This window comes from Pinus tabuliformis, chromosome X (genome assembly GCF_031772625.1).
Source record: "Pinus tabuliformis cultivar Carrire ecotype Pingquan chromosome X, CPIR1, whole genome shotgun sequence".
Classification (NCBI taxonomy): domain Eukaryota; kingdom Viridiplantae; phylum Streptophyta; class Pinopsida; order Pinales; family Pinaceae; genus Pinus; species Pinus tabuliformis.
In genome coordinates, this window is record NC_142308.1 from 489590063 (window position 1) to 489662151 (window position 72089).

At 36.7% G+C, this 72089-nt stretch overlaps 1 protein-coding gene across 1 annotated transcript; it reads left to right on the top strand.

Moving 5' to 3' along the window:
- The first annotated feature begins 3275 nt into the window (after positions 1–3275).
- Positions 3276–52686, top strand: LOC149140801 (protein REDUCED CHLOROPLAST COVERAGE 2-like). The gene is made up of 23 exons (XM_089449941.1): positions 3276–4285; positions 5453–5514; positions 5705–5797; positions 6068–6140; positions 6425–6928; positions 7270–7334; positions 7455–7586; positions 28042–28083; positions 28202–28735; positions 28887–29044; positions 29200–29740; positions 30200–30262; positions 30384–30485; positions 30701–31018; positions 31136–31228; positions 31352–31453; positions 31557–31661; positions 46583–46716; positions 47894–48077; positions 48418–48549; positions 48686–48798; positions 48903–48975; positions 49138–52686. The coding sequence occupies exons 1-23, from the start codon at positions 4216–4218 to the stop codon at positions 52045–52047; spliced, it is 6603 nt and encodes a 2200-aa protein (XP_089306067.1). The 5' UTR covers positions 3276–4215; the 3' UTR covers positions 52048–52686.
- The last annotated feature ends 19403 nt before the right edge of the window (positions 52687–72089 follow it).

Consider the following 72089-nt stretch of genomic DNA (forward strand, 5'->3'; position numbering starts at 1 on the left):
TAATTATTCTCTTGCAGGATTGCGCAATGGAGGCAGGCAAAGCAGTGGAGGAGATTTGAACCTGTGATTGATTCAGATCTGAGCTAGTTTTGTGTGTAACAGGTGGAGATAGTACTAAGTACTTGTGAGGAGTATTGTACTATGTATTGTTACATGTTCTCAATCAATATAATATACAGATAGTTGGGGGTTTTCAGCTGTATGCTTTCCCCATGATATACTGCGTTGATATGTGTGATTGATGCTTCAATGTGCGCATGTGATTGTTTCTGAATTCTACTGAATTGATGATCAACGTAGAGGAGGTTATGTATTATGCATGCATTCCGCAATAGTGTATAATCAGTATAATCTCTGTGAATAAGTATTATATTATTCAAAATTTCTACATTTTCAACTTATCTCATTATATCTTTACCCAAATTTCAAGTGTAGGCATTTTTTACATGCATATCTTTACCCGAATTTCAAGTGTAGGCATTTTTCAGATGCATAATTAAATTTTACGTCCAACGAGTATCTGCTCTACATACTTCTTATATAACAATAGTGAAATAAATTGGAAGAAGAAAAGAAAAGAAAAGAAAAACGTCTTTTCTTATGTTTCCAATTTATTTCACTATTGTTATATCAGAAGTATGTAGAGTCAATAGTTTTTAGACGTAAAATTTAACCATACATCCAACCTACACTTGAAATTTAGATAAAAATATAATAAGATAATTTGAAAATTTGAAAACTTATAATTTGTTGAATTGAGGCTTCTGTGATCCATATCAAGTTTATGAACAATTTTTCGGCGTAAATCACATGATAGAACATTTGTCGACGCGTTTCGAACCAACGAGTGTGGTTCATCGTCAGGACAAGTTGAAGAACCAGATCATGGCTGCATATTTAAATAGGGAGAGCAGATCGTCCAACGGCTATGCTTGACTAAAAAACGGCTATATTAAGTCAGACCAAGAACGGCTAGATTTGACTATTCAATTTTAATTATATAATATTATTAAAATATTATTTTAATACTTATCATATGTTATTTAAGTGAAAAGTTAACCAAGTTTGAGTTAATATTTATATTCAAATTTCTAGAAATAATAATTAATATTATATTATTATTATAATAATGTTATAGTATAATTTTAATATTAATGATTTGTGTAACCAATCAAAATAAATTTAAAAGATCTATGGATATTATCAAAGGTAAGGATTAAAATAATCTTAGTTGCATATTAGATCCCTTTAGATTAGTCATGAAAAGGGGGAATATCTATATTAATATTAAAATATATTAAATTTATATAAATTTAATAGATCTTTGGATATTATTAAATGTAAGGATTAAAATAATCTTAATTATCATTATATTATGTATACAGGATCCCATCAGATTAGTTATGAAAAGGGAAAGTCAATACTAATATTTAACCTATATTACAAGTAGTATTCGAAATGATAAAGGTGTTATTCTTACCATCAATTGTTAAGGCATCAATATCTAGTAATCTAATGGGAGCCAGAATTACTAATTCAAGGGAAATTAGTATTTGTTAGCCGTTGGACGATCTGCTCTCCCTATTTAAATATTAGTATTTGTTAGCCGTTGGACGATCTGCTCTCCCTATTTAAATATGCAGCCATGATCTGGTTCTTCAACTTGCCCTGAGGATGAACCACACTCGTTGGTTCAAAATGCATCGACAAATGTTCTATCATGTGATTTATTATTTTTAAAAACTCATTTTAAACCTTCAAAAAATTTCACTAAAATTACTTTACGACACAATAGATATATTTAAAAAAAAAAAACTATATTCACTACGACACAACAGATATATTTTAACTATTAACTTACTATTATATTATTATTTTTAAAAACTTATTTTAAACCTTCAAAAAAATTTCACCAAAATTACTCTTAACCAATTAAAACCCTACGTAGAGATATTTTAAAAAAACTAGTACACATACCTGCCCTTATCATATCATTTTATTTTTATGTTAATAATGCAATTATTTAAAAAAAAAAATATTAATTTATCGTATAAAATATATCCCATCATCAAACCAAACATATAATCAGCCTTACAAGTACCTATCAAACAAATCTTCACATAAAACAATTCTCCTCCTGCTCAAAGCATGAGTCTAGTCAGTAACAATTCTTTTTAATATTCAATTACCTTCTTTCAACTACCATCTTTGGGTTAAACTCATTCTCAGTCCGTAACAATTCTCCTCCTGCTCAAAGCATGAGTCTAGTCAGTAACATTTCTTTTTAATATTCAATTACCTTCTTTCAACTACCATCTTTGGGTTAAACTCATTCTCAGTCCGTAACAGATTTATGGAAGAATTACCAATTGATGAACTGTATATTTGAAGTAGTTGCATCAATGAGATTAGACTTAAAAAGGGCATCTATAGAGATTTTGTCCGATCCCTGCTACAAAACAAAATAATTTGAAATGCCATATCCTCCGAAATCAGAGGTGGGTACGAGAGTTATGACTTAGTTGGTAGTTAATGCCACATGATAATATATATGAATGGTACATCTCAGGGAATCTTTCTGAACATATTCATATTCATTCTCCTAATTAACGATTGACAATTTATTACTTGGAGACGTACAGTCATCATACCTCGAGCAAACAGAGAAATACCTCAAAAAGAACGTTGAGCAATATAGTTTAGCAACCAACCGTGACTTGCTGGACTGAATGCAGTCATGGGATGAAATAGTCAAAACATTTTAAGGGTGCTGGTATTTTTTATAATTCCATATGATCAAGGGCAACAAGAACAAAGACTACACGTGAAAAACAACAATATCCTGATCTGCCACTTGGCAAGAAATGGGCGATGGAAATGCGGGCAATGTTTGATTCATGGATGTATGTGTGCATGGAATGATGGCGTAGGGCTGCCCCTGATTGCGAAACACCGAGCGTGTGGCCTTAGTTTGGCCACCTCCATCTCGTTGTACAGACTGATGGGGAGAAGCCCATTAACCAAATTAGTCAGAAAATTATTGTAATCGCTATGACTGGAGTGAAAATAACATAAATGAAGACACTCGCATAAAGAAATGTCATAGGAGTGTAGCAGGAAATATAAGATTTGGTGAAAATTAGGAGGTGGACAACGATGCCTCCTATTTGACCTTAAACAGCAGAGCAAATATGATATTATGCCTTTTTTTTGCTCTATTTATTTGTTGATAATTTGGGAGTGAAATGAGAGGCTTGTGATAAAGCGCTAAGATCTGCTACATCACCACCCTCACAGCCCTCCTGTAAGAAGGCACCTTATCCATGCCACCTCATCCATTTTTGCGCCTCTCGTTTCCTCGTTATCTTTTATCTTAAACTCTCCATCACAGCATTGAAACAGACCTTCGCCCCGTCTCGTCCTTCCATCAGATTGAATCCCTCCATGAGTTTCTTTTCTAGATTTCCGCAGTTCTGGTTGTCTAGTTTACTCTTTTGGGTTTCTTGATTATGTGCAGAGCTCTGGAAGAGAAATTGTTTGCTTGCATTTTATTTTAAGTTTCTTCTTCTTCTAAACAAAAACTTGGAGCTTAAGCCTTTGGGTGTTGAGGTTAGGTCTTGGGTTTGATTCTGCAAGTTTTCAAAGAAGTTTTAATTTGTCTACACTACTCTTAAATTCTGCCATTTTTCCTGAGTTTTTGAAGAAGCGGTGAATAAGACTATTGTTTATTTATACTGCGTTGGGTTAATAGTAATACTCCCCTGCCCCTTTGAGTGGACTTGGTCGTACCGCTTACCCTTCTTGTTGCTTAGCATTTGTTGATGGTCGCTTTAACTTTTCGTCATAGAGGTAAATAGGAATTAATAGGTGCCTGGGCATACACAGCGCTAAATTTTTTTTATAGCTTCCCTCTCCAACAATATTGATTCATTTCATGTAGCAGAGATGATGGTGCTCTAGTAATAGTGGGATTGTGTTTTTTTTTCTTTTATGAATTCCTTGCATGCAAGGTTTTTGAATAATCCAAATTCTTTTTAAATTCCTTGCATTCAACGAGGGATTTGTGGAAGGAAGGTGTATTGAGCTAGCCTTCATCAGAGAGCGAGGCAGTCTAAGTTAAACTATCCACGAGCACTTCACATGCAGGGCAGTGGAATTTTGGATTGCTGCCTCTAAAATTTGCATCTCTGGGTGAGATTTGGTTTGGAATGCAGAATGGCTCCCCGGACTGGCCGTACTAAACAACATAAATCCAAAGGAGATAAGAAGAAGAAGGAAGAAAAAAGTAAGTTATAGGAGCATTATAATATCGGAGTTCTTTTCTTTTTTACACTTGAACATCACTTCTCAGTACTCAGAAAGAGTGCTGAAGTATATATCATAGATATAAATGTCATACAGCAATAACTGATAACTTGCAACAATAACTGATAAGTTGCTTTTGTGGAAACTAATACATTCAATTTATTTTTCTTTTTAAACAATCAGTACAACTTAACATTTCTTTCAAGGACAATATTTTCTTTTTTGTTTGTTTGTTTTAATATTGATATTGCGGATTGGATATTATAAGAAGCATGAATAGCTTTCCCTGCTGAATGATTCTTAAGCTTAATTAATATATATTCCATTTGATGATATCAATCATGGAAAAATTTAGATGCATTGATTCTAGACTGATACTATGGCATGGGACCTTTTTCTCAACTTTACAATATTGGAAAAAAGTGTGCTCCAAATATAGTAATATAAATTTAGTTTCAACTGATGCAGTGCAGGTATTTGGGCCCCTTTTGGTGCATATAGAGTCTTCTTTAACACCTTTTCTTTCGACATTGCTCTACACGAACTCTTTTCATTGTGTACAAAGGGATATGTCAATACTTTCCAATGAACCAAAAGGTTGAACGATAGAGAATATTTATGAAATATCCTTGTAACAATATTGCGTTCATTTAAGTATCTCTCTAGTTCACTGTATTGGTGTATAATGGAATTGAATTGCTTCTAAATGAGAAATGGAGGTATATCCCCTATAAAGCAAGGTACATTTAGTTCAATCCTGATTTTAAAATAGCGACTTACTAACCATCTCAGCAACCCCGAAGTTGAGAATAATACATAAAACAATTGTTTGTAAATGTAAATGAGTGATAACGTATAATTGGCTGCAAGGGCAAAGACCCGCTGTGGGAAGCTTCTTGGCTAATCTAAGCAAACTCAAAGTTGAGAATAAAACATAAAACAATTGGTTGTAAATGTACGTGAGTGATAATTTATAATTGGTTGAAAGGGCAAAGACCAGCTGTGGGCAGCTTCTTGGCTATTCACAAGTTCATCTGATCTTAGTACTTCTATATCAATACAAATATGAGGTCTCCGTTTGCTTTTAAAAATAAGAAATTGTTATGGTAGCAACCAATGACTATATGGTATTGTTTGTTGCTTGCAGTCCTGCCTACTGTTCTAGACGTCACAGTGAACACTCCAGATGATTCTCAAGTTATTTTAAAGGTACGCTATCTCATAAAAAATATTATCCAGTGCTTATGACAGTAGGTGGTAACATAAGTCTTGTCATAGATGTTGGATCCAGCTTTAAGAATTATGATGAATATAATCCAATCTTGCAGCATCCAGACCTATGGATAGTTATGTTTGGTTCAACAGTAGATTTTAATATATGTTTGTTTTATGGAAACAGGGAATTTCCACAGACCGTATTCTTGATTTACGCCGATTATTAGCTGTGAATGTGGAGACATGCCATCTGACCAACTATTCTTTATCCCATGAGGTAAGAAAATCAGTAGTTCAGAAGCTCATTAAATAATGGGATTGTTTGACAGGCTGGTGGATTGCAATTGACTGGTTCTGTTCAAGATATCATGTGGTATGACCTTACTTGCATGAACAACATAGGTGTTCGTGTCAAGATAGAAATAGCCATGTACAGTGAAACTCGTTCTATTATTAGTTTGTAAAGCTTAAGTGTGACCATGGCAACATTGGTCATCTTAGTTTTCTTGAAGTATCCATGACTTTGTAAAAACTTGAATTATACCAGGTTCGTGGCAACAGGTTGAGGGATTCATCAGATGTTGCAACCTTGAAGCCCTGTGCCCTTACTATTGTAGAAGGTAACCAATAACTCTGCTCCCTCATCTGAACAAGTCAGGGGAGATAGCTAGAAATTTTGTCTTGCCTTTCTTTAAAATATAAATGTTTTTATCTTGAAAAGGGGTCAGAAATAATGTTAAATCATAATATTAGAAAATTGTTCTCTTATTTCTTGAAGTGATCTAAACTGAATTTCTACTTGCATACGTGCTTCAAATATATATGCAAAGAAGAATATGCATTGTTTATACTCAAAGTTTGCATAATACTCCATATATGATTTTCATTTATTTTTCCTTTGCAGAGGACTACACTGAAGAGCATGCAGTTGCACACGTTAGAAGATTACTGGACATTGTTGCCTGTACAACATGCTTTGGTTCTTCAGGAAAGCAAGGGGAACCTCGGTCTGGGCAGGGAGGTGGAAAAGAATCAGCTCACTCAATGACAGAGAATGTGGCTGAACAAAACAACGATGTTGCTCTAAAGAAATCTTCTAGCAATAAAGAAAGAAAAGAAGCAAACAAAGATGGAAAAGACAATAAGCCAGAGACCTTTCAAAAAGTTGAAGGTAAGGTTGAGGCTAGTGAAAAAGAAAATGATGGAGAGGAGAACTCAAACCAACATTCTTCTAAGGGTGAAGGAAGAAAGAAATCCTCGAAAGAGGGGAAATCTGAGGCCATTGCAGCTATGGCTGCTGCCAAAGAGGCCACAGATAAAGGGGATATGACAGGAATGTGCCCTCCCTCTAAACTTGGCCAGTTCTATGAATTCTTCTCGTTCTCACATCTCTTGCCTCCTATCCAATGTTAGTATACCGTTCCCTGCAATTTTTTATAATTTGAAGGTAGTAGTTTTCAATCTTGTGTATAATAGAAATATTACGAGAATGCATATTTCCCATACAAATATGGATATGATGTTAGAAAGATTTTCCATGTACTCTTCGAGCCATCAAACCATGGTTCTTTATTTGATTGTAATGCAAAGATTCCAGAAAATTTTGAACTGTGAAGCATGGCAAACAATGTGCACATTGCCAAATTTAATTTGTTGATTTTCTATGGAGCTTATGAGTTAGAACTTTGAAGGGAAAAAAACGTGAATTATGAATAGTATTTTAGTGACTAATGACATTGGGATGTACAGTCATAAGGAAGTCCACAAGGCAATCTGTTGAAGACAAACGTCCTGGAGATTTTTTTTCTATAGACGTGAGCACTTCTTATCCAATCCTGCACTAATTTTGAGCTTCACCTCCATAATGGCTAGGAACTGAATTGTTTCTTCTGTAGATTTCTTATATTTCTCATGCCATTTCCCCTGATATACAGGTGAAGCTTTGCAATGGAAAGTTGGTGACTGTAACAGCATGCACCAAAGGTTTTTATAGTGTTGGAAAGCAGCTTGTTCAAAGTCATGCACTTGTCAACTTGCTACAGCAGATGAGCAGGGCTTTTGCAAATGTGAGTATCTTTAAGGTCCAAACTATACTTCTATTGCACCTTATATTATTTAATCGCTTACAAGATGCCTTCTCTCGTGTATAAGAAATTGACATCAGTGTTTAATGTTTGTGGTTCATCTTTCAGTTCTTATAAAGAACAACACAACTTGCATGCAAATTATGTATCGTCTCTTATAAGATGGATAACTTCTTTTGTTGAAAGTTATTCAATGTAAAACACAGTGATAATCCAGGTACTGTCTTTGCAAATATTGAAATGTGACTGAGCCACAATATCACTACAATTTGTTTCTACATTTAATTCATGGAGGCTCTCAAAATTACATGTTACTTCTTTTTTTGTGTCTGCACTTCAAGGTTTTATTAATTAAGACTAAAGTTCTCTCTCTCTTTCTCTACACTTAGTGAATGCTATGGGATGCATTTATTTTGAATATTTAATAGGACAGAGTTCCTTCTTCAGTTTTCTGTGGGCCTTAGTTATGACAGCAATTGAAAGAGAATTTTCAATAATGGTTCAACCTTGAGTACTATAACATGCTCTGGCAATGAATGTTGATTTTGTAGCTTCGGAGGGTCTTCTGCATAGGCTTGGTGTCTTGACATGCAGAAGAGAAGTCCTCTTTAGTTGTTTGAAAGAAGCAACTAATATGGTCTCCTTCCGAAGTTTTTAACTTAGGAAAAAGTACATTGATTAATTATTTAATTAATGTTGACTTTGGACTAATGTTTATCTAAGGATAAATATTAATTTTTAAATTAGTTAAGTGACTTAGATCTAATCTCCATTGTTGATCTAAGAAGGCTGGGATTTAATCTTAGCTGTCTATCATTTTCGAGATTAGGGATTTGGCCCATGGAGAAATCATATAGAGAACCTATGGGAGATGATGAGGACACATTACATTGCTATTGTTGAGAGAGAAATAAATCCAGATTGGATCATTATATTGTTTTTCATTCATTTTGATGCTTATAGATTGGAAAAATTGGAGAAACCAGCGCTCAGAACCATTTTTACTGGTGGGACCTAGTTTGGCAAATTGGGGTCTAACACCTTCCAGGAGCATTTTGAGGCATCAAATGACGTTTTTTGGGGGGTAAAATTTTGCCACTTTAGCACAACGCTTTTTTTTTTTCATATTCTACACATAGATACATTTTTAATGGCGCAAGAATTGCCTCAATCGGAGTTCGTATGCAAAAGTTATGCTACTGGAAAGTCGACCTTCTTGTTTTGGCCACCATAATTCAAGAGGATGCCACGTCAGCCCTATAATTCATGGAAAAAGAGCTAGCCACGTGATTATGATGAAGAAGACTCTAGAAGAGTCAATATTGTAACTCTACTTAAGAGATAAAGGAGTCAAACCTAACCACTAGTAGGCTATTGGGTTGTGTTATAACTAGGCCACTAGGAGGAAAAGGGGTTTCATTCTTTTTGAGTGTATCTTGTTCCATAAATGAGCAGAGTAGCCGAAAGGGATAGGGAGAGAGAACATAGAGAGGATTTGTGCACTGTAGTAGCCCACAAGCCATAGGCCATACTTCTTTGTATTCACAACCATTTTCTGTTTAGAGAAAGAGAGTAGAGCGACCTCACTTTTTAGCTGGGTTTTCTCCTCAAAGGGTTTCCCAAAATATATCTTGTGTCAAATGTGGTTCGTGAGTCTTTATTTTGTTTTATCTTTTTTTTGCATAAATTTTAATTTGCATGCATACACAATAAACACTAATCTAAAGATATAGAAATCTAAAGATAAATAAACCCTAATAGTATAGATTTCAGATTTTTAAGTATAAATTTCAAATTAATTTTGATGAACTATCTAGTGGAATATCCACAACAATTTATGGATCATATTGGTATGAGAGTAGGTTTCTTTGGGTATATTGTGGAGATTTGTAGGGGATCTAGATTGGTGAAGCCAAAAGTCATAAAACCCTAGTCATGATCGACAAATCTATGAATAATTGTCTTGATCTTGCAGAAGAGAGGTTTTCGCGATTGGAAGCACAACTTGCAGATATAAGTCGTAATGTAAATCTCCTCATGTTAGCCCTGAGCAATAAGCTTGGGCTATTTGGAAAAGATGAGTGTTCTAATGCAAAGGACTGATCAAAGGCGAGATTGGGAAGAAACAGAGAACGAGCTGAAAAAGGGACTCGAAAGAGATCAACCCAAGTTCAAGTGTTGTGAACCATTCACAGTCCCTGTTCAAAATGAAAGCAAAGGTCCATATCAAGCCGTACCAATGTGATATTGACACTCTGAAGCTAAATCACTAGTTGCAGCAATAGGAAGTTTATTTCAATGTTCATCATGTAGAGGAAGAAAAAAAGATTTCATTTGTGCGGTTGAAATTTAAGGGCTATGCCCTGACCTGGTGAGAAAGCCACACAAAGACCTTGAGGTTGGAGGGAGATCCTCCAGTGACTAAGTGGTAGGACTTCAAAACCCTCATAAAGCTGCAATTTTACCCTATTAGGTATGTAGAGGACGAATGGATCCGGTGGCACTGCTTCAGGCAAAAGCAGAGGCAGAGTGTACAAGGGTACACCACAGATTTCAGAAAGATGGCCATAATGCTGGGTATCTCCCCAAAGAACCCATATGTACTCCTCAAGTATCTGGGGGGTCTACATAGCCATCTGCTAAAGCAAGTGTTGTTGAAGCCCATATTGGTGGATGAGGCTTGCGTACACACAAAATACCTAGAGAACATAGGCCCAAAGAAAGGGCAATCAAGTGGATTGAAGCAGAAGGAGCAACAAAATGCCTCTAAGGAGGGAAAAAAGAAGTAGAAAGGGGGGAAGGATAAAAAGACAACAACCACAACACACTAGTGCAAGGATCCTAGCAACCACTATAACATTGACGATCATACAAAGGAGAAGTGTTGGAAGTTGCATCCAGAGCTTAACTCAAAGAAAAAAAAAAGATAATAAGAAGAAGAATCTCATGGCTATTGATTCGAGCAACCAGATTGAAAGTAGCTCAGACATAAATGAGAGGATCACCTATATGTCAGTGCAGAAGGAGGTGAATCTAAGTAGCCTTCAGCAACAGGAAGAGAAAGAAATGACTAAACTCTTCCACATAAAGATATAGGTTAAGAAGACAAAGATTAATGCTTTGTTTGACTCAGGATCGCAAGCGAATCTCATTGCAACAAAGTTGGTCAACAAATTGGGATTGGAAGTTCATGATCATCCAAGCCCATATCCATAGGGATGGGTAAATAAGGCTATAGAGTTAAAGGTAACAAAACACTGTAAAATTAGATTTGTTATCAATGCTAATTTTATTGATGAAGTAAAACTAGATATAGTTTCCCTTGACCTATGTGGAGTGGTGTTTGGAAGTCCCCACATGTATATGCGAGATGCAATATTCATGCGGAGAGCCAACCAGTACCAACTCGCCAAGGATGGAAAATCGTTCACCATCAACGCGCAAAAAGGGATGTCGAAATTTTCGCTGGTAAGGGCCAACCAAGCCAGAAATTGATCAGTTCCAACAAGAAGTATGTTTTACTATTTTTAAGAGAAAATCAGTTTGTAGAAGAGTTGGTAAGAGGTAAGGCATCCCTAGAGGGGTGTACTAAGAAACAAAAACAACAACTCAAAGAGTTGCTACAGGCATACATGGATGTGTTCTTGGGAGCCTAAAGGGTTACCACTTAAGAGGGAAGTAGAGCACGAGATCTAACTATTTCCAGACTCCCCAGTGCCAAACATTGTGTTATACATGTAGTCTATTATAGAAGCAAGTGAAGTGAAAAAACAATTGCTGCAACTACTAGAACATGGTGTCATTCGACTGAGTACATCATCAGGTGGGTCACCCATCATCATTGTGCCAAAGAAGGATGGGACTTGGTGGATGTGTATTGATCATAGGATGTTGAACAAAATCACTCTCAAGAATAAGTACCCCCTGCCCAGAATAGATGATATATTGGATCAATTGCAACAAGAGAAATACTTCATCAAGTTAGACTTAAAGTCTGAATATCACTAGGCTCGAGTTAGAGAAGAAGGGAAGATCGCTTTCAAAACTAGGCAAGGTTTCTACGTTTATGAGGTTAATGAATGATATATTGTGCCCTTATATAGATTCATTTATTATTGTCTATTTGGTTGATATACTAGTATAAGTGCTACTTGGGAGGAGCACATATCACATTTGACGCAGGTGTTGGAGACATTAAAGAAGCACCAATTGCTAGCAAATCTCTCAAGAAGTGTGAGTTTGCATAACATTCATTGGTGTATTTGGGGTATGTGGTAGGTGGAAGAGAGTTGAAGATAGATCTTGCAAAGATGGAGGCCATCATGAAATGGCCAGTGCCTACTAATATTTCTGAGGTTAGGAATTTTGTTGGGGTGGCACAACACCTGAGGAAATGCATAGCCTTATTTTCAGTGGTAGCAACACCACTCCATGCCATAAAAACAAGTGGTAAGAGTTTCCAGTGGGGAAAGGGTCGACAACGGGCCTTTGAGGAGTTAAAGAAGAAGATCAATCAAGCACCAATTCTAGCATTACCAAACTTGCAACAACCCTTCAAAGCGGAGACAGATGCAAGTGGGTATGCTAAGGGAGTGGTCTTGATGTAGAGAGGAAGGCTTGTATGCTACCATTCTGAAGTATTTCACTGGTCAGTTCTTAACTACCCTACCTACGACAAGGAGCTCTATGCCCTGGGGCAAGATGTGAGGAAATGGAAGCACTATCTGATGGGAAAGGAGACAGTAATCCACATAGATCACCAACCACTACAATACTTGCAGGAACAGAGTAAACTACAATAGACCAGGCATTACAAGTGGACGGGGTTTCTAGTATCTACAATAGTTTCATTTTGTGATCAAGTATAAGAAGGACAACACAAACAAGTTAGCCGACATGCTTTCAAGGCAATCCAAATCAAGGATCACAACTTTGGGAACTTTGATGCATATGGGGTCATTCACCCATGATGCATACAAAGAGGCATATTCAAAGGATGAGGACTTCAAGGAGGTGTTTTAGCAGTTACAGAGTAAGAGTCATGTGTATGATGGCGACAACACCGTTGACTACCATCTCTAGGACAGATTACTCTATAGGCTAGATAAGCTATGTGTTCCTAAAGGTGAGTGATTGCAGCTAATTAGGGAGGCCCACACCTCCAAGGTTGAAAGGAACTTTGGAATAGGGAAGACAGTGACCAATTTGCAGAGGTATGTGTATTGGTCCAAGATGGAAGAACATGTAGCTAGGTTTATAAGAGGATGCATGCTTTGTTGTACTGGCAAGCCTAGGAACGGGAAACAAGGTTTATATCATCATCCCTTACCTATACCCACTCGTCCCTGGGAAAGCGTTTCCATGGACTTTGTAGGAGTTTTGCCAACAACTAGGAAGTGACATGACTACCTGTTTTTGGTAGTTGACAGGTTCAACAAGATGTGTGTTCTAATTCCCTATAAAAAGATCATCAACGTCAAGAAGCAATAAACTTGTTTTTTGAACATGTTTAGGTGCGATTTGGGATTCCAAGGAGCATCATTTCAGTCAAAGACATGAGATTTCTTAGTGCATTCTAGACTACATTGTGGGAGAAGATGGGCACAAAATTGAAGAGGTCTACAACATTCCATCCACAAACAAATGGGCAAGCAAAAGTATTCAACGAGACTTTTGGTGCAACTTTTGAGGGGTTACAATCAAAAGCATTCAAAGACCTTAGATGAAAATTTGGTATATATACAACACTCTTATAACAAAGTAGTCCACACTTCTACTGGTAAGTCACCATTTGAAACTTGTTTTGCATATTTTCCACTTTCACCTTTGGAAATTGCATATGGGCGGCAAGGAGAAGGGAGGATCTTACAAGGGATGCCTTAAGGGTTGAAAAAAGTGTTGAGAAGATCAGGCAAATCCATATACAAGTATTGGATACATTGCAGAAGTCGCAGGAAAAATACAAGGACTGGCATGATCAACATGGAACAAAGAAGTCATTCAAAGTGGGAGATAGAGTATGGTTACAGTTGAACAAGCAGAGGCTACAAGGTCTTGGTAAGAAATCAAGGCTCTACAGTATGGTCCCTTGGAGATACTCGAAAAGGTGGGAGATAATGCCTATAGAATCAATCTACCCCCATACATGCACATTTACTCCATTGTGAATGTGGAGAATATGAAGCTCTATGAGCCTTCCATGCTACATCAAGAAGAGGAGCAAGTCCTACTTTCTATAGAGGATTTGGCACCAGATGCTCAGACAGAGTTGATAGAAGATACCATTTTGCATAAGAGGTTTAGAACTATGAGACAGGGGCAGCATGACCCTTGGCAGATTGGGTTGAAATGACAACTTTCAAGCAAAGCTAAATGGTACACCCAAGAGAAGGTGGAGGAAAATTTTCCTCGCTTCATTCAATAGAAGCTTTTGGGAATGAAAACACTCTCAAAATGGGGAGGTGTGATCTGTTGAGAAATCTAGGGCATTAGGATTAGGAGATTTCTCTTGTAATGATAACTGCTTGTGAGTGGTTTTTACTTCTTTAGATTAGGATCTTCTCTTTGCTTAGATTACTCTAGTGTTCTGCTTCATCAAACAATTACCAAAGCATAAACAATATAGAGACAAGAGACACAAAATATAGGCGATCAGCCAAGGCCAAAACCTCTCCAACTTGAGAGGAAAACCCAAAACAAATTTCTCTTCTTATAGAGACTTCAATTGACGAATACCAAGACCAAGATCCTTGACACAACAACCTCTCCAAGACCAAGTCACAAGATCCTTCTTCACTACTTCTACTTGCCCAAGTCAACACAAGTCAACCTGCCTTACAACAAATCTCAACTTCTCTGAAGTTTCGGCCTTCCTCCACAGATCAACAATTCTCGGCTACCTGAAATCTCTGCAAAATCACACGTGTGGGATGAATTATGGACTTTCGTGATGTGCTACTCCTTCGCTTGGCTTGAGGGCTTCTTCTTGATATTTTGACTAGCAAAAATGATGATGTGAAGATCCTTTACTTGACTTTTGCAAGGACTGTTGTAACCCTACTGCAAAAACCCTAGTTTTTGCCACATGTGTGAAGAATTGACCCAAAGACAGTCCCAAATTCCTTCGCTCTCCTTCTCTTTCTTTTCATTGGTTAAGAGGCTATTCTTCTTGTGATTTTCGCACTTCCTTTCTTGTCTTGGATGCTTGACCGAATGCTCTTCAAGGTGAGGCCAAGCTGCCCTATATATAGTGGTCTATCCATCAAAATAAGCCGACTTTACCTTGTGCCTAAGCCGACATACCCTTCTGGAATCATCTTATTCTCTTTTTATAGGCCGACTTCAAGGAGGGCTTGTGACATGATCTTGGAGGGTTAATGATTCAAACAATTTTTCTTTTTACAATGTACAATATGCCCAAATGGGTCTTCAATCTTTTACATTGACCCATTAGACTTGATGACATGATGACCAAACCTAAAGGCTCACAATGGGAGCCTTGCCTTAACTATAAAATAAAATTCCTTGATCATGAAACCCATGATTCAAGCATTACAAAAATAATTTTATTTTCTTCTTTACATCAATTTCATAAAATCACAATTACACATCATTATGAAGGCGGAACCTAGTTACATTTTTTAACACTCCCTCTTAACTAGGGAGGTATTCATAATCCATACAAGGTACTTGGGCATCCTCAATTTGAAGAATTCTCATAAGAAGAGTCGGATTGGTAACCCATCTGTATAACATCATATCATCTAGCATTGTCATATAGCAAGGCCTTGACTAACAACTATATCTCTCCACAAGATTGGAGCACAATGATGGCAAGACCAATGATTTATAGACACCTCCATCGTTGTCTCTCTCGGAACATACCCCACCTGGGTTCTATCAGAGTATGTTCCCTCAGGACTATTCTTATCTTGGATTCCCAATCCTCAAAGAATATCAGTCCTCTACGACTACTCTTATCTTGGATGCCCTAACGCATCCTCAAAAAGTATTGGATCCCAGGTGCTTACCCAATCCTCCATTCTATCTTCCCAAGTGAAGACAAGAATGATGTGGCTATCTCTCCCTTTTAATTAGGGAGGATATACCTATGCCAATGAAGGAATGTAAGCATTCCTACGGAAGGAATGTACCTAAGCTCCCTCTTGGCTTAGGAATTTGCTTCCAAGTTTCTACCAAGTTATAAACTTGTTTCCAGACTCCCTCTTAATTAGGGATCTACAATAGCTCTTTAGGTGGAGATCATGGGACAACCAGCTACTTGAAGAACTCCTCCTTACGATGTCATGAACTTCTTTTCTTTATTCAAGAGTCTTCATGTTTTTGGGACTTCTTCATAGGGCATCGACCATCCATCACTTTCATCCATGAGTCATGTTATGTCATCATTCCTTTCATTGGAAAGTGATCCATTAGTCCATATCTGGTCTTCCTTCATGCCATGCTGCCTTCTTCATGCCATGTTTCCTTAAGGATCTTTCATCCTGCTACATGGGCATCAGTTGTGGAAGACATCCACAACTCTTCCCTTGGCAGCCCTACATAAGCCCATCCAAATATTATTCAAAAATAAGAAATGAACATTAAATCAAAATTACCTTTGTGATGGTCTTTCATCATGACATCTTCTTGTGAGCATCAACATCTTGCATACACATTGACACATCTCCAAAAGATATACACTGTCAAGTGTCTCTTTCTTTTTCAGACTTCATCATAGTCTCCATATCTTTCATGGAGATTTCATAGTCAAATCTTTCAGTCCTTGGGTGTTGATCGCTTCTTCCATAGTTTCATATTTCATGATCTCTTACTTTCTTTCTTCACACATTTCTTTTCCACGAACTTCCAATCAGAGTTCCTCCAATTTTTTTGTCAACCATCTCATATTTTATTTGAGGACATATTATGTTGATTTCATCTAGTTGATGTGTGACCCATGCCTTCCTGCATCCTTTCAAAGGAAGAGATCCTTCCTTTGATCATGCTCTCGAGGTAGAGCATTCATTCATGTTACTTGCAACCATATGACATGACACTATTTTATCAAATACAAGCATACATACCTCATTTTCCTTTAGGTCATTTTAGATTTCATTCAGCAGCTTCCTTGATTGAAAGATCTTCAATTCCTTGATCTGCTTCACTTCTTTTGACATCATACCATCCTTCCATGAATTCCTACAATTTGGAATTCTTGATGACACACTTGCTTCCTTCTTATTGGTGAACTTTTCGATGAAGATTCCAACAGAGGATCTTGAGTATCCTGATCCAACAAATGTTTCCTTTTAACTAATGTATGATGAGCTTCGTACTAGATCACTTTTTCTTTTTCCATAAGTATCACTTATGCTTCTAATGAGGTTACCAAGAGTTGTATCCTTCCAAAGGTCACTGCCATAGACTTCTACTTCAGCTATCTATCATGCTTTCCTATGATGATGGTGTTGAAGAATCTAGGGCAAGTAACATTAATGTGATTCTTCTTAACTTGATAACTATTTGTGAGGCATTTTAATTTTCTTATTAACACAATCTTCTCTTTGACATTATTAGAGTGTGTGTTTCTTATTTCATCAAATAGCTACCAAAAACAAAGAGACAAGAACACAAGATGTTTGGCTTTCTACCAGGGCCAAAACCTCTCCTTCTTGGAGAGGAAAACCCGCACACAATTCTTCTTATAAAGATTCCATTTGACGAATACCAAGACCTTAACCCTTGACCTACTAGGCCACTCCAAGACCAAGACACCAATCCTCTTCTTTGACACTGCTGAGATCATCATCATTGTTGCACCATTGAGGCCATCACTATTGCATCATCGAAATCTTCATTACTGCTGCAACATTATTGTTGCACCCTCACCAAGGTCTTCTTCATAACAACTAGATCATCGTTGCTGCTTCAATGAGATCATTGTTGCTCCTTCATTCAGATAACACGGAGATATTTATGCTAAGATATATATATCGAGATCTTCATCATGCTTGTGACTGTGTCTTTAGGATTACTTCTATGATCAAGATATAATTGCATCTTAAGTGTATGCCGAGACTGAGGGTGATCCTCTTCTTCACAAAAATGCCGAGACAGTATGCTTGAGACAGAGGTATGCCGAGAGTGTATTTCACCACACATATGCTATGACTGGGACAATGTTTCAGCATGCCTGGACAATGCTTTATTGAGACTGTAAGGAGGCTGAGGCATCACCGAAAACCACAGAGATCCTTCCATCCGAAAACCTGAACTTCTGCACTTATCCAAAATTCTTGAGCTACTGTACTTCCTGTAACTTATCCGAAATTATCAGAGATATCCGAAGTTGCAGAGGCTTATGCGAAGTTATGTGTTTCCTGTGGTGACCCCAGCGGGGTATTTATAGTTGTCACGTCTCCATAAATGAGCCGACATACAGTGTGAAACATTGTGTCTATTTATTGAACCGACATGATAGTTATATATATATTTTTGAGGCCGACATGACTGTACTCCTTATCGTTTTGCTTGCTGTCTTCTTCATGAGGATTGTGTTGGTCTTGGAGGGTTAATCTAGTCACTAGGTAGACTTGTATACATTACATATATGCTCAAGAAGAGCTCTTTGACTCTTTGACTTTCCTAGACCTATGAAATGAGCAAGAAACTCATTCTTATAATTTACAAAAACAATATTTCTTTTTCTTGACAAGTACAAAGATCAAAATTACATTTGTAAATACCGAACCTAGTTACACTTTCTTCAACAAATGGCACGAGCTCTTGCTTTTAATGCTTCTATGATGCCATCTCTTAACATGATGCATTTATCATGCTTTCTTAGTGACTCGTGATAGCCATATCTTACAACGGAAAAACTTGAAACAAAAACTTGAAAAGGACTAGGTGAGGAAGACTATCTTAGTCATAGTAGAGATCTTTTACTTCCTCTTTCTTGGATTTCTTCCTTTCAGCTTCCTCCACTTCTTCAGTGATATGGGCTTCTTCTCTACCTCTTTTGTTATTGTCCTTCTTGAGCTTAGGACAATCTCTCTTGTAATGCCCATATTCTTGACATCCATAGCATTGAATCTTAGCCATGTTCTTCTTCTTTTTTTGAGGACCAAATTTCCCAAACTTTCCTTTTCTCTTTGCCATAACAGCATATGCTTGATTTTGCTCATTTGATCCTACATCAGTTTTTGCCTTCAACCTGGTTTCTTCAATCTTGCATAGTGACCATAGATCCTGGAATGGAGTAGCTTCTTTCTTCCCATAAATACTTGAAGTAAAGTTACCCCACTCCTCTGGTAGTGCATTTAGTACTACAATGGTCATCTCCTTGTCAGACATTATTTCTCCCAGATCTTGAAGTTGATCCCTTATTTTAGATATCCTCATAAAGTATGAGGTTATTCCTTCTTCTTTTGATATCCTTAGCTTGTAGAGTTCTTGTCTTAATGAGATAACTTCTCTTGTAGTGCTTATGGAAAACAACTCTACTAGTTTGTCATATATTTCTTTTGAAGTTTCAAGTTTAGATACATATGGAATGAGGGGATCCTTGATGGATTCTATGAGAATCCTTTAAGCCCTTACTTCCCCTTTCATAAACTTTGCAAGTGTTTGAGCATCTTCTTTCGGTGGTTTGGTGATTGAGCCTTTGACATGTTCCATGACCTCATTTTCAATGAGATTCAGATTTGTCCTCTTCTTCCATGCAAGAAATTTTGAAGCCTCTGCCAATTTGTTGCTTTCCTTGCAAAAAGGCATTTTGACAGATTCATATGTAGACATAAATATATACGTACTTGTGAAGATGCTTCTTCCACTTGCTGCCTCCTTGAATTTGATGATGATATAGATAATGGAGAACTTATTCTTGATGAAGATAGTTCTCTTCAAGAGTGATCCTTGACTCCTCAAAGAGGTAGATCACTTTAGATCCTTTGATGGTGATGTCCTTGTTGATGATGATCAATGATAACTTCTTGATGATGTCTTGATGCTTCTCAAATGATCTTCTTCAATGCTAAGGACCTTGATTCAACGAAAAAGGGAGATTGCCTTAGAACTTTTTGAAGATGATGACAACGTCCTTGATCTTTCTTCTCTTGGATGAATAGTCTTCAAGATAACTTTATTTTGTTGAAGTTTCTAAGTTTACTTAGTTAGAAACCCTTCATGCACTTTATCTGATTTATTGTTATTTTTCCTTAACAAACTATTTACAATGTAAATACTTAAAATAAACCCAGTGCATGCTCAACATATTACATATCAGCAACTAAAAGAAACAAGAACAAACACACCATATGACACCATTATTTTTGGACTAATGTCCCTGGAAAAACCCAATTGTGGGAAAACCGATGCAACAATCTGAGGGTTTTCTTATTAAGCAATATCATAGTACAATCTAGGTGCCGAAACTGGCCTACCTAACAGAGAATTTCCTTGGCAGTAATACCTCTCAGTTTCTGACAAATCTACTAGTTAAAACCCCAGATAATCCTTTCGGCAACTACTTAGCACCAATTTGCCCCAGAAACCCCAGCGTCTACCCAATCTGGATTGCGTCTACCTCTCCTAGCCCAGCGCTAGCCCTACGTTAGCCTATCTTGGCCTACGTCAACCCCAGGAGGCCCTGCGTCGGCTCTCTGAGCCTCTGCATCAGCGATGCTGGCCTCTGTAGTGCTGTGCGCAGCACTTAGCTGCCTCTGCGTGGCCCTGCGTGAGCACTGGCTACTCCTGCATCTCTCTCTCTGGCTGCTTTGCTGCTCTCCCAGCACTATCTCTGCCTCTCTATCTCTCTGTACTCAATGCCCCTCAGCTGCTCTCCCGATCACTGATTCTATCTCTCTTAGCAAACCTCGCTCTAGAGAATAGAATGATTGATCACTCTGGTGTATTCTCCAAGTGACCCTCAAGCCTCCTCTTATACTTTTCCTGTTGACATCTCAACGACCAATATTAAGTCCCTAATCAACGGTTAAGATTAGATCTGGCTTGATCCATGTCTTTTGGACCATTCTAACATAGATTCATATTAATACACATTAATATTTTATTTTCCCTAAGTTTAGACTTAGGAACTCCATTAAAATATTAATTATTTTAATATCTTCTGATCTGTTTAGAATCTGCCCAAACCCTTTCTGGGTATTGGAGATTCCATGTGCCCCAACCTCTCCACCAAATATCGTGGCTAGAGCACATACGATGCTACCCCAAACCAACACTCCCTCTTAGCGAGGATTTTGCTCTAGCAATACGGCTCACTGAATATTACTCTGATCATCTAGCATCAGTACATGTGCTGATGCTAGGCCTTCCTGCCCAACATCCTCTGCACTGTTGTATCCTGTACTGCTGCCCATGGTTCTACCACTGCCACTGCTGCATCCGTACGACAGCTCCCTCTACATCCGTGTTGCTGCTGGTCCTTTCTCCCAGCACTGCATCCGCACTGCACCTACTCTCATCATGCTGCATCGTGTTGCCCATTGCTGCACTGCAACTCAGTTATTGAGAAGTAAGTAACTGACCTCCCTGTTGAGCTAGAAACACCCACTGATGTTGAATCTCCCTTTGTCGCTAACAAGTGCTCCCTCTCTGACCTCTACGCTGCTGCAACAACTCCCTGCATCTCGCACTGTTGCACACCTCTCTATGCCGTCCTGCACTAGTGCAACACTCTTGTGCCTCTCGCACTGCTGTAGCCTGCTAGCCTCGCGCTGTCTCGGGACTCTTGCACTGTAGCTCCCTCTATTGCTCCATCCGCATCTGTCTCTACCCACTCAGCCAGTCTTGCTACTCCTCGTCGGGGCTCCCGTAGCAAGGTCTAATCCAAGAGGCTGGGTACCTCAAGGATCCTGCCCCTCATCGCTTGTAGCCCACCTGACTACAGCGCGATGTCTCCCCACTTCCGCTCAAGTGGCGTGTGTGCACTCATGGCACAGTCATCGTCTATCAAAACTTTCTTCTCTGCCCGTGCTAGCGTTGCCTTAGTCTCGAAAGACTCTCCCTTACTCTTCTTCCTTGGACACTGGGTCGCATAATGACCCAACTCCCCACAGTGGAAGCACTTGATCTTGGAGAGATCCTTTTTCTTCCGCTTTTCCTGATTTCCCTCAGATGCTAGGGCCACATCTTCCTCCTCCTGCTTGACTTTGATCCCCTTGTTTTTGCTACCCGTCTTTGACTGCCATCTGATCTCTTCCTGGCGAAGAGCTGCCCACATCTCGTCCCATGGTGGAAGTGTCCCTCTGCCCAATATACTCTTGACAAATACTTCCCAGTCTTCTGAGACAACATTCAAAGCTGTCCTCACCATTAGCTCCTGCTCCAGTGTCGCTCCTATAGCAAAAGTCAACTAGTCTCGGATCTCATTCAGTCCTCCGAGGAAGGTGTCAATCGATTGCCCCTTCTTCATCTGATACGACCTCATTTGATTCTCAAACAGCATTCTTCTCTGCACATAAGTATGTTGGTACAGCTTCTTGAGAGCCTCCCACATCTCAAATGTCGTTTTCTTTACGGCTATATGTGGTACCACATGATCCTTGACCCTGTCAAGGATAATGCACTTGGCCCTCGCCATCACCTCCTCGTACTTGTTATTATCACTGGGGTCGACTGGGACAGCTATTACCTTCAAGGCGAAGTTCTTGACACGATTCCTGTCAAGCACGGATAAGATTCTGGCCTTCCAGACTGCGAAGTTCAATGCTCTGTCCAGTCTATCCTAGTCACTTACCTTGTGTAGTGCCATGATGCTCCTCTACTTCCCTCTTGGAAGTTCTTTGTTTGACTCCTCTGAGTCTCTACTTCCCGTCTAGAAGTTCTCTTCTAGACTCCCTCTGAGTCCTGATTTCCCTCCTGGAAATCCTTCTGCCGCTTGTCGAGATGCCCCCTACTTTGATCGTCTTGTGCAACTGCACTATTGATCCGGGTTCCTCGGCTAGAAACCCTCGGTAACAACTCCTCTGGCCCTGCTTTGTCAGGTACTATTCTGACTACAGTACCTCACCAACTCCACTCTGCAATATTCCTGCAGCCTTCTTGACCCCAGCAACTACCTATCTATGAACTGCGTCAGCCTCTTTCTGCTTCACGCTGGCTCTGCGTCACCCCAGATTGGTCTGCGTCAGCCCTGGGATGCCCTACGTCAGCCCTCTAGCCCTTTGCGTTAGCAATGCTGGCCTCTTTGGGGCTCTGCGCAGCTCCCGGCTTCCTTTGCGTGGCCCTGGCTAGCTCTGCGTGACACTCCTTGGCTTTTGCGTTGCTAGAAACAACTTCTGTCACCTCGGGACAACTGTTTTCTATTGCTATTGCTCTGCTCAGCTGATGTCTTTTAGTCCTCCTATGATCTGCAATCACACTCTAATACCATGTTGAAGTTTCTAAGTTTACTTAGTTAGAAACCCTTCATGCACTTTATCTAATTTATTCCTACCTACTTGTTATTTTTCCTTAACAAGTTATTTACAATGTAAATACTGAAAATAAACACCAGTGCATGCTCAACATATTACAAATTAGCAACTAAAAGAAACAAGAACAAACACACCATATGACACCATTATTTTTGGACTAATGTCCCCAAAAAAACCCAATGTGGGAAAATCGATGCAACTATCTGAGGGTTTTCTTATTAAGCAATATCAGAGTACAATCTAGGTGTCGAAATTGGCCTACCCAATAGAGAATTTCCTTGGCAGTAATACCTCTCAGTTTCTGACAAATCTACTGGCTGAAACCCCGAATAATTCTTTCGGTAGCTACTCAGCACCAATATGCCCCAAAAACCCCAGCGTCTGCCCAATCTGGACTGCGTCAGCCTCTCCTAACCCAGCGCTAGCCCTGCGTTAGCCTATCTTGGCTTGCGTCAGCCCCAAGAGGCTCTACGTCAGCTCTCTAAGCCTCTCTGTCAGCGACGCTAGCCTCTCTGGTGCTCTGCGCAGCACTTAGCTGCCTCTGCATGGCCCTATGTGAGCACTGGTTGCTCCTGCGTCTCTCTCTCTGGCTGCTCTGCTGCTCTCCTGGCACTATCTCTGCCTCTCTGTCTCTCTGTACTCAATGCCCCTCTGCTGCTCTCCTGGCACTATCTCTGCCTCTCTGTCTCTCTGTACTCAATGCCCCTCTGCTACTCTCCCAATCACTGATTCTATCTCTCTTAGCAAACCCTGCTCTAGAGAATAGAATGATTGATCACTCTGGTGTATTCTCCAAGTGACCCGCAAGCCTCCTCTTATACTTTTCCTATTGACATCTCAATGACTGAGATTAAGTCCCTAATCAACGACTAAGATTAGATCTGGTTTGATCCATGTCTTTTGGATCATTCTAACACAGATTCATATTAATACACATTAATATTTTATTTTCCCTACGTTTAGACTTAGGGACTCCATTAAAATATTAATTATTTTAATATCTCCTGATCTGTTTAGAATCTGCCCAAACCCTTTCTAGGTATTGGAGATCTCATGTGCCCCAACCTCTACCAAATTTCGTGGCTAGAGCACATCCAATGCTACCCCAAATCAACATATTTGTAGGTCTTCAACTTGAGTAGGGTCTTTGTGGTCTTTTGAGGATCCCAAGACTTCTTCTGGTGTAGACTTCTTTGATCTAGGGTTTTGACACTTCTTAGTAGATCTTGACTTTGCTTTGATGTCTTTTGATATTTGATCCTTGAGTGCTTGTGTGTCTCTTGATGAGATGCTCTTTCCTTGATTTGTCACCTTAGCTCTGATACCATGTTGAGAAATCTAGGGCATTAGGATTACGAGATTTCTCTTGTAATGATAACTGCTTGTGAGTGCTTTTTACTTCTTTAGATTAGGATCTTCTCTTTGCTTAGATTATTATAGTTTTCTTCTTCATGAAACAGATACCAAAGCATAAACACTATGTTACCGGATCCGTCAGCCATGGGGGATGGATTCGCGGATCCCCGGATCTGATCCGGATCCGGATCCGGATTCGCTTGGATCCGCCTAGGGACCCATATGAAAATGTTTGCTTCACGATAATGTGCACCCCGAAATTCAAACTGCGTTCCTGCAATTTGGGATTTTTACAACACAAAAATACCTATATTCAGTGAATTAATTTTCTGTTAATATTCGTTGAATTAATTCCTAACTTTGGGTCCCTTTGGTCACGGGAGAAGTTCATATACGCTGAATTAATTCTCTATTAATATCTGTTGAATTAATACTCTGTTAACGGGAGAAGTTCATATTCGCTGAATTAATACTCTATTAATATTTGTTGAATTAACACACTATTAATATTCGCTGAATAAATACCTAGCTTCGGTCTATTTGCTCACGGAAGAGGTTATTTCCCAAATAATACTTAGCTTAATACCTGGCTAGTAAAATGCATTCGTGGGTTGTTGTAGCCACCATGGCGGGCACCCTCTCTGGGTCATCCCGTCACCAATGGAACATATCAGTAATGTTAGAAATACTATGGTATCGGAAACCAAGGGCTAACCATTCGTTGGAACATGCGGACATTTGGAGACACGGAAAATTTATTAATGTTCTAGAGATTATTTACGTTCAGATGTCGGGAGCTCAACTCGTAACTTATTAAGATTAATAACTATATAATTTATAACTTATAATAATAATAATAATAATACAGATAATACTATAAAAATTTAAATTTATAATATCGTAAGCTCATATATTAATGAACTCAGCATATAACTTATTAATATTAACAACTATGTAATTTATAACATATAATAATAATAATACAGATATATTATACAAATTAAAATTTATAATATTGTAAGCTCATATATATTAATTAAATTTTAAAATTTGGTATTTTAAAGTTAAGTTTTATATTTATATTTTAATTTCTAAATTAAAATTATATATATATAAGATTCAAACTTAGATTTTAAAAAAATTATAATTTAGAATTAAGTTCTATATTTATATTATAATTTATATATTGCACTATAAATAGAAATATTAAAATTTATATATATCTATTAAATCAAATATATTAGTTTATTATATCATATATTGAAAATATATATTTATTATTAAATATCGCATGAAATATAATTATATATTTAAAATTTTGTATTTTTGCAAATTATAATTGCTAATGTTTATCTTCTTTGAAAGTAAGGAGACATATTAATGGCTCAAGGCCTAAAAGTATGTTGTGAGGGTGGAAGTCGCCCCTATTACATACCACATACAAGCTATTTTTAGATGGCCAATTTTGTCTACACATAATGATGTAGCTGCATGCTGAGATATTCAGATTGTATCAACAGACGTTAGACCAGTAACCATGAATATTGTAGCCTTTTCCATATTATATAATATACATGTCGTTTCCCCGCCGTATCCGGATCCTGGCTTTTAAAAAATTTAAAAATCTGACGGATCCGGATCCGTATCCGCATCCGGATCCGGATCCGGATCCGAATCCTGGTAACTTAGCATAAACAATATAGAGACAAGAGACACAGAATATAAGTGATCAACTAGGGCCAAAACCTCTCCAACTTGAGAGGAAAACCCAAAACAAATTCTTCTTCTTATAGAGACCAATTGACGAATACCAAGACCAAGACCCTTGACACAACAACCTCTCCAAGACCAAGTCACAAGATCCTTCTTCATTGCTTCTACTACCCCAAGTCAATACAAGTCAACCTGCCTTATACAGTGAATCTTGGCTTCTCTAAAGTTTCGGCCTTCCTCCACAGATCAGCATTTATCAGCTACCTGAAATCTCTTCAAAATCACACGTGTGGGCTGAATTATGGACTTTTGTGATGTGCTACTCCTTCGCTTGGCTTGAGGGCTTCTTCTTGATATTTTGGCTAGCAAAAATGATGATGTGAAGATCCTTTACTTGAATTTTGCAAGGGTTGTTGTAACCCTACTGCAGAAACCCTAGTTTCCGCCATACGTGTGAAGAATTGACCCAAAGACGGTCTAAAATTCCTTCGTTCTCCTTCTCTTTCTTTTCGCTGGTTAAGAGGCTATTCTTTTTGTGATTTTTGCACTTCCTTTCTTGTCTTGAATGCTTGATAGAATGCACTTCAAGGTGTGGTTGAGCTTCCCTATATATGGTGGTTTGTCCATCAAAATAAGCTGACTTTACCTTGTGCCTTGGCCAACATGCCCTTCTGGAATCATCTTATTCTCTTTTTGTAGGCCGACTTCAAGGAGGGCTTGTGACATGGTCTTGGAGGATTAATGATTCAAATAATTTCTCTTTTTACAATGTACAATATGCCCAAATGGGTCTTCAATCTTTGACATTGACTCATTAGACTTTATGACATGATGACCAAACCTAAAGGCTCACAATGGGAGCCTTAACTATAAAATAAAATTCCCTGATCATGAAACCCATGATTCAAGCAATACAAAAATAAATTTATTTTCTTCTTTACATCAATTACATAAAATCACAATTACACGTCATTATGAAAACAAAACCTAGTTACATTTTTCAACATGATCGAGATTGGATTATTATATTGTTTGTCATCCATTTTGATGCTTTTAGAGTGGAAAAAGTGGAGGAATCAACTCACAGGACTATTTTTACCGGTGGAACCCATTTTGGCAAATTAGGGTCTGAAACCTTTTGGGAGCATTTTGAGGCATCAAACGATGTTTTTTGGGGGTAAAGTTTTGCCGCTTTAGTGCAACACCTTTTTTTCCTATTCTACACAGAGACCTTTCCAACAGGGCAAGAATCACTTCAATCGAAGTCTGTATGCAAAAGTTATTCCACTCGGAAATTGACCTTCTTGTTTTGGCCACCATAATTCAAGAGGATGCCACGTCATCCCATAACTCATGGAAAAGGGGCTAGCCAAGTGAATTTATTTTCTAACAGTTTTCATATTTTATTGAGTTAAATAATTTCTGGGTACAAAATAATCGTTGAAGACATAAATATATCAGATCTGGTATTGGATATTTAACAATGAAAAGCTGCTAGAAGTAGACAATGAGCAGTTGACATGATTTCAATAATACACTGACCTCACGTTCTAGTTTGGTCCTGCAATATCTCTGGAAACTGGTCCTTGACATAGCAGTAATTGCTCGTTTGTGTACTGTTATGTTATTTTTAATTCCTACATGTTTTATGTCTCGATAAATTTTTCTCTCTCAAAAAGTCCTACATATTTCTTTTGGTCTGTAGGTTTTTCTCTCTTTTCACTTTAGTTTGCTTTATTTTATTTTGTTGTATGAATTAGTATACATTCAACTCTAGCATTAAGGATGCTCTAATCACTGAGATGCTGATTTTCAGTAGGCTGTTTAACTGCATTGGTCATCCATGGACATTAACATAAATTCTGTCTTCTTTCTCTCTTTGTCTACTATAAATTAGAGAACTGATATAGTATGTTGCTCTCCAGGCCTATGATTGTCTCATGAAAGCCTTTTCAGAGCGTAATAAGGTATGTGTATTGTTTTCATTTTATTGTATAGTAACTGCAGAAGCATTGTTATTCCTTTTGATAAGCAGATTCTGGAATAATCAATTCATGACAACCAAGGCTTCTACGTTTTTTGCAGTTTGGAAACCTTCCATATGGTTTTCGTGCAAATACATGGGTTGTCCCACCAGTAGCTGCTGATTCACCATCTGTCTTCCCACCTCTACCAGTAGAGGATGAAACCTGGGATGGCAATGGTGGGGGTCAAGGAAGAGACGGCAAAAGTGATCTGAGACCCTGGGCGAGAGAATTTTCCATTCTAGCTGCTATGCCTTGCAAAACTGTAGAGGAGAGACAAATAAGGGATAGGAAAGCATTCCTACTTCATAGTTTATTTGTTGATGTTGCTGTCTTTAAAGCTGTATCTGCCGTTCAACACGTTATAGACGGAAAGAGAAGTTCAGATGAAACAAAATCTCATGATCCCAATATAATATTGCATGAAGAGACTATCGGGGACTTAAAGATATCAGTCAGAAGAGATGTTCCAGATGCAAGCCAAAAACTAGATAGAAAGATTGATGGCAGCCAAGCCCCAGGAGTGTCATCTAGGGAACTTGCAGAGAGAAATCTGCTGAAAGGAATAACTGCAGATGAGAGCACAACTGTACATGTAAGTATATCTTTAAGTTTTTATCTCCTGTTCCAGTTTAAATGTGGACCTCTTTGGGATCAGGTATTGCTTGGATTATTTATACATATATCTTTCAAGATCAATACTGTAAACTAAAATTTGAAGGATGGAGCTGAGTTTCCATTTGCAGGATACTGCCACATTAGGAGTTGTTATTCTTAAACATTGTGGCTACACAGCAGTGGTGAAAGTTTCTGGTCATACAAAAACTGAACTGGAATCTTCACCCCTGGACATTGACATTGAGGATCAGCCTGAAGGTGGTGCCAATGCTCTGAATGTCAATAGGTATTGTCCAAACCAATATAGAACCCTTCATTTACATTTGATACACCTTTATTTACATTTTCTCACCTCAGATGATGCCCTTAGGCAGTGTAGTTCTATTTGCTACCATTGCATATGATGCCTATGCTGACAAGGGTTTCCGCATATTTTTGCAGTTTAAGAACCCTGTTACACAAGGGATCCCATATACAATCAAATTCAGGAATTCACCACTCCCGTGTTACTGAGTCTGAAGACTTGCAATCAGCAAGGACATTAGTTCAGAAAGTGCTAGAAGATAGCTTGCTCAAACTGCAAGAAGAACAAACTGGTCAGAGAACATTAATAAGATGGGAACTTGGAGCATGCTGGGTACAGAATTTACAAAACCAATCAACTGCTGAAAATGTTGAGACAAAGCCTAGTGAAGAAAGTAAGAATGAACCCACCATAAAAGGACTTGGGAAACAGTTTGGGTTGCTAAAAGAGATTAAAAAGAAAACAGATGACAAAAACAAAAAAGTTGACCCAACCAAAACAAATTGTCCGGATGCTTCAGCTGGTAGTGAAATTGAAAGTAACAAGGAGGGGTCAGAGGAAGTTGTTCAACATGAAGTTGAGAAAGAAGAATTTGAAAGTGAACTAGCATTGAGGAAACTCCTTCCAGAAGCTGCATTTATCTGGTTAAAAGAATCAGAAACTGGCCTTCACCGCAAGGTTTGTACAACAATTCCACTAAAAAAAATTCAGGGACTCAATTTGTATTTAGTTTTTGATGACTGATCTTTTATATCCTTTGTGGATTCCACTTCCATATTTCTTAGCATCATTGAGATCCCCTTTTTAGCATTTCGTATTCATTTACATCTTATATTCATGGTAGCTTGAGTAGAGTAATGGACCTTCATAATTTTAAATATTTCAGAATCCCTCCCATTGTATTCTCATGGAGAGTTAATAGCATGCAATTAGTGTTTCCTTATGTCTTTTTCAATTTTCTCCATTCCTCTGGGGATCATGGAGTTGAAAATGTTCCAAAATAGACTACAAACACCATTTTTTTGGAGCAGTCAGAGGGAATGGACTGAGTAATTATAGTTTGCCATCTTCATGCAAGTTTCCTATAATTATTAACAGCATCTATAAATTTTAAACCTTTATTTGTTTTGTGAACAGTCTATGAATGAGCTGATTGAGATGGCTCAGAAATACTATGATGATGTAGCACTGCCAAAACTGGTGAGCCGGATACACTTGTTGATTTCATTTTCAAATAAAAAATGGTTCTGGAGTCTGGACAGATCTTTTATGTAAAATTTAAAAAATTGGAGCATAATTTGATATTTCTTCATTTCCTCAGGTATCAGACTTTGGTTCATTAGAATTATCACCTGTGGATGGGAGAACACTGACTGACTTTATGCATACACGAGGCTTACAAATGTGTTCCTTAGGTCGTGTGGTGAGCAATAAGCATATATCGAATGTGATCATTACAACAGATACATATTTGAGATTCCAGTTATATCGTTTTGCAAGAATCATGTGCTTATTGTATCTTTACTTTTTCTGACATTTGGGGTAGCTCTCTGGATTGAGTTCCTCTTGATCCAGGTATTTGAAAATCTTCAGACTTTCTGTGAATTTAAATTGTGTCTGTTTGTGACATTTGAATAGGTTGAACTTGCAAACAAACTTCCTCATGTGCAATCACTTTGCATTCATGAAATGGTGGTCCGGGCCTTCAAGCACATATTACAAGCAGTTATTGCTTCTGTTAAAAGAACATCAGACTTGGCTTCATCAATTGCTGCAGCTTTGAATATTATGCTTGGAACACCATCAAACAAAAATGGTGACCAGAATTGCATCTCAGATTCCCTTAAATGGAAATGGGTAGAGGTGTTTCTGTCAAAAAGATTTGGATGGAAAATCAATAATTTCAATCGCCAAGATTTGAGAAAGTTTGCAATTTTACGGGGGCTTTGCCATAAGGTTGCTAAAATGTTTGCTAGAATCTTATTAGCAAATTCAGTGATTAAGGGCTCCTTTATCATAACATGGATTATGGTCTTCCAATAGATTAAGCATATCTAATCTTTCTTTATTTAGGTGGGACTTGAGTTGGCTCCTAGAGATTATGACATGGACATCGCAAACCCATTCAAGAAAGTAGACATTATCAGCATGGTTCCAGTGTATAAGGTAAGGGAAGATATTTACTATTTGATTTTTAGCTGTCTACAGTCATGTCCAGCATATAATGTGTATTATTAATTTATTTCTTGCACACGCTAGCAATCTGACTCTCCTTCATTTCTTTTACAGCAAGTTGCATGCTCATCTGCAGATGGCCGAACCTTGTTAGAATCATCAAAAACTGCTCTGGACAAGGGGAAACTTGATGATGCTGTTAACTATGGGACCAAGGTACTAAATTCAGCTCAGAAACTACTACTTAATGGTTCATCAAAATCATTTTGACAACCATATGGCCTTGGAGTTAAGTCAGTCTCTTGTATTTGTTTCATAGGCTCTAGCAAAGCTGGTGGCAGTGTGTGGTCCTTACCATCGAATGACAGCTGGAGCATATAGCTTGTTAGCTGTTGTATTGTATCATACAGGAGATTTCAATCAGGTATTCACATCATAAGGCCAGTGTACTCTTCCTGTTTGAGTAAATTCTATAACAGTACCATGAAGTTTGAACATGCATGTGGTCTTTGCTGGTTATGAAAATTCCTTTACTTCCCAAGCCATTGTGCCCCCAATCCCAAGTATTATAGAAACTATTCGTCAAACCATGAAAGGCAGTGTATTATAGATTTTCATGTCTTTGTGAAGGAGGGAGTAGGACATCAAATTTTAACCTGTTACCATATTGTATAATGCTAGGATCCATTTGTAGGGAACCATGTGAGGAGTGAATTGAAACAATCTCCAAGCAATAATTAGGGAGGGAACAATTTGAGTAAATTCTATAACAGTACCATGAAGTTTGAACATGCATGTGGTCTTTGCTGGTTATGAAAATTCCTTTACTTCCCAAGCCATTGTGCCCCCAATCCCAAGTATTATAGAAAGTATTTGTCAAACCATGAAAGGCAGTGTATTATAGATTTTCATGTCTTTGTGAAGGGGGGAGTAGGAAGTCAAATTTTAACCTGTTACCATATTGTATAATGCTAGGATCCATTTGTAGGGAACCATGTGAGGAGTGAATTGAAACCAAACGCGTATGGCTAGAAGTTTATGCAACTAATTATGCACATAAAGTAGTGGTGTTTCCTAATGCCTATGAGGAAGCTAATCAAATAGTACCATGAGTCAATATATAAAGACAACAAGATCTGAACCCTTAAGTCCTACATGATGTTCTTCACCATAGAATTTGATATTTTTATGTTCTTTAGCACAGACTAATTCAAAAGAAAAACAAAATAAATATAGGAAGTTATTTAAAAGGATCTTATGATTAGGGAATAAGTTTGAAGCATTTTACTCCATCACTAACCCTAATTGTGGTGCATTCATATACAAAAATCTTAGGTCCTTTAAGATATTTCAATCATATAGATTTCTATTGTTAAATTTTATTGTCACATTACATAAGACAACTATCAACCTATCACTACATTTGAAATGTGAAGGTTGGTTAGTGCATTAGGAGAATTTTGAGATAAAAAATGGGTCTCAAAACAAAAAATGTACTAACAAAAACAACTTTAAAAGAACCAATATAATTCAAAAAGATGATGTCATCCCCAAAGGTAAATATTTTTGGAGGGAAAAAAAGGAAACTATTTTTTTAATTGTATTGTTGGCCTATATCCTTATAGGTTTACTCAAATGTCAAATGTGAGCACCTGTTGGATGCGGAATTAAATTATGCATCCAATGAGTACTCACTATGCATACTTTTGAATAGACCACAATGAAATTTTTCAAAATACATGAAAAAACAAGAAAATATGCAGAGTGGGTACTCGAATGCAGAATTTAATTCCACATCCAATTGGTGCCTACACTTGACATTTGAGTAAATCAATAAGGAGATAAGCCGAAAATACAATTTAAAAAAGTAGCTTTATTTATTTTCTTTTAAAAATTCATAACTTTTATTTTTATTATTTTAACTATTATTTTTTTTTTTTTTTTAGGAGGCCCATTTTAGACCTCAAAATTCCCCTAATGACTACACACAAGATTGTCTCTAGTTGAATTCACATAAAAGTGATTCAAAACAATGGTTTGGTGGTGTGTAGCATGGAACAATGTGGTAATTACTACTCTCCACAAGGTAGTTCCAAATCACAAAGAAACAAAAATCATTAGGATAACTCTCTTTAGTATCAAGAACTATGATCTTATGCTTTCAACTTTTTTAACTAGGTAAGAAATAACATTCATTGTTTCTTCCTCATCCAAATTTCATTTCTCTACTTTGACCATACAATGGAAAGCCAATTTATTTTTGGGTATAGAGTTAGATGCCACCCATGGATAATACTAAAAATGACACAAACCATATGGGAAGGCAATGGGAAGAGATGTTGAGAAATCTAGGGGCAACTAGATTAGGTGATTTATCTTTGATAACTGCTTGTGATGTTCTTTTACTTAACTTGATGTACTTGTTATTAGCTTCTTTTTTCATTTGATTATTATTATGTTCTTATCATCACACAACTACCAAACTATGAAGATCAAATAGACAAGAGGACACAAAATGTAGGGTACTAGCCAGGGCCAAAACTTCTCCTCTTGAGAGGAAAACCCACAAGAATTCTTCTCTTCTTATAGAATGTTCAAATGGCGAATTCCAAGACCTATGACACTTGAAAAAGACCGCTCCAAGACCAAGTCAACCTCTTCTTTGATGAGCTTCTCTTCCACAAAGTCAATGCCAGTCAAACTTGCTCCAATATCTTAGATTTCGACCCTTATTCAAATTTTTGGCTTGCTGCTTCAGGACTGCAATTTCGGCTTCTATTGCAAAAACCTTAGTTTGGTACGTGTGAGAAAATAATGGTGAATTAGGTCTTCTTTCTCCTTCGCTCTATGCACTTCTTCCTCATAATTTTGGCTTGCAAATTTTATCTCCTTTAACCCAAAACTCAACTTCTATAGGTGATTGTAATTTGGTTCTTCCTGCAATAGAAATCAGCTCCAATTCCTTCACATGTGTGGGATATTGCAGCCCTAAAAACAAACTTTTAAAATTTGATCTCTCTTCTACTTGGTCACTTTCTTTTTCACTGGTTATTCCTTACTTTTCTTGAACTTGATGATCGAACTTGATTACTCTCCAAATGAGGATGATGGATCCTTATCCTTGGAGGTCGAGTAGTTGTTCATGAGGCCGACTTCCCTCCTTGCAGGCTGACTTCCCTCCTTGCAGGCTGACTTGATCTTGGAGGGGGTCTTTTGACTCTTTTGACACTTAAATAAATTCTTCTTACATAGTACAACATGCCCAATAGGGTCTTCACATATGATAGTGACTTCTTTGACTCAATGAAAAAACCTAGAAGCACTCAATGGGTGCTTGACCTACAAATAAAATGACCTTGAGCATAAAACCCATGCTACAAAATAATAATAAAAAAAAAAATTTTCTCTTTACATCAAATACATAAAATCATGATTACATTTAGACGTTATGAAGTTCGAACCTAGTTACATTTTCCAACGCTCCCTCTTAACTAGGGAGATATTCAGAATACATAGAAGGTACTTGTTCATTCTCATACTGAAGAATTCTCATAAGAAGAGTCAGATTGGTAAGTTATCTTATAAGATATTTATTAAGCTTATATCAGTGCATCTAATCATATCAACCAACATTGTCATATAGCAAGGCCTTGACTAACAACTCTATCTCTTCACAAGAATAAAGCACAATGTTGGGGAGACAATGACTAATAGACACCTTCATCATTGTCTCTCAAGGCACATACCCCATCCGAATGTTCACAAGGTATGTCCTTCTAAGACCATTCCCATCTTGGACTAAAACATTCTCATGGAATTTCCTCTTCGACTACTCTTACCTATTGGATGCCCTACCTCATCCTCAAAGAGTGTCAGAATCAATCTCAGATGCTTACCCAATCCTCCATTCTTTCTTCACAATATGAAGACAAGAGTGATGCGTCTATCTCTCCCTCTCAACTAGGGAGGATCAACTCACTCCTATAAAAGGAATATACCCAAGCTCCCTCTTAACAAGGGTCTTGTTACCAATAGTAACACTCTTCGGTGGAGATCATGGTACTATCAGCTGCCTATAGGGCTCCTTCTTTTTGCATCATGTCATGAACTTCAATTTCTTTATCTTTATCATGGAGCCTTCTTCTTGTAGGGCATTGGCCATCTTCTCCATCTTCAATGAAACATCATGTTGAACCATTAGTCATGTCATCCTTCTTTTCATCGGGAAGTAAACTTCTTGTCATCATCTGGCTATCCTTCATACAACTACCTCTTTCAAGTTATGTTTCTTTCAAGATCTTCCATCCAATATCATGAGTGCTAGTTGTAGGTGACTTCTACAAATTTCTTTCAGTAGCCCTATTCCAACCCAACCAGATGATTTCAAAAATCAAAATGAACATTAAATCAAAGTTACCTCTTTATGATGGCCTTCCGTCATGACATCTGCTTCTTGCAACATCAACATCCTTTCGCATACTATATGAATCCATCTCCAAGTCATGCCTTACCAAGGTTCTCCTTCTCCAATGTACATATCAAGGTCTTCATACCTTCTCCATGGAGATGTCATAGCTAACCCTTCTAGTTATTAGATGTTGATCATTAATCTTATTTGACAATAGATACATTTTCTCACGAACTCTTCTTTCACCTTTCTTCTCATATTGCTTCCTCAGGATCATTTATACATAGTTCCTTCATTATGGGAATCACAGTTGTCAACTACCTCATATTCTATGAAACCAGATTCGTCCAAAACAGGCCACGTGTCCGAATCCCACGAATCCGACACGATTCCATGGGAATTCGAATCCTAAAATGGGACACCACATGTCCTAATAGGGCACCATCGAATCCCGGTCGTGTCCTGATTTTGGGATTCGAATCCCAAAAAAGTGAGGGTTTATGAGGTTTATGAGGGTTTATGAGGGTTTATGAGGTTTGTGAGGGTTTATGCAAATATTTGAATTTTGTATGTACTATGCATGCTATAATGTTACTAACTTACTTTGTAAATAGTAAAACTAACATCTAGATGAAGATCTATGTTTGAAATCAATGAATTTGTATCATTAATGAGAATTTGTGTAAGAAATATCTAATTTTTAATATATATATATATATATATATATATATATATATATAAAATAATAAAATAATATATAACGAATCCTATGTGTCCTGTTCCTGGGGGTCAACGTGTCCGAATCTGACACTCGAATCCCCGTATCCTACGAATCCCGAATCCACGTATCCTACGAATCCCGAATCCCCGTGTCAGGTGACTTAGCTCGTATTCTTCATGAGGTCATATTATGTTGATTTCAAGGCACATTATCTGCATGCCTTCATGCATCATTCCAATGGAAGAGTCTCTTTCTTCATGCTCATGAAATAGAGCATTTTAACCATTCTATCTGTAACCATATGATGACATGACTTTATCTACCTATGTCCCAAATATATACATACCTCTTCCTTCATGTAGTCATCTAGAATTCCTTCAGCAACTCCTTCTCTTTACTTGAAGATGAATATGCTTCAACTTTGATTTATCATGCTGCACTTCTTTGTTATCATACCATCATCCTTCTAAATTGTGGATCCCACACATGGTGGAATGTAGGCTATCTGATGGTGGAATGTAGGCTATCTGCATGACACTTGCTTCTTCTAAGTAGAGGTGAATCTTCTAATGAAGATTCCAATGGAGGATCTTGATGATCCTTATTTTGCAAATGCTTCTTCTTTCTAATGATGATGATGTATGATGATCTCTATATCTTCTATCTTGCTAGATGAATTTCTCCAACCATTCAACATGTTACTTCAATTATTCTTCTATGCTTCCAATGAAGATGCCATGAGCTACTACCTTTCTACCATGTATTGATTACTTCAACGATATAGACTTCTACTTCGGCTATCCATGCTTCTATGATGATATCATCTCAATCTCTGCTACAATGCATCCTATCATGCTTGTGAAGCTTTCCATCATGATTGCAACCTTCTATAAACTTGAAATTAGATTAAATGTGTGAGAGACCTTCTAATAGTGTAGGTCTATCACTTCTCCATTCTTTGACTTCTTGTTTTCTGGTTCTTCCACTTCTTTGGTGACATGGGCTTCATTTCTTTCCTTTCTCTTCTTGTTGTCCTTCTTGAGTTTAGGACAATTCCTTTTGAAATGCCCTTATTCATTACATTCATAACATTGGATCTTTGACATGTCAATTTTCTTTTGAAACTTCTTCCTAGGCTCAAACGTCCAAATTTTCCTTTCTTCCTTGCTATAGTTGCAAATGCTTGAGTTTGTCCATTTGAGCCAAAATCGTTCTTTGCCTTTAATATAGATTCTTCAAGCTTGCATAATGGCCACAGATCGTTGAATGGAGTGGCTTCCTTTTTCCCATAGATGCTAGATACGAAGTTCCCCCATTCATCTGGTAATGCATTTAGTACTAGGGTGGTCAGCCCTAAAAACAGACTTTTAAACTTCGATCTCTTTTCTACTTGGTCTCTTTCTTTTTCGTTGGTTATTCCTTATCTTTTCTTGTCGTTGATGATCGAACTTTATTACTCTCCAAATGAGGTCAATGGATCCTTATATATAGTCTTCCTTGGAGGTCGAGTAGCTATTCATGAGGTCGACTTGTCATTAGGAGGCTGACTTCCCTTCTTGCAAGGCGACTTGATCTTGGAGGGGGTCTTTTGACTCTTTTGACACTTAAATAAATTCTTCTTACATAGTACAACATGCCCAATAGGGTCTTTAGTCTTTACACATGAAAACGACTTCTTTGACTCAATGACAAGACCTAGAAGCACTCAATGGGTGCTTGACCTGCAAATAAAATGACCTTGAGCATAAAACCCATGCTACAAAATAATAATAAAAATTATTTTTCTCTTTACATCAAATACATAAAATCATGATTACATTTAGACATTATGAAGACTGAACCTAGTTACATTTTCCAACAAAAGAGACATGTGATACACTAGGAAAGGTAACAAGGTATTCTACAACAAATGGATGTTGAATGATAAATTGGAACCTCAAACGTGATTGTTTACAATGTCAATCAATCTATCAAAAGGCTCCATACTCATTTGGGTACTACAAGGTTGACACACCAAGTATCTAATAGACTTCAAAAGCCACAAATTGAAAGAAAGGAGGTTACACCAGGGGAGGAAAATTTTGTAACAACTAGTATTTATTGCAAAACTCATATCCCTAGGAAACATTACACACATGCATATGAAATTAATGGAATCTAGTGCTTTGAAAGAAATACACTGGTAATTCAAATCCACAAAGTTAACCTCTTTAGTACAACAATAAACCAAAAACTTGCCATACAACCGAATTGACTCATTACCCCAAATAGCGACCTGAGTTGACCTTTATGTTCTTCCCAGGTGCTCCATCAACCATATATCATGCTAGTAAAAGACAAGAATCCATTTGATAGATTAGGATCCCAATTTCAACAAAAATATTAGCTTTTCATGGAGATCAAGGTACTAATATCTTTCTTCTTATATGAGCCATGTAAAACCATTTAGAATGGTGGATCAAGGCTTAAAAAGATGAATAGATATCAACATACAAAAGGTGATCATCCTCCTTGCAAGTGGGGATGTTGCTAAGATAGTCAATGCTTTTTTAAGACATCACATATCTTGTCTCAATTTTATGTTTTTTTCCAATAGTCCGTATTTCCATAAATAAAATGGAATGAATGTCCATGGATGACCAAAATAGGTTCACATAGTAGGAGCAAAATATATTGTAAGTAAGAAGAGGATTGTTTTACTTTACCTAAGAGAATAATGATATGTTGTAAGCATCTAAATGATTGTATTGGTACAAAAGTGTTACACGTTTTGTCTCAAATAGTACATTGTAAAATGAAGCACTCAGTCAAATTAGTAACACCCCAAGAGAATGGATATTGATGATGAAATGCTTAGACCTTTGCAGATGTGGTTGGAAAAGTCAATACCAATACACATGTTATTCCATCTCTCTAAACAAGCACGGAATTTTTACCTAAGTCACAAAGAGGGTGCAAGCACAAATGTTATCCTATGCCTCAAAGAAAGAGGCATCCAATACCATCCTTACATCTAAAGGATAACATTTAAAGGATAGGAGATACAAGTGATGACTTACCTTGGAGTGATACTCTTTGGCTCATCCATTAGCGTGATACTTGCAACTATATCAAAATAGAGTAGAGGTTATGCCACATTTACAACTTTGGAGACACTTCATTTCCATCTCTACTTTCAGGATAATTCAAGCTAAGATCTTTGACACTTTTGTGACACACCTTTTATCCTTTACAAGTGTGAGGTTTGAACCCTATTAACCCTCCATATTGACATGAGCGGTAAAGATGTATTTGCAAGGGTACAGACCTTATTTTTCTTTGCTTGAGGATGGTCGAGAATAATAGTCCTTCTTGAATGAGTGTTCTCCCATGATGTTGTTGAAGGATGGATGAGCATGGTGATGATACATGTTGTTGATATGGTTGATGGTCTTAATGATGCTCCTTGGTTCTATGTTGTGTTGCACTTGGTTAGCTTGCTTCTTGTGCTAGTACTTCATGATATTGCTCCTTGCCTTGTTTGGACTAAGCTAGGGGATCATGATGGGGTATTGGCATTGAACTCTTGATGAGCATTCTACTATTTTAGTGTCTATTGTACACCCATGTTGATATATAACAGGATAGACAAGCATTTATGTGAAGCACTCATCTATTTGCTATAATTTGGAGGACCTTGGGGGATTGAGTCCAACATTGATGATGACGTATCTGTGAAGGGGTGTTCTAACTATCTCTTGCCTATTATACTATCACAATGATATTTAACACAATGGAGTCTTTTTCTACTTGAGTGCCCACCTCCTTGGTGCATTTCCAACATCTCGAGGTTTCAAGGCATGGTTAATAGATCTTACTTTTATGGAGTTTGGGCATTTCGCACAGCTCAAAGGAGGCTTTCAAGATTATCAAGGTTTGGTACTTCTTGGTTGACGATGATCTAATTTTCTTGTGTCTATCATGCTTCTATGACTACATTCTATAGAATAGATAGTCCATTTGGTGAAATCCCTCATCTATCATGGATTTCCAACATGTGGCAACATTTCAAGTCATTTTCAACTTATTGGAGGAAGAGTAATGGTGTAGGATCTTGGCATGAGGGTGTTCTTGGTCTTTTGTGTCAATTGAAGCCTTAGGGTGATCTACTATTGGATAGACACTTGTTTGGGTTGAGCTCCTTGTTCTATGATGAGTTTCCAACACCTTGGCACAATCTACAATTGGAATTTGGACTTGGTGACTTATCACATTCAACTTGAGTGCTCCATTTCTCAAGGCATATATCCATGTGGTGAGATCGCCTTGCACGTATTTTTATGCCATTTCTCAAGGACACTCACGCACTTTGGAAGATTTCCACATTGGGATGATGTTAGCATGTGTCTAGCTCACTTTTCTATGAAGGTACCCACCTGTTCTCATGTCAATATATCTCGCTACCACTCCATCTACCTTGGGATCATGCATGCATTGCCACTTGGATGTTCATTGACTCATATTACATATATTTACCTTATCTCTAGCCACATGCAGATGAGGCGTTACCCTACATGCTTATTCATGGAGATCACATGTACACATCTTATTTTTCTTTATGGAGCTCATCCAACATGTGGGACTCTTCTAGAAGGGCACACTTATAGATAAGAATGTAGCTTACTATGTTTGGGAGCATGAGTTGGTCTATCCTCAGGTTAGAAACATGCCCTCATCTATTATTCCTATTTTTAAGAAGAAGTTGCAACTAACTCTTATTTATTCATTATTCACTTAGAATTTGGAGTTAGTCAAATGTAGATAATATTTTATTTATTTTCCTAGAATATTTTATTGGAGGAAGTTGAAATCTCAACAAACTTCTTGCTACTTTTAATAAGCAAGTTGTTGAGAGACTTATTTTATTGTATTCCTTGGAGAGAAAAGTGGATCTAGGAAAACAAATATTATTTATTGTATAGGAGAATAGAGCTAAAATCCATCTAAGGATTTGCTCTCCCCATTTGCAACTTGGATTGGAACTCAATGATTAATGGAGGAACCTATGAACAAGCTAGCTCCAAGCTTTGGAGGATAAGGTATCTTATCTATGTAAGCTTTGGTTTCATTTATGTACAATCTCTTTATGTGTGGATACAAGTTATAGGGTGCACCATTGAAAATTGGATTTTACAAGATTATGAGTGATAGAGCCAATAACAAGGCCATAAAGTGGTATGATTGCCTATTGGAAAGGATTTACTGAGGTTTAGGTCCCTTCTCCCATCATCCTTTTGTGTTATTTAACTTCAAGATAGAAATATTATATGCTCAACATCACTTGATTAGGCATATTTGTAGATATCTTTGGTAGGGGCCACCTTCATTGTTTCTTTGATTTGTGGATCTAGATAGATCCTCTCCCTCACTTCTTTGTAAGATTTAACCGCCAAGTTAGAGCTATAATAGGATATGTCACAATGGTTGTTTATAGTCCCTAACCATCTTTAGAACACCCTTGAGGTTAAAGCTGATAGTTGTGCACATCACTTGATTGCCTATTAACCCTTAACCCATTTAAAACACCCTTTGAGGTTGCTTAAATGACTTTATAGCCCAAATAAATAAGGCATTGGAGTCCCTTTCATTTATTACACCAAACCCCATTTTGTTTGTTTCCTTTTCATTTCCATTGCTGCGAGGTTCTCTTGACTCCCACTCCTATTGCATGAAGTAAACCTAGTAACCAATAGGGAAACCCTACTTGGATAGGCACCTTGTCCTTGGTCCAAACTGCAAATGAGAGTTGGTGAGGTGATAATGGCCAAGCTCCTAAGTTTCACAAGGCTAGTACCCTATCTTTGGGACTTCAAGTTAAAGGTGTTGGTTTATGTTGTAACCGGGATGTAAGTCACAAGGTTCGCCAAACCTGAACCTTCAGATTTAGAATTCGATGAACCTGAAATTTTTTTTGAAGTTTGTTGAGGTTCAACGAACCTCAAAGTTGAACCAAAACATACACGAACTTGCTGTCGAACCCAAGCTTGAAGTTGAATTTAATAGGGAGAAAATGAGGTTCACATTAAGGTTTGAATTTTCACAAAAAAAGTTTGGAAAATATGGATCTCTCACGCGCTCTAACTCCAATGTGAGTACTCCATGGAATTTGTCTAACATCATTTGTAACCCCTACGCAATTGCACTTGCCTACCTCCATAGATTGTAACCTCTATTTACAACTTGTGAGTTGTTGTGTACCCTCAGGGCTCAACATCGTAATAATCCCTCTAGGCGTGATGCATCCACTATCCAAACTCCAGACTTTTGTAACATGTATTTAGAGGCACATCTGTCCACCCAGTGGTGACTAGGCCATTGTGTTGCTGCATTTTTAATCAATCTGCCCTCTGGGAATTGTAATCCAGCCCCGCTCGACCCCCAGTCTCGTCTCTTAATGAGTCGATTCTCACTAACATACTAAGCCATTCATCGTCCACCGTGACCCACCCACAGTATGTAATCGTAGGGCCTAGATTGTGTCGTTGTAGCGCTTGAACCCAATTTCACTGCCTTGGCGAGTCGGCCCTCACCATACGTCGATTTCTTATTTCCTTTGTACTAATGGTTATTCTTTATTCTTTAATGTTATTTTCATATATATATATTTGAAAAATGTATATAGTCGAAACTCATCCAAACCTTATTAAAAAATTCAACCCTGAATCGAACTTAATTGTTGTCGAACCTGTGTTGAAAATGTAATTAGGTTTGGTCTTCATAATTGACATTGTACTTATGTTATTGTATATTTCATTTAAAAAGAAAAAGAAGAAAAAGGAATATTATTTTCAAGCATGGGTTTCATGCTCAAGCCATTTTGTTAATTAGGTCAAGCATGTTCTTCATGCTTCTAGGGTTTTCCCAAGTCAAAAGAATATTTGTCATGAGTCAAAGAGTCAAGTCCCATTTGGACTTTGAAAAGAAAATGGAAAGAAAATTATTTGAGTCAAAAATGTCAATTTCGACCCCACAAGATCAAGTTGGCCTGCCTGAACAAGTCGGCCCTAGAAGGGACAATTCGACCTCCTGGATGTGTATATATAGAGGACAGTTCGACCTCATTTGGAGCATCTCAAGAAAGTTTGAATTATGTGCCAAGAAGAGAGAGAAAAACCAGCAAAGAAACCCTACAAGGAAGAGCAAAGGTCTAAGGAAGTTTAGAGAGAGAAAAGCGTAGGTCAAGAAGTGGTAATTCTGCCCTAATTCTCTCACATGTGCAAGTTTCTGGAGTTACTGTAGGGGCCAAAATTTCTGAAGTAACTGCAGGTCTGAAATTTTGTTGTTGGGGGCTGAAATTTGTTGTTGGAGGCTGAAATCAGAAATTTGAAAGGCTTTGACTTGGTTTGACTTTGACTTGCTGGAAGAGCTTGGAAGGAGGGCTGACTTGGATCTTGTGGGAGGTCTTGGTCTTGAATTTTGGGTCTTGGATTTCTCATTTGATCTGATTCTATAAGAAGAGAAGAATTTTATGGGTTTTCCCCTTGGAGGGGTTTTGCCTTGGCTTGGAGCCTATATCTTATGTTCATTGTTCTTTTGTGATCTTCATGGTTTATGGTTTTGGTAATTGTTTAATGAAAAGAACATAATAAAGTAAAAAAGAAGACAACCTAATTTCACAAGCAGTTATCAAGTATAAGAAAAATCACCCTAATTGTTGCCCTATTGATTTTTCAGCAACCTGAACCATATGACTTAGACAGGGACCATATCTAACTATAGTAGTGTGTACCCTCTCTATGTATCTCTAACCTGTCTTCTTTAGGAATGGGCCATGTTACCACATAAACCAACACCTTTATCTTAGAGAGGGTACTCATTACTATATTTTCAAAACATATACAATACAAAGAAAATAGAGTATCTTAGATAAGTTTGATGTATGCCCCCACCTCATGGCCATGGTTTTCACATTTTGACCATGTTACATTGGATTCAATGCATGGAAGACTCACTCAAGTTATAAGAGACCCTTACCTAGCTCTCCAATCTATGAGGCAGCTTGTTGGACAAAGGGTTGCAAATTGTTGGTATGCTATAGCCTCTTCTCTCCAACACCGAGATATTGAAAATCCTTTCCCTATCAAGATCTCCATCAATGTGCCCCATCTTACTAAAAGGGACATTCATAGAGGGATTAGAATGGAGATATACAAAACCTACTTGAAAGCCACATGGATTGAACCAAAAGAACCCCTAACCCCAAAACTTCTTCACTAATTTCACAAGTACATATATTTTACAAACAATCTCCTCTACAGTCCTCGACATACAAGATTACAACTACCTTTTAGCTAGAGAGTTCCTCTAGCCTAGCTTTGTATCTCTTCCCATCAGTTGCGCATAAGGACAAATCATCACCTCCAAAGGGAAGATTGAAATTGTAGACTATGTATGCAAGAACTGAATCAAAAGACCACTTGTCTTTAGATGCCCTGTCTATTATGAAAGCCATGGTTAATTTTATTGTTTTTTCAAAGAACCTCAGGGTTCCTTAGGAATTTTCATACAGTACGAGGACTAGGGATGTATTGCCCTACTCCTTCAAGAGAAGCTTCACTTCTAACAGAGAACTCTTAGAGGAAGAACTCATTTCATTGCTAACTAGAGGCTCACCACCTCTTACTTCTACCCTCTTGATGACTCCAATGACCAAAGCCATCTCAAGAAGTACTCCAATACTAGGCTTGTTACGCGATTTAGGCTTAAAGTCACACAACTAATGGACAACGAGAATCAGATTAGACACTTCCTCTCAGCCTTGGATGTTACACAAGTACATTGTTGGTTATCAAGCCATTAGCCATTTTGTTGTTTTGGGCTGCTAGGGTACAACATTACCTATTTGGGCATTTACCTTGCACTCTTATATTTATTTTCAGTTCTTATGGACATGCCTTAGCACTCCCATTTCTTACTCGTACTTTTTATAGTACCATTGTGGTCACCAGTTGACTTTTATATTTAAATTAAATTTATATATACAAACAATCCACAACTAAAAGTTGTGGGCAAGTTAGACAAATACTAAACCATGAGCAGAACTCCCTGGGCTACTGGTACAAATCTTTCGAAAAGAATCAATTCCAACTTATGACTTTACATGATCAGGAGCCTCTACAGAATGAAGTAGGAATGGTTGCTAAAATCTCATGGCTACTTCCAACTGATACTGTGACAATAAGCCCTCAGGTTAATGTTTCTAGCAGTAAACAGATTAAAGATTGAAACATCTGGGCAGCATGCTCACTGTTAAACAAATCCCTCTTTGCATTTATAAAGATCTAGACTTAGAATTACTCAATGAGTCCAATATGAATATTTATCTACTATTTTACTTTTACTCAGTCCCCAGAGGCATTACTTTTATTCAGTCCCCAGAGGCACTAGCTTCTAATCCCTTCCGGTGAGCTTTTGTAAACGATTTTTTTCATAGAGATTCTTTGAACAAAAAATCAACATGCTCAAGATATTCTTTGTTGAACAATGATATAGCTTTGTCAACAAACTCTTATCCTGTATTTTTCAAGTTTCCAGAACTTTTAAATATGATGGGACGAATCATCATTTTCATTCTGAGTTTTTCTTTCATACTATGTGTATACCTGAATGTGTGTTTGTTATAACTACTCCTTGCGGTCTCAAAGCAATTACTCTGATCATTTGAAGGGATGTAAATTCCCCCATGTTCTAGACTGCTGCATTGAACTTTAAGCACTACCATGAGCCCAAGAACAAAATCATGCAATTAAAAAGATGTGCATGTTTTCTTCATATGTCCTTTAATTATACCTCTAACATCATATAGTTCATGAGATCCCAAGTGTCTTACAGAATTTTTTACTTTGGAAACTCCTATGCTGATATTTTAAGTTTCACCCATTTATTATAAAGCCCCTTGTAAAACAGTACCCAAAACTTTTTGTCAAAAATCAAACTTAATTCTATCTATATCCGTTCTCTAATAAATCCTTGATTGGAGATTCTCAATAGCTGAATGTCATATCAGAGCTTTCCTGCTTAAGAGTTACACATCTTGGAAGTCCTTATTATTGAGTTTTCTTTGTTTTGTTAAATATAAAAATTTGTAAGGGGAGGAGGAAGATTTCAACAGGCCAAAATTCAACCTACATCTGTATGTTAAGTATCCTTTCCTAATTTCGTTTTCCCATCTGAACAGGCAACAATATATCAACAAAAGGCTTTGGATATCAACGAGAGAGAACTAGGTCTCGACCACCCCGATACCATGAAAAGTTATGGCGACCTTGCTGTATTCTATTATCGGCTTCAGCACACCGAATTGGCTCTAAAGTAAGTTACATGTAGTCCTTCCTACATGCATCCCTGTTCAATGACATACAGACTAAAGGAAAAGCTTGGTAGCAGATAAATCTCACTTTATTTGGTTATTGTATCACTTATTCTTTTGCTAAAATGGATAATGTACTCAATGTGTTAGTCCATCTTTTGACTTCTCTCTTCTTTTTATATTCATGACAAACAAAATGTAAGTTATAAATGTATAGGATATTTCTTTTGTTAAGCAAATCCACAATACTAACTAATTGTTGATTTGAGTGTATGCAACTTCAATAAATTGAGTTTTGTTTCAGTTTCAGTTTCAGTTTCCTGATTCAAACTTTGGTTGGATTATTGTTTCCAATTCCCTGTTTTTAATTCAATGAGCTCTAGTTAAAAGTCGATACTGCATCACCTACCAATATGTTTGATGTATTTAAGCTCTTAAAAGGCAACTAGAATTCCAAGTCTGTCTGTATATTTGGTTGACTTTCAACTTATCACACACTGACCTAATGAAATCAAGTATTTCCTCAATGGACTTGAAAAGATTGCTCTCTTTTATCTCCTTTTAGAAGTTTTCTAGTTTGTCCAAGTCTGCTGCTTTTTGCAAGTTCAAGTATGTTTCCAATGTCGAGACTCATCATATGTGCTAGTTTTAATTTTTCTTTTTTCACCTCCCCCAGTGAATCCATGAATGCACACCCAATTAAAGACTATGCATGTGCAATATAAAACATTTATTCCATGTACCTGATGAAAAGTAAGCCATAAAAGAAAGATGGAATGAACTAGAAAACTTGGTTGTCCTATAGATAGAGAAAACTTGCATTGCCAATTAGAAATGAGGAAAGTCCAGACTTCAAAGTGCACATAAAATGGGAGAAACAGATCTGGTTGTGCCACCAAGAGAGTTCAAGTGAACGAGTGCAAAAGTTAGCCTTAGTAGAAAAGACTCAACAACATGAACATACTTGTGCATCTAATTAAACCTCAAACCTAAATAATACAGATATGTTTTATAACATTCCTTCTTAAAGGTTACAAAAGTGGTTTATCTTTTTTATCCTTTAAAACCTTTAAGTGTTAAAATGGGGATTATGGATATGCATAAACTGTGTTTTGATACATATTTGATTGGCCATGTTTTGATGCACTTTCCACCAAATTTTGGGCGCCATGAGTGCAGATATGTCAACCGTGCATTGTATCTTTTGCACCTGACTTGCGGACCATCACACCCAAACACTGCTGCAACATACATTAATGTCGCTATGATGGAAGAAGGCCTGGGAAATATACATGTAGCTCTCAGGTATCTGCATGAGGCCCTAAAATGCAATCAAAGGCTGCTTGGAGCAGATCATATACAGGTCTCTCTCTCTCTCTCTCTGTTACACAAACACACTGCAAATTTATTAAAGACAGGCACACAGAAACATACTGAACCAATCTAGTTATTATCTCTATGAAACCATTTTCATTAATTGGCTAGAAGAAGGAAACAAAAACTAGCATGTAGATAATATTGCTTCATTGATGTCCTATTTGTGTGCAACATTCAATCCTATGTTCCGCTGAATAAGATCACAAAAGATAAAAGAAAATACTATGATACTTTCCTATAAAGCAGTTGTATATTAAGGTTGAGCAGTTGTAATTCACTGTCCATGTACATAGCTGAATTGTTTATATTCTTTTAATTTTCTGCAGACTGCTGCTAGCTATCATGCAATAGCTATTGCTCTTTCATTGATGGAAGCATACTCTTTAAGTGTTCAACATGAGCAGACTACTTTACAAATTTTACAGGCCAAACTTGGTCCAGAGGATCTACGTACACAGGTACTTTTGGAAGCATTTTAAACTAAAGTTTTTTATTGAGCAAACAGATGCTTAATAATGGTACGGTGGGCACTCAGAGTTCATGCAGGCTGCCCTTTTCTAATCCCAAGATGTCAATCTACTTTCTTCGTGACAGGATGCTGCTGCCTGGCTCGAGTATTTTGACTCAAAGGCCTTGGAGCAACAGGAGGCTGCACGTAATGGTACCCCAAAGCCAGATGCATCCATAGCAAGCAAAGGTCATCTCAGGTATTGTGAACTTCAGCTGAGCCAGCTTCATTTTTTCATCGTTACTTTCTTATGATATAGTCAATCCATAAAATGCTGACTTGGACCTCAATAATATGAACCAGTGTATCAGATCTATTAGACTACATAATCCCAAGTGCAGAGGTCAAAGACAAAAAGAAACAAAATCGTACCAAGGTAGATCATTTGCTTTCGGTGGTTCATTGATTTCATTATAATTTCTCTACTGATCACTGTTAATCATAATCCAAGGATAGGTGAATCTTTTCATTGTGATTTTGTGTTTTCAACATTCTTGCAATCATTAACAAAATCCAATTTTGGATTGATATCTTACAGTTAAGAGGTAAACTTGTCCAAAGTGAATGGGATGCACCTATGGATGAGTTAACAATAGATATCAACTTGTCCCCAAGTAACAATGATGGAAAACAGTCTCCAGAACCAGAAGAGAAAGGGGAATCTAATACAAGAGATGTTGTCCCTAATAAATCAAAAGATGATGTCATTTCACCCAGTGCAGAAGACCAGACAGGTGTCTCTGAAGTTTCAATACCTGACAATATGGAGGAAGAAGGATGGCAAGAGGCTGTTCCCAGGGGCCGATCTAGCAATGCAGGGGGTCGTAAATCTAGCTTTAAAAAAACAAGCCTTGCACGATTGAACATTACCCAGGCAAACAACACTTTTAATAACTCTGACCCTACACGCAACAGAGTGAACAATCTCAATGTAAATGCCAATTCATCAGCATCCAAAAGGAAAATCATGTCTTCTGGAGCAGGTAATAATTTTCCGTCCCCAAGAAATTCTTCTGGAGATACGTATCCATCCCCAAGAAATGCTTCTGCAGATACATCAATTTCGAGAAAACTGGTCAAGGCTTCAACTTTCAATGGTAGACCCATGCCATCAGTCAAGTACAGTACTGGCACAGATACACAATTGGTAAGCAATAGTTCTAAATCTGCACCGGCCACTCCTGCTATTACAAATCCATCAAAATTAAGTAATGACATAGAAGGAAAGCCAGTATCTAAACCAACTCGACAAACAGCTCCTCCAAAAACAACAGCCCCTGTTTATACCAGAATTTCTTCGACAACAACTGCAACAAACTCATCAAATTCTCTCATAGCTCCTATTCCTGGGAAAGGTCCTTCTTACAAAGAAGTAGCTTTAGCACCCCCAGGGAGTATAGTAATAACAGCAGTTGACACATCCAAGCAAGATGCTCCAGATGAACAGATGAGTGAAGAATCTGTGGCAGAAAAACAAGCTCAAAAAGAAACTAAAGCAGAAATTGAAACAGAGAAGGTTATTGAAGAACAGTTAAAGACAGAGCTTGTAGCAGAGGAAGAACAGAACTTTGTCTGCACATGTAATCGGAAGAAGGATGTAGATATTAGAAAAAAAGAAAGGGATGTGGAAAACATCAGTCAAAAAGAACCAGGGTCTTCAGTTTCTGCCGAATCAAGAGAAGTGAAAACAACCAACTTAAGCAATGAAGTTCAGGCAACTAACAATCCAATACAGTTTTTAGAACAAGGAACGGAAAGCCAGAATGTAGACTCTCTTACTTCTTCTGAAGTTGTAGATTCTACTCAAGACATGGCCTCTTGCACACATTTTGAAAATCCTGCTTCACCTGCAGGTAGAGACTCTCAGGAAGCCTCCAAAAACTCCCTCATTTCTCAAGAGAAGATAGAAATTGGTCCTAATATTAGTGAGAATAACTCTGCAGACCCAGGAAATTTAAATGTTGTTGAAGAAGATGAGCAGCCCACATCAGATGAAAGTCATTCTAGAGAAGCAGACAGTCCACATTCTCCAGAGTCTAGCAAGAAACTTTCTGCAGCTGCTCCACCATTCAATCCTGGGACGACTGCAGCTCTACTCCCTGTATTTGGCACAATTGCAGTTACCCCTTTCAAAGATGGAAGAGCTTCTGATCCTGGTGGCATTTTACCTTGTCCAATAGTCATTCCTCACATGAACAATACCATGGCAGCTGTTACACCTATCCGTAAATCACCCCATCAGTCTCCTGCAACAAGGGTGCCTTATGGTCCTCGTTTGGCAGGTCACAACAGAGCATCCCCTCGTGCTCCCCGCACTAAACCCCAATACATCCCAAATGGGGAGCAAACAACTGAAGGAAACAGTCCTAATGTTCCCGGCACATTTATGAACCCAAATGCAGCTGAATTTGTACCTGGAAAAGCTTGGCAACCATCTCAGTCTACATCTCCTCCTGTTATCTCACCCATACAAACCAACTCCATTGATGATGATACAGAAGCTCAATTTGATGGCAGTGAAAAGTCTCCAGTGTGTGATAATGTAACAACCGATATCCCAGAAGTTATTTCAAACAAGGTTGAAGTGGCTACTATTCCAGAACAAAATGGGTCTGAAGACGCATTGGATGTGACAGTCTTGACTGAAAAAAATGAAACGGTTCTGAAAAATAGAGAAGACGTTGAAGAAAAAGATAATAATTCATGTAAAATTGACTTAAAGCATGATGAAATCCATGAGAAACGTCTTCCAAATGTTTCTCAAGATTCAATCCAGCAAAAGACGGATGCAGATGAGGAAAAACATCATGATTCAGAAATCAAGCCTCCTGTTTCTACAGTTTTGAAGAGCGCTTCATCAAAGCTTTGGGCTGACATTGCTAGCAGTGAGAGTGAAAATGAGGTTGATGATGCTTTAGATCCTGTTAAAGGTGACAGTGCAGTAGTTGCCATTGTATACACAAGTAAAGGAAGCAACAACACAAATTCCCAGTTCAGTGGAGGTGAAACCAGCACTGAAGAAGCATCAGGAAAGAACGACTTTGGCAGTTCTCAACCGGAATGTGCTAATGGTCAAACAACAGAGCAAATAAAGCAAACTGACAACGAGAAAAGCCCAAAAGAAGAGCCTTTGGCAGAAAATGGACAGAGTGAGTGCTCTGAAGGCAGTGACAGTGGTAGTGGAGAAGGGAGTGCAATCTATGAAAATAAGCCAAGCGATAGAGATGGGTTCACTCTTGTAACCAATAGGAGGAGAAACTATAGAAACCACCAGTTCAAGAACCCACCTAAAACTGCATACAAACAGCAACCAAATGGTTCATCTGCACCTCAGTCATCCAAAGAATATAATGGTGCAAACAGGAAAACAGAAGTCACAGCCACCCATACTTCTAATGGAGAACCTATCACAGCTTCTCCCACTCAATCTGTAGTAAGTGTTCGATGACGATAACTTGAATTTTCCAATAGAAGTTGATTACTTCTGGGAAATCCGAGTGTGATGATTGCCAACAAGCTTGTTAACAGAAAGTAAGCAGAGGGTCCGTCATCATTGATGAGTTTTCATTTATAAATGTCATGTTTAATGTCAACTAAGGCAACTGTTTGAGAATTTTCTGGAATGGGTGACAGATGGATACCTACTGATGCACTTGTTCATGTCTTGCTTTCTATTCAAGGCTTTGTATAGACTGCAAATGAAGCCTCCTAACCATGGAGCGCGGTAGAGTACTTTACTTTTATTTTTCTTATTCATTGTTCAATCTCGTATTTGAGAGATGAGGGCTGCTGGTGCTCCATCTATTACATCACTCTGAATAGAAGGAGTCTGAAGGATCCAACAACTCCAGCAACAGCAAGGTTTCACCTTCAAATGTTAAATCCCTGAGTTGAGCTTATTTGTTTATGTTTGATAGCAGTCCGTGTTATTATTGGAGCTCGTTTTGCCCTTCTGATCAATTAGAAGAGAAAGCTCTTCAGAAAGCTTTTCGTGCTCTCTAACACTTAATTAAAGACTTTATTTCACATTTTTTTTGCCCTTCTGATCAATTAGAAGAGAAAGCTCGTCAGAAAGCTTTTTGTGCTCTCTGCCACTCAATTAAATACTACGTATTTCACAATTTATCTCCATCTCAAATGAACTAGTAGCAATGATGCTTGGGGAATTGCTTTGCTTCCAACGTGTATTTTTCAAAACCAGAGTTTAATCCGCGTAGATTCATCAGAAAAATAGGAAGAGCAGAAAAGCTTACAAGATCATAAATCAAGAACAGGCCAGATCTCCTTTACAGTTTGTTGGTCGATTAACGTGACCCACTGCCCGGCCCTTGTGCAATTATTCTTTAACATGATTTCGGTTTGAAGTCCATAGCCTTCCAGAAAATGTGAAAAACGTGTTTACAGTGAACGGAAAACCATAACTCTTTTTTAATTGACCCGCCATGGCAGATGTAGCTTATTGCTTGCCCAATCCCCACTATGACTTGATATGTAGCTTATTGGCCAATATCCACTGTCTTTGGGTTGCAAGCCGTCATGTTAATGTGATAGCGTTCTCTTCTTGACCCAGATAACACTCACATGGATAGCGTTCTTTTCTTGTGTGTTATATTTTGGGGTTGTTTTTGGTTTGTGATTCTATATGATTTTGTAAGTTATTTTGCTACATTGGTATATTTTTATGTTGGAATTTTTTTTCATACTCCCCTTCACTTAATGGGTCGCTAATGGGTCGTTATGTTTACAGGGTTATTAACATGGCTAGTTCTTTTCTTTTTAATAATTGCGAGTTTTAATAATAGATATTGCTAGTTGTTTTCTTTTTAATAATAGATATAGATTTTTAACACCATATCACATAAGATTGTTTTAGGGGTTAGAATCTTTTTAATAATAGATATAGATTTTTAACAACGTATCACATAAGATTGTTTTAGGGGTTAGAATTTTTTTAATAATAGATATAGATTTTTAACACTATATCACATAAGATTGTTTTAGGGGTTAGAATTCAAGAACTTTTATTAATGGACACAAATCCTCAACCAAAACATCAAATTAGGATGCCTAAAAAGTGTTTATTTCAATTTTTATTCATGCATGAAGTTGTTAAAATAAAGAAGACCCTTTGAAAGGGTTAGAAATAAAGACTTTGCAATGGACAAATTTTGCATGAGTTAAAAAATCATTATCAACAAAGTAAACAAGTATCGATAAGGGTTGCCATGCTTAATCCTCCTTATTTTTTCATGAGCTTGTAATTCCATCCCCATGCACATACTTCCTTGCTATCGTCCATTTTCATACTTCCTTGCTATCATCCAATTTCATGATCATTAACTTTAACCATTAATCTACTCTAGCATTAGCTTTGGTGAAAGTTTATAGCTGCTCATCAATATCATTTACTATTCCTGACAAGTAAATTGTTGTCATCCACAACTCTAGGCATTTGGTATAGTTGACTTCATATGTGTTTTAATTGTCTTTTCTTCCTATAGTGAGACTTCACAATGAAGAAACAATGTTTTTATTATTTGTAAATGAGCTTTAACCAAAATATAAATATTATTTGTCAATGAGGGTCATAGTTTGATGGTTAAGTGGGGTTGGTAGTATTCCCCCAACAAAGTTCAAATCTTCATATATATGTTTCATCCCTTGCGTGTTGTTTCGCCTATGCAAGTGGGTTGTTTTAAGCAATTGGGGCTAAGTACAAGCCCTAAGTGCATTTGACGGAATATATATCCCTTGTTACAACATCTTAGTGAAAGGGATCTTTGAAGAGTGTTGTATGTTGGCTATAATGCATTGTAAAGTTTCCCTAATTGGGGAAGGGATTTCTTGTCACGCGAGGATATTTAGAAGCAACTTGTCAAAAATATTTCTAACATTCTTAATCCTTAGCTCCTCATCCCTCTAAGATCTTATAACTATTTTTTGTTTTCTTCTATTTTTTCTTCATATAATATTATCTCTTTTCTACATCTTACTACATCTTTCAAAGTATTCTCTAAACTCTTCCAGAAAATCTTTCTTTGTCTCTCAATATATTTCTTCCTAGCTTATTAAGCAAAATTGAGCCCCTCTCTCTCATTATATTTCTTCGTAGCTTATTAAGCAAAATTGAGTCTCTCTTCTCTTTCATTCACTACCCTCTCGACTGCACTTCTCAAAGAGGAGATTTTTCTTTTACTCTTCCTTTCACCATTTTCATGCCTTAACTTTCAAGAAGGGGAGAAAGTAGGTTTTATAGCGATAAAAGTTATTCCAAGGTGTCACAAGATAGTTGTATCCTATTTTTATTATTCATGTTACTATTATTTTTATATTCACACATATGCACACAATGACCACACAAAAGGAATGGGAAGGATCAAGTAAGCATAATCAACCCACAACCAATCAAACTTTGTGTTAGTACAAGGACACTACTTCTATAGTCACTCATATAGGTATAATGATAATGGTCTATCAAAGCTTACATATTGTCACAAAGCAATCCCAACAACCAAATGTGGGATAGGGGAAAACAAAATTTTATAGTCATAAAAGTTATTGCAAAATGCCATAAGATAGGTGTATTGATGATTATTATTCTTCAATACATAACCTTAAACTTATTTTACTATGATCATAAACTCCATTGCAACTATATTTCATACATTAAGTCACCTATTCTTACTTTTAGTGTCATTTCCCCACCTCCATGCCTTATGTCTCGTCATTACTCATGTATGACTTAACTCATAAGGACTGCTAATGTTATAAATGACCCATCTCGATTTTGTATGCCTCATTAAAATATCTTTTTTGCAAAATTACCCTTTTTACAAATTGAAGGAGAGCTTTTCATTCACTATTTTCCCCAATTCTAAATTTGTTTAAACTTAGAAGTATTCATGTTAAATTTGCTAGGAAATCTATGATTTGTTTTTTAAAGATGTTGGAACTTCATTTATTTTTGTTCATCTTCTTTTAGCTCTCAGAAACCAATGCTTAGGCTTGCACTTCATTTTTTATTGTAATTAAATTTTTAATTTTTTTCAATGCCCTTCAACCTCCAAAGTTGACGGTGATTACTTAATATTAAATCAAATAACGAGTGCTTTATCTTGAATAGATTGAAGGTTTTAATCAATATTATTAAACATTACCTGTTTTGATTTATATCACCCCCCACATCCAATGATTGTATTTTGAGGCTCCATCAAGTTAAATTTAACTTTGAACATCCTTCCTTTGGTCACTTTCATTGGCTTCCATTCTTATGGTCTTTCTTAATCAAACCCTCATCAATACAACTTTTACTAACTCTTGTGGATGTTTATAGTTGTCATCTTCTAAGAACAATCTCCCCCCTCTCTCATATTCTCTTATGCCTTCATGTTTAACATCCCATGTTATTTTTGTTAACTTTATTTTTCTTAAGCCATTCTTCTTTCTCTTCCATAATTGCCCAAAATCAGGGTATGCTACCTAAAGAACCCTTTATTTCTATTTGCTAAGGAATCGCAATTGATAAATGTTGGTCTAATTTCCATCTCATTTCCAATATTTATGTTTGTATTTTGACGTTGATCATTCCCTGATTACCACCTTAAAAAATTTCACAAATTCTCTCTTGATGTAAGCCCATAAAGAAGCCCTTCTACATCAACTTTGTTAAATTGTATATTAAAAATAAATGATTATGTTTGATAGATGTCCTTATTTTAGAATTGGGTTCCAAAATACATATTTCTTCAATAATAAATATTAGGTAGATGGTTAAGATTTAATAAGCATTGAATATTCTTCTTCTTTGACAAAAATACATCATCTTATAAGAACAATCTTCCCCCTCTCTCATATTCTCATATACCTTCATATTTAGCATCTCGTATTATTTTTGTTAAATTTATTTTTCTTAAGCCATTCTTCATTCTCTCCCATAGCTGCCCAAAATCCGGGTATGCTACCTAAAGAACCCTTTATTTCTATTTGCTAAGGAATCCCAATAGATAAATGTTGGTCCAATTTCCATCTCATTTCCCTGATTACCACCTTAAAAAATTTCACAAATTCTCTCTTGATGTAAGCCCATAAGGAAGCCCTTCTACATCAACTTCGATAAATTGTAATAAAAATAAGTGATTATGTTGATAGATGTCTGTATTTCAGCAAAATACAAATTTTTTCAATAATAAATATTAGGTAGATGGTTAGGATTTAATAAGCATTGAATATTCTTCTTCTTTGACAAAAATACAAGAATGAGACTAAATTCAAAACCTAATCTTCACTATTTTTTCCTTCGTTGTATTGTTTTTTCGTTTATAATTTTAAATATTTTAATTGTGGCCAAGTGTCCAAATAGTTTCCATTTTGATTTCCATTTCTCCCATTTATTCCAAGCAGATTTCTTTTTCTCCATCCTTTACCCATGCCCATGCTTGTTCACTCAGGATTTGGCATGGCTACTTAACTGCACAAACTAACAAAATTTGTGGCCACTCTTAGCCATCGCCATGAAAAAAATATTAGGTATGAGATTATATTTCTTTTTCTATTAATTTGCAATTTGGTGTATGGTAGTACCACTTGCAGCAAGCAACATGGATAATGTTGGATTTGTGACTCCAATTTGTTGCAACATGTTTCCTCTAGCCTTGATTTCATAGCATACGGTGATGAGTTCTATCTTGGGGAATACAGTATAGTCTAATTTAGTTTTATTTTGTTATTCATATTTATTTGTTATTTTTATTGAATTATTGAATTCTTCTCTTATTTTCATTTATATACGTAGAATAAATAATTATTTACTTTTTTATATTGTGGAGAAAAGTTAAGGTTGGAAATGGATAGTGTTATTAAAGATAGACTTACTTTTAACAATAATATTACATACGAGTAAATGAGATATTTAAATTAAAGACTATGTTTTTTATGAAAGGTCGTGTGTTATGAAACCAGCTCAAGAAAAGATAGAAAAGATAGATCAACGCCTTAGAATTCAGCCTCTTCGAGGGGGCAACCTCCTTTACATTACATAAATGAACAATTCTTGGATGATACAAATGACAAAACCTCCTTTCTATATATAGGAGTCTAAGGAGTCACAATATAATCCAGCCGACCTAACAATAATAATATAAAGCCACAAAAATAACAATAGAGGGATTCTATGGGGCACAGTAATAACAATATGGGGGCAATAGGGGCACAACAATATTAATAAGGGGTATAACTACAATAGTAATGGGGTAATCACTAGTATTATAGGGACCCAACATGCCCCTCTCCTTCAAAAAAGTGTTGTCCTCAACGCTTGAGTAGTTCTGGATACTTCTGCATAAAATTCTCATCCTCCCATGTGGAATCTTCAGCGGATAAGTTCTTCCACTTGATAAGATACTCTGAAATTGATCGATTTCGTAGCTGTCGAGTTCTTGTTTCTGTGACTGCTTCTGGTTCCAATATAATTTTTCCTTCCTCGTCAAGTTCTGGCAATATTGTTTGAACTGGGAGCTTGTCGCCTATAACCTTCTTTAAACATGAAACATGGAAAACTGGGTGCAATCGAGAAGCTGCAGGAAGCTCCAATTTGTATGCCATAGTACCAATCTTTTGCAACACCTTGTACGGACCATAATACTTTGGTGATAATTTATTATCCTTCTTAGCTTGCTTGAGGGACATTTGCTTATATGGTTGTAGCCGTAGGAATACCCAATCACCTACATCAAAACTTCTTTCACTGCGATGTTGATCTGCCTGTTGTTTCATTCTATTCTGTGCCAACACGAGGTTATCCTTTAAGAGTTGGAGGACTTGTTGTTGATGTTCGATGTGATGTTCCACTGCCTGAACCTTAGAATTTTCTCTTAAATATGATGTGATGGATGGTGGTTGATACCCATAAAGTGCCATAAATGGGGTCATTTTTGTTGCTGTATGGAAGGAAGTGTTATACCACCATTCAGCCAGAGGCAACCATTTGACCCATTGTGTCTGTTTATCAGATACAAAGCAACGAAGATATCCTTCCAAACATTTGTTTACTATCTCAGTTTGCCCATCAGATTGAGGATGATAAGATGAGCTATGAGCTAACTGAGTACCAAGACAAGAAAATAATTCTGTCCAAAAATTTCCAGTGAAAATGGGATCTCTGTCACTTACAATAATCTTTGGGTTTCCATGTAGCTTTTGAATTGTTTCCATAAATGCAGTAGAAACTGTACTGGCTTTAAATGGATGTGATAATGCACAAAAGTGTGCATACTTGGTAAGTCTGTCAACTACCACCATGATGACACTCTTTCCCTCAGACTTGGGTAAACCTGTGATAAAATCCATTGAAACCTCCTCCCAACGTTGGCTTGGAATGGATAAAGGTTGTAATAGACCCGGTGTCTTAATTGTTTCAACTTTATTTTGTTGGCAAACCAAACATTCCGCCACAAACTTTTGAATATCTGATTTAAGGCCATCCCAAAAAAATTCCTTCTTAACCCTGTGGTAAGTTTTTAAAAATCCTGAGTGCCCTCCTAAGGGAGAAGTGTGCAATTCCATAAGAATCTTTTGTTTTAGCTGGGAATTCTTACAGAGGTATAAGCGATCTTTGTACCATAACGAATCATTTTGCCAGCTAAATGTATCAGACGTACTGGAATCTTGTTGTAACTTTCGAATAAGTGCCCACACTTCTTCGTCATTCTTCCATTCCTCCCTTGCTTCGTTTATCCAATCTGGTTGGATAATAGAAATGGCGCACAACAATGCTTCCACATCCTCATCCTTTCTTGAGAGTGCATCTGCCACCACATTTTGCTTCCCTTTTTTGTAGATGATTTCAAAGTCATAACCCAACATCTTTGTGACCCACTTTTGTTGCTCTTCAGAGGATAATCTTTGTTCTAAAAAGTATTTAAGGCTATCATGATCCGTTTTTACCTTGAAGTGTCTTCCCATTAGGTAGGGTCGCCATTTCTTAAGTGCATGGAGTATTGCCAACATTTCCTTCTCATAAATAGCTTTGCTTAAAAACTTTCCCTTGATTGGACGACTTTCAAAAGCAATGGGTCTTTCATCTTGCATTAGAACAGCACCAATTCCATTTCCTGAAGCATCACATTCCACAATAAAGGTTTTTGTGAAGTCCGGTGTAGCTAAGACCGGTGCTTGGCACATTGCCTCTTTAAGATGTTCAAAGGCCTTTGTTGCTTCCGGAGTCCATGAAAATGCATCTTTCTTCAATAATGTTGTTAGAGGTGCTGCTATTCTCCCATAATTCTTAACAAACTTGCGATAATACCCTGTCAACCCAAGAAATCCTCGCAGATGCTTTATGGATGTGGGGATTTTCCATTCCTTAATGGCTTTAATTTTGCTAGGGTCTACCTTAACTCCTTCATGAGATACAATATGACCCAAATATTCCACCTCCTGGACTCCAAAGAAACATTTGGATCTTTTTGCATATAATTGTTTCTCCTCCAATAGTTGTAGCACCCTGTCAACATGTTCAACATGATCCTTCCAAGACTTGCTGTAGATTAGTATATCATCAAAAAATACTAACACAAATTTTCTAAGGAATGGTTTGAAAATTGAATTCATCAAACCTTGAAATGTTGAAGGTGCATTGGTAAGGCCAAAAGGCATGACCAAAAATTCATAATGACCCTCATGAGTTCTAAATGTTGTTTTCGGAATGTCTTCAATCTTCATTCTGATTTGATGATATCCTGAACGAAGATCCAACTTGGTGAAGTAAATTGATCCATGCAATTCATCCAGTAATTCATCAATGACAGGAATGGGGAACTTATCTTTAATAGTGAGCTTGTTGAGCTCCCTATAATCCGGACACATGCGCCATGATCCATCCTTCTTGTGCACCAATACTACTGGAGCAGAGAAAGAACTTTGACTCGGTTGAATTATACCAGCCTCTAGCATTTCTGCAACCATACGTTCAATTTCACTCTTTTGGACATAGGGATATCTGTACGGCCTGATGTTTGGAGGAACACTTCCTGGAATCAGATGAATAGCATGATCATGATCACGCATAGGTGGGAGACCTTTGGGAGTCTCAAATACCTTGGAATGATTGTCCAAGACTTTTTGGAGATCTGGAGAAATAGATGATTCCAATGTGGAAACATCTAGCGAACATAATTGTGCAATTACACCTCTTTGCTCCTTTTTTAGAAGCTTTGTCATACCATTAGAGCTGATTATCTTTCCTGGTTTCCCTGCAATACCCCTTAATTCAACTTCCTTTCCTTCCGTAGAAAATTTGATGAAAAGTTCTTGAAAATTAAAAGCTATTGTACCCAAGGATTGTAGCCATTGGACTCCTAGTACAACATCAGCACCTCCCATTGGAATGGAAAGCATTGAGCTAGTCATGGATAGCATTGGCTAGTCAATACATATTCTTCCATGGATAGCTTGATATTATGGCACTTTCCAGAGCAATTTATTGTTCCTCCATTTGCAATCATCACTTGACACTCTGGTGCTGGATATAGGAAGCAATTCAATTCTTTTGCTACCTTACAATGAATAAAATTGTGGGTGCTTCCTGAATCAATCAACACTATTACCTTTTTCTTCTTGATTTGTCCTTCTATCTTGATGGTTTGAGGAGTGGTAATTCCCGCCAATGCATTACAAGATATGGTCGGATTTATTTGTTCTTCATCTAGGCTTTGTTCCTGGAGTATATCCTCTTCTTTTGACCTTTCTTGCTCCTTTTCTTCTTCCTCTTCACAATCTATGTAGAATAATTTCTTCTCAGCACACTTATGACCTTTAGTGTATTTGCTATCACAACTGTAACAAAGCCCTTTTGCTCTTTTTTCTTCCAATTGTTGTGGTGTCAACCTTATAGGTTGTGGAAGACTAGGGCAACAACACTTCCGTCTTTATAGTTGTGAGTGGTATGCTTCCTGGTTGCCATAATTTTGCTTTCCATTTTTCTTGCTAACCTGAATGCCTTCTCTAATGAATCAGGTTCCAAAGGCGAACATCATGTTGGATATTATCCTTTAAAGACCCTATGAACACATCAATCCTATGCTCCTCTGGAATATCTTTTACCCTTATGTTCAATTTTTGGAACTCCTCAATGTGCTCCATTATTGAACCCTTTTGTTTGAGACTTATCAATTGGCTAAAAAAAGTGTTGCTTTTTGTATCCTCATAATGTGCTATCAATTCTTCCGTAAAAATTGCCCAAGTGATAAATTGTTTACGAGAGCAAAGCCATTGATACCATACAAACTGATTTGGTTCCAAATATAAAGTTGCCATACGTACCTTTTGTGTGTTTTGCACATTATTGAGATCGAAGAATTGCTCCATCTGTAATATCCATGTGGCGGGATCCTTGCCATCAAACTTCCTCATATCGATTTTTGGAATATGGTGGGTCTTTGATCCAACATTAGAGTCTATGGAATCATGATTAACATTTCTTTTGTTCACATCATGAGTTTCCTTTACAACCTTTTCACCATTAGTAAGTATTTCTTGTAGAAAATTTGTCAAATCTGTCTTCAAATCTGCCATGTCTGTCTTCAAATCATCCATCTTAGCTTCCATGCCCTTTATCTTAGATTCCACGCCATTTATCTTAGATTCCACGCCATTTATCTTAGCTTCTGTTAGCTTTTGTGAGCGTGACATTTGTTGCACTTGTTCTTGTAATTTTGATATATCATGTAGCATTTCTTCCTCTTCTTCATGAGTCATGCTAGAGCTTTCAGGTTCCTTACTAGGTGTTTGCATTTTCTTTCCTCGGGGCATCAGTTACCAATAATAATGCTTTACTATGCCCTTTGAATTCCTTCAAACCAAGCTTACACAAAAATTTAAAAAAAAAACTACACACCTTTTTTCACTTTGTAGAAGCCTGATATTGAATCTGATGTATCTCTGTAAATTCAGATCCTCCAATTCTGAAATTTCGACTTGTAGTAGCCTTCTGCGTCCTCTTTCCAATGCCACAAGTCTGACCCAAATTGGATTCTCCAAGGAAGAGTTATGCGAAATCTCCCACAGTGACTTGATTATAGACTAGTTCAGTAGAGCGAACTTGTACGACGTGCCACGAGTCACTGTTTCGACCTTTGGATCTGAAAAATGCATACAAGAAACTACAGTCCGTCCTCTTTCTGTACCTTCTTACGAAATTTCAATCCGATCCCCAGAGAGAAAGTTATGACGATTTTCCCCAGGTCACCTGTTTGGAATGTAATTCAGGAGTCTGCAAAAAGACCAACTTCCTCAGATCATATCTCCGCAAATATAGCGCGAAAAGCTCTGAAATTCGGACCCAAGGTTCAGCACGATTTCTTCTCAAATGGGTTTTTTTTCAACTTCTGAAACGTCGCAGAAAAAAAGTTATAGCGAAAATGTCACGATGACCTGTTTGGAGCAGCGAAACCCTAGAATCCAAAGCTCTGATACCAAATGTTATGAAACCAGCTCAAGAAAAGATAGAAAAGATAGATCAACGCCTTAGAATTCAGCCTTTTCGAGGGGGCAACCTCCTTTACATTACATAAATGAACAATTATTGGATGATACAAATGACAAAACCTCCTTTCTATATATAGGAGTCTAAGGAATCACAATATAATCCAGCCGACCTAACAAAAATAACAATAGAGGGATTCTATGGGGCACAGTAATAACAATATGGGGGCAATAGGGGCACAACAATATTAATAAGGGGTATAACTACAATAGTAATGGGGTAATCACTAGTATTATAGGGACCCAACATCGTGGATAATGTATTGTATGTCTTAGATTAGCGTATATCAACTATCTTTATTGTGGTTATGCTAGTTATGTTTTTTCTCATGTTTTAGGGAATTTTCAATTTTGTTGGACCAAATCATGTATCCCTGGAAGCTTTTTGGATAATGAATCTACCATTTATTCTTAACTGCATGGAAGATTATTGCAATTAAACACCTCTTGACAAATTCTATTTTTAGTGTCTTCACCCTTTTTTTTACACAAATGTATGTGTTCATGTGTCTTTTAACTTCCCCATGATGAGTGGTATATTCTAATTTGCTAACTATTTATTTAAATATATTATTGAATCAAATCCAATTTTAGCTCTTTATCTTTTTTTTACAAATATTTTTTAATGTAGTGGCAGATTTAGGCTTGCTAACTCTCTAACTCTCTACCTTCATATGAAGTATATTATTGAATTAATCCATTTACTTGAATCATAATATTTCATATACTCATTCTATACTACACATTTCTCCTTTCTCTTGCAAAGGTTACATTTTCCTCTTTTCTTCCTAAAGGCTTATATGTTTGCTTCCAATGCTAATTTTAAAAATCCATCTTCTTACGCTTATGTCTTTCATTCCTTTTGGTTAGTAGGTTTTGTTCTATGTGAACAAGTGTTTTTTTTGTATTTTTTTCATGGTTTTTCCCACTAAAGTTTTATTGTATATTTTCATTCTTATTTTTTTATGTTAGGTTGTCTTTCAAGAAGTGAAAAAAATTTCTAATTGATTGCTTTTTAGGTTTGTTGTACTAATAGTACCCCTATATGTTTTTATGTTAGGTTGTCTTCTAAGAAGTGAAAGAATGTTATAAATGTTCTTCTACAATCTTAGAATTCCAATCCAATTTTTAATATTTCCTCCACAAAAACACTTAACACATGTTTGATCCCTTTACTAGGTTTGGAAGGTCCATCTTCTTACTCCTACACCTTTAATTCCATTTGGTTAGCATATTTTATTCTATGCAAACAAGTGTCATCTCATGCTCCTTACAATGAAAAGTTTTATTGTATATAGTTGTTCCTACTACTACATGTTTATTGGTTGTCCACATCAAACATAGAGATATTGATATTACTTAAGTATCACCTTTATCAATTGAATTCTTCCAAGGCTCGTCATTTATATGTTTAGAAGTTAACCCTTTTGACCTATATGTGTTTTGTTTCTAATTGAATTCTTCCAAGGCTCGTCATTTATAAGTTTAGAAGTTAACCTTTTTTACCTATATGTGATTTGTTTCTAATGGATTGCTTTCTAAATTTTTACTATTAATGGCACCCTTAGATTTTTTGATGTTAGGTTGCCTTTTTAGAAGTGAAAAAAAATTGTCATAAATTTTCTTTTTTATTCTTGGAATTTTAGTCCACGTTATATTTTCTTGGTAAAGACTCAAAAATATGTTTACTCCCAATGTTATCTTTGGAAAATCCATCTTCTTGTTTCTATACCTCCCATTACTTTTGGTTATCATGTTTGTTTTATGCCAACAAGTGTTATTTTTCTATGTTTCCATGCTTCTTCTAGCAAAAATATTGATTGTATCTTTTCATTCATACTATCACATTTTTTAAGGGTCACCCGCATCAAGTATAGATAGAATCATATTCCTTAAATATCACATTTACCAATTGAATATTACAAAGCTTGTCATTTATATGTTTAAAGTCAACCATTTTGACCTACACATGATTTGTTTTTAATTGATTTCCCTCTCAGTTTGCACTACTAATGATGCCTTTAGATTTTTTTATGCTAGTTTGTCTTTTTAGAAGTGAAAAAATGCCATAATGTTCTTTGGCATTCTTAAATATTTTTTAGAAGTGGATGTCTTTGGCTCAAATTACATATCTTGTCTTAAAGCATTTGACTATCAATCTAGCCTCTCCACTGAATTTTGTTGTAGAAAAATGGGAGAGTAGACATTGTCTCTCTCACACACACACACCACAAAACTATGTTGAGTAATCTATTCAACAAATAATTGTACGAATATAAATACATAAGGTTACGCCTTAAGATAGACACACTATCTTAGCACACCAATAAATCATTGAGAGAACATCTCAACCACACACCAAAATAGGAGTCAACTAATTGGAGGGAATCTCTCATATCCAACTAAATCTAGCAACCGCCTAAAACAAAGAAAGAGACTTCTTACATAGAGACAAAATCTACTTCTTAATGACCAATAATAATAACAATTACATCCTTCAATACAATCTCAAAGAAGACAAGTAGGAGTTAGTTATTCAAACATTCCCCCCTTAATGAGTACTTGTCTCAATATTTGTCAAGTGAGGTCTTCATTATCATCTAGTCCTATGCAATAAAGGCTCAACCATGAATTGAAGAGCCTCATGATCAATAAAGTCGATAAGTTTGGTCCAACCTGACACTTACATATTGTACCTCATTCATGTAGACACCATCAAAATGTCAAAGTCCATATAAAGGATCAACATCCACTAGAATACATAGGTACACAAACACTACAACCACCAGTCTAATAAAATGTCCTTCAAGTACATGGTTCATTCAACTTCTTAACAAACTCCCCATTGAATGTGCAACTAATTTCATCAACATTCCAAACGCTGACTAGTGCAACAAATGCAACCATTTTTGTTTGACGCATGTCCTTGATTCTTACCTCATTCTAACACATATAACTACTTTTATTTAGGTTTATGGTCCCATGATGTCATCCTCAGTCCACAACCAACATATCTTACCACTAGTACCTCAATCAATGAATCTTTCAACATTTTCATTCATTGTGACACATATAACAATGGATCCATGCATTGTGCTCCATTCACCAATCCTTCTATACACATGGGAGAAAAATAGACACCATAACTATTAAGACCCAAGCCTTTTGTCATGCATCAAAACTCAATATCTGAAACAATACCATTACTTTCACTGTTACAATTGTGATTCCATGGTCCAACAACACCAAACTTTACAATTGTCTAGAATTAATATGTTCTCAAGTATAACACATAATACTTCATGCATTTCATAATGACCAATTAGTCGAATGTCACCTCTTGTGACTGTAAGCCCTAGTAGATTTGGTAGAAGAACACTGCCAAGCACAATGTGAGATCATGAATTTATTGAGTTTTTGTTGTGCCACACCATAGTCCAAATAGGTTTCAATACGTTTAAGGGAAAATTTTCGCCAATTCGCTATTTTTTGGACACATTTTGAAAAAAAAATTGCCCATTTGGTTAAAAATTTGCCTTTTCTTTAGCATATATATGATTAAATTGATGATATTCGCCAAAAATTTACTAGTTTTAATAGTAAATTACATGTTTTTTTATGGAATATTAACCTACATTCTATATGCATGATTTTTCAAACATGAATAGTCACCGATAATACTACACACAAGCATAATATTTTGATCCTTAAAAAATACACCGCTAATATATTGACATTAGAAAGCACCTCTCTAGTCAAATTTTGTGCCCATAAAATGTTTTGAGAAAAATCCCCCTGTTGCCAGGTTAATGTTTCCATAATGTCACCCTTAATTTGTATATAACAAATGATAGAGCATTCACAAATTTCTTTCTAGATCTAATCTCTTAACTTCTTTAAGATACAAGAAAGGAGACTGACAAAGTAAACAATGTACCTTATCCTTGAAGTATGTAGGTGAGCTTGTTGGAGTTGTAGAAGATCTTGCTCTAGCTGCTAGAGATCTTGCCTCCACACCAAACACCTATGTTGTACACAAACAAGACAACAAGAAACCCATATCTACCTTTCCCAACAAAGATTTAGTTAGAGAATTGCTATATCTACCTTTCCCAACAAAGATTTAGTTAGAGCATTGCTATATCTACACTAGTCTATCACTCAAGATAACTAGATCCAATTAGAATGTGCATCAAATAACATAAATGGGGAAGGAAATCATGAAATGTATATTAAAATGGAAGAATCACAATACATATTACCTTGAGTACATGATGATCCTATGTGGCTCAATGGCTTACACTCACAAGCAACACAATCTTATGACATCAAGAAGCTTCTCTATGAGGATTTCAGCAACATCTATTGAAATATCTTTTCCTCCCCCTCTCTTAATAATGGCTTCATTATATAGATTTCATAAAGAGAGGAGAGGATGAATCTAAACCCCTAACTCCTCATGAATTTAGAGTCTAGTACAAATTCCAAGGCTTCTTGAATTGATATTTTCGAAAATGAGCAAGCCTAGAATTTTAGCAAGGTCATCCCTCAATGCCATGGGGCATAAAACAATCATCCCTCTTTGTAAACTAGCCAAAAACACTGCATCACTCTTTGTTTGTCAGGAAGCAATGGGCCTCCAAATCATCATGGTTTCCTAGGGCAGAGAGTTGATGTTTCAGCATAGGTCTCTCAAGCTAACTGCAAAGATGGCAAATAAAGCTGTAACATAAATTGCTGGGCTAGTCTCCTTGTTTTCTAGTTAAACCTTAAACTGCCATACACAGACTTCCTCCAAGATGAAAAATAAAAATGGAAATGAATTATACAAACATTGCTTTCTCTAGTCTAGATTTATAAGTATCTTTATCTTAATGGCAAAAGCTCAAATAACTATCTCACAAATAAAAATACTTATCTCAATTGCATAAACTCAATAACACAAAACTGTGTGGCTGGCTTCCAACGCTTTGATCCTCCTCGCGTCCCCCGCTATAATGGCCTTGTCCACAAGTAGGTGCTGACTGGCAGTGAAAGAACATCTCCGAGGGTCATTTTCATCTCGCAGCATCATTTGTACCGACCGTGCCCCCGAGGCCGATCTTGATGGTCCGGCTCTCTTCTGGGCTCCTTGGACTGCAATTGTGTCACTCATTTTTCTCTTGGTGCATTGCCTCTGTAATGGTGTATCCTCCAATCACAGCTACCAAGTTCAGACAATGGTAAATTGAAATTAGTGTGGCTGATCAGTGAGATTCCAGTAACAGTGTTTTTAGGCACCATCATTTTTCTCTGAAATTGATGACCCTAATATATTTTTAAATCAAGAAAATCAATAAACCAAACCTGCCACTCCTTCTCCTCCTTTGATACAGATCATGGATCTTATATCTAGTATTCATGGTCTCCCATAACTACCTCTCTGAACGAGAACTACCAACACAGTGGCTTAGTCTTGTGCAGATCTATTGCAGATCACATATTCATACCTGGTGTGCGCAACGTTTTGTGATCTCAGCCTTCACAATTCTCCTTTGGGTTTGTGTGCCCTTACCAGCCACGTTTGAGCTATTCTCTTACATGGGCAGTTTGCCAGAGCACTTAGATGGTGGCCTGCTCGGGTTACAATTCTCAGAGCGTCTCCTTCTTTAGATCGTGGCTCAATTCCTCTTTTCTCATGGTAGACAGCATATTTTCATCCTTCACTTCATCGTTTGCTTTAATTCTCCTTTAGATAGAAATAAATGGAAAATATTTAATATTATATAATTTTTCCCTCTTTTTTCCAATTTGTACTTAGCACCTTGTATTCTTCGTTATATTCCTCATCATAGTCCTGGTACAATACTTTTTTTTGTGGGGGACAAACTACCACCCACTAAAATAACGTTATTTTTTATATTTTTTAAAAACAATGTTATTAAGTTATTAAGGAGACAATGTAATTTTTTTAATTAAATTTTTATATTTTGTAAAAAGATTGTTATTAAAGTGATAATTTGAGTTAGGGTATAATATCAATTAATAGTGATTACAATTATAGTATAATAATATTCATAATAATGATCCTTTTTTTTCAAGTTAAGAAATCGGGCCTGAAGCAGCGCTCAGGTATACATAGTCTATACATAGTCTTGCTGAAGATTGAATCGTAAGACCTGTGGGGACCAAACCTCTCCACCTAACCATTGGACTACATCTTTGAGACTTTTTCCTTCCAAAACTCTAAGTCATTCTTGTAACCCAAATTGCTTCTTAAACTATGTCCCAAGTTGTTTTCTAATCATGTCCCTTAATTGCATCTTTAATCACATCCTAGATTGCATCCAAATATAGTTACATTTTGTATCCTTAAATGGGTCTTCATTGTGATCTAATAATTTTTTAAATTAATTTTGATTATCTTTTTGGGTTTCAATTAGGATCATCACCACTTCTAAAAAAATGGATTAAGCTTAGAAAATTAATAGGAGATGAGAATTCATCATCATTCATATTATTACATTTAAAACTAAATAAATTTAATTTAATAAAAAAATTATATATATATATATATATATATATATATATATATCTCTGTGTGTGTGTGCACGTGCTAATATTATTCATGTGATATTTTTGTTGTGTTATATACTTTCAGATAAGAAGATTTGTGTGTAAATAGTGGGCCATTAACACAATAAAATCACAAACTTCTTGATATCTAATGTTTTAAAACCCAATATGATATAGGGTACAAAACATGAATATGAATATATACTAATTTACTTTGCCTATCTTTTATGACAAAAAAAATATTTTCTTCTTATTTTAATAGAAAAATTTAAACTTTGTATTAAAAATTGGTTGTCACTAAACCAAACAACAACTAAATATAAGAGAGTTTGAACAAATATTTATTCAAGGCTTCAAAACTCCCCTAAAACTAAAAATTGTAGTCTAGTAGTTATTCTAATACTCTTGTCCTATACAAATAATTGTATTTGACTAGTCTGACCTCTTAACTTCCCTAATGATATAATTACTTTGTAAAAGTGTTAAAAAATATGTGTTTACATGAAGTCATGTACACTAGGAGCTTCTTGTTTGGCAACGACCTGGAGGTTAGTTTTATGTTCAACTTGCTCCATCTCCTTGCTAGTGTTCAATCTTTGTCATTGTTGCATTATTTCTTCTTCTTTTGCGCTAAAAAATATGAAATTTAAGGAACCAATAAACTATTTTGGAGGAGGGGCCAAAGATTAGAAGGTCCCCACAAGCAAGTGAGATCCATCAGTTAGTTTCGAAACCATGTTTAGCAGAGTATTATATTTTTCTTCCAAAATTGCATACCTTTTGGTGGAGCTTACCATAAATCCTGTAAAAAAAAATTCTTACCCTTGTGTTCTTGCTTATGAGTGGGTGCTTTGAGGAAGTTCTAGACCTAGAAATGAGCTTCAAATTCTTCTTTGACTTTATCTTTTCATCTTTCCGATTTGTAATCAAAGATGAAAAACACTTCCTATACTCAAATATGTGACACTTATAATGCCTCACACCCTATTGTAGCTATGTCATTATACACAAACACCTATTCCTATGGCATTGGAAATTAGTCATGATTTCTATTGAAAATGAACTTGTACCTATCATGAGAACCCCACTCTTTTTTCAACCCTACATCTAGGTCCCTTGGACCAAAAAGATTGCTATACCAAATTCTACAAATTCATGGGAGAAGATGAGCTTGGGATGTCCACCTAAACTAAAGTGAATGTTGCCCAAACTCTCACTACTTGTCCCACAAGGACCTTGCTATTGTGCTTAGAGGCTAATAAAGGAGACCAATAAAATCACATTCAATTGAAATTCCCCTTGCTTTAAGATTTACATAACTCATCACAAGTAAGGTTAAATGTTGGTGTACTCTTATTTGTGGAATCCATAAATCCTTTGGTTCTCCATCCTAGAACTACACCACTTATCACACATATTCAAATGCATGAAAATTTTGATAAAAAGGATGATATTTGAGGTAGGAGGGATAAGTCCAATCCCACACAATTGATTCTAATCATTTTAGTTTCTAAGGCCGCAACTTTATTTGCTTTCATCTCAACCAAAGAGTTATGGGACCCGAACACTAGATATAAGTCAATGCTTTCAAAGCTAGCCACAAGTTCTTGAGTTTTGATAATAAGGAAACCACATCGACTGTTTTTTGGAGTCATGTGATAATGCATATATTTGATTATAACAAAGGAATCACCTATAATAATAACTTTTGTAATCCATGTGTTCTCTAGCAAGCATAATCATTGATTTAATGCCAATACTTCTACTTTCTTATTTGTCGCAATTTTAATCTCTTAGGCAAAGATTAATTCCTATTTTTCTCTAAGATATATAATGATCCCCTACTCCTACTTTTCATCATATAAAATTATCTTTGATAAATGCAAAATAAAAACTTCGTAAGATATATCTTATTAAATATTCTTCTTAACAAAATTATTTATCCTCTTTCTTTTAATTTTCTAAAAGTTAAATGTAACTTATTTATAATTTCTCTTTTTCATATATATATGAACGATCTTTATTCAAATTTCTAATAACTATGTTATTTTTCTATCTAATTAATACAAATTTCTTAATTTACTAAAGTATTTTAAAATGCTTAAAATAAATTATTATTATTATCATTGTGCTTCATAATTAATTTATACATAAATTACATCAAACTTACTACATTACACTAAAAAAAATCAATCAATTTACTCATCTTATATGTAATCTGTAAATCTTACTCAAAATTAATACTCTTAACCCAAAAACATTAAAAAATAATAACATGAAATACTCTTTGTTACTATATGTAATCCTTACTCAAAATTAACACCCTTAACCCAAAAACATTGAACAATAATAACATGAAATACTCTGGGTTCCTTACTCATCTTATATGTAATCCTC

Bases quoted from the DNA above. Each gene is read 5' to 3' on its own strand.
- LOC149140801 (XM_089449941.1), top strand. From the start codon at position 4,216: ATGGCTCCCCGGACTGGCCGTACTAAACAACATAAATCCAAAGGAGAT. The intron at 30,263-30,383 runs GTGAGCCGGATA...TCATTTCCTCAG, and splicing joins ATGTAGCACTGCCAAAACTG to GTATCAGACTTTGGTTCATT. The intron at 48,078-48,417 runs GTCTCTCTCTCT...AATTTTCTGCAG, and splicing joins TTGGAGCAGATCATATACAG to ACTGCTGCTAGCTATCATGC.